Source organism: Sceloporus occidentalis, unplaced genomic scaffold, assembly GCF_023333645.1.
Source record: "Sceloporus occidentalis isolate IW3139 unplaced genomic scaffold, rSceOcc1.0.p SCAF_105, whole genome shotgun sequence".
Taxonomy (NCBI): Eukaryota; Metazoa; Chordata; class Lepidosauria; order Squamata; family Phrynosomatidae; genus Sceloporus; species Sceloporus occidentalis.
This window is the reverse complement of record NW_028317085.1, coordinates 3,018,120-3,079,067: the sequence shown is the minus strand read 5'-3', so window position 1 is coordinate 3,079,067 and position 60,948 is coordinate 3,018,120. Positions and strand designations below refer to the sequence as shown.

At 39.2% G+C, this 60,948-nt stretch overlaps 4 protein-coding genes across 4 annotated transcripts in view; 2 read left to right on the top strand and 2 right to left on the bottom strand.

Moving 5' to 3' along the window:
* The first annotated feature begins 1,314 nt into the window (after window positions 1–1,314).
* Window positions 1,315–8,704, top strand: LOC149283407 (translin-associated protein X-like). The gene is made up of 6 exons (XM_089497630.1): window positions 1,315–1,330; window positions 2,334–2,450; window positions 3,340–3,454; window positions 4,662–4,792; window positions 7,276–7,388; window positions 8,303–8,704. The coding sequence occupies exons 1-6, from the start codon at window positions 1,315–1,317 to the stop codon at window positions 8,702–8,704; spliced, it is 894 nt and encodes a 297-aa protein (XP_089353756.1).
* Window positions 8,705–12,969: 4,265 nt separating this feature from the next.
* LOC149283406 (exocyst complex component 8) lies at window positions 12,970–15,826 on the bottom strand. Its single transcript, XM_089497647.1, has 2 exons — window positions 15,372–15,826; window positions 12,970–14,575 (listed from the first exon to the last, which is right to left on the bottom strand). Exons 1-2 carry the CDS (start codon window positions 15,824–15,826, stop codon window positions 12,970–12,972), a joined length of 2,061 nt encoding a protein of 686 aa, XP_089353773.1.
* A 4,064-nt stretch (window positions 15,827–19,890) lies between these two features.
* Window positions 19,891–34,531, top strand: LOC149283405 (egl nine homolog 1-like). The gene is made up of 5 exons (XM_089497599.1): window positions 19,891–20,178; window positions 27,167–27,286; window positions 27,989–28,125; window positions 33,087–33,157; window positions 34,467–34,531. The coding sequence occupies exons 1-5, from the start codon at window positions 19,891–19,893 to the stop codon at window positions 34,529–34,531; spliced, it is 681 nt and encodes a 226-aa protein (XP_089353725.1).
* An 18,877-nt stretch (window positions 34,532–53,408) lies between these two features.
* LOC149283404 (signal-induced proliferation-associated 1-like protein 2) overlaps window positions 53,409–60,948 on the bottom strand; it is a 53,733-nt gene continuing 46,193 nt past the window's right edge. The window contains exons 18-21 of the mRNA XM_089497594.1: window positions 59,907–59,960; window positions 59,383–59,506; window positions 55,741–55,822; window positions 53,409–53,555 (exon numbers count right to left, since the gene is read on the bottom strand). Coding sequence (XP_089353720.1) covers window positions 53,409–53,555; window positions 55,741–55,822; window positions 59,383–59,506; window positions 59,907–59,960 — 407 coding nt within the window. The remainder of the gene's footprint in view (window positions 53,556–55,740; window positions 55,823–59,382; window positions 59,507–59,906; window positions 59,961–60,948) is intronic.

Sequence of the window (60,948 nt, the reverse complement as noted above, 5' to 3'; positions counted from 1 at the left end):
GTGTCTCTGTGTAGTTATGTTGGTGTGCATTTCTGGGTACGTTTGTGTGTCGTACGTTTTGGGTACATTTGTGGGCATTTTACTATGTGAACATGTGTGTGTGCTAGTAAAGATGTGCGTATGTTAGTGTGTAACCATATGTCTTTAGTATGTTAGTGTGTGGGAGGGTATTTTAGCGTGAGAACATGTCTTTGGGTATGTTGGCATGTGTGTCTGGGTATGTTAGTGAAAGTGTGTTTGGGTATGCTGGTGTGTGAACGTGTGTCCTTGGGGTATGGTAGTGTGAGTGCCTGGGTATGTTTGTGTGTGTGGTATCTTGGTATGCACTTGTTTTGCTGGCATCAAATGGCTTTGTTATGCCACTTCCCACTGTAAAGGGCATATGAACACCCCAGAAGAAGAGGGAGCACAAGCTAAAGTGACTGAAAACCGCTCTCTAGGTGAGGGGATGCTGCTTGTGCTCGTATGCGGCTGCCTTCTACGTCGCTGTTTTTACAAACACAGAGACAAAATTCAGCAGATCATGGAAGGCTATGGCCAACAAAAAGATGGCGATGATGATGAGGATAGCGATGATGATAAGTTATGCGGCCAATGTTGATATCACTATCTTTATTATGAATTCGGTCCAAAATATGGATGGGTTTCACTTCTTATTTTCTGTTGCAAGTAAATTGTTTCAAGAATTTGAAAAGTCAGTGTTTCATTATGTCAAGAAAAAAAGATGTAGCCCTATTCTTTTCTAGTTTGGAATATTTGAAGTAATGTATTTATAAATTACAGCTACTTTTAAATGTGTTCAGCCTTTTGGTCTTTAAAATGGTGAGAATTCCATCTCACTTTTTTAGGGAACAAGATTATATTGTAATATTAAATGGAACTTTACTTTAACAGACTGAGCACAGAGCAACCAAAGAGTTAATTATTCCAATACGACTACCAACAGAAAAGCAGAAAAAGAAGCACAACAGTATGTGATCTCCCGGAACTACAGTTCCCATGATCCTCCGAACGCGTCTACTTTTTAGGTGTCCTGATATAATCCTGACTCAAATGCGCAATAGTGTACTTTCATATAATACGATTTAAAAACGTATGTTTTGTACATGAGACGTGTTACGTACCATGAGATAACGCTTTATAATTGGGGCGTACGTTATTTTGAGTTCGGTACCAGGTTTGAGGTCCTTGTATAGATCGTGCTTTGCTGGCCATGGTTTGGAGAGCTCTTTCTGAGGGGCTAGCGTGTGAGTGAGTGAGTGAGTGAGAAGAGGAGGAAAGGGTATATTAATATTATTGGCTTCGAAAGCGATCATGAGCGAAAAAGAAGGTGAGAAAGGGTTAATGTACGGTTCCGTGGTGATCTGAGCGGGTCCATTTCAGAATTGGGCATATAGCTGGAGGGTAATTTAAATCTTGGCCCTTTTTACGATTACACGGCCGGCTAGTTCGCTTTTCGTGAATATTTCATGTAGCGAATTGTGAAATGAAATGCCTTTTAAATTCTATTTAAATATTCTTCGTTTATTATGCTCTGTCTCGGATTAAATGTGCTACAGCCTTCAGTATAACGTCACCATTGTGTGTATTGTTAAGACTTTTAAGCACAACGTATATCTCCAATGTAATTTATTAAGTTTTCAACACAACTGTTATTGCTGTATTCATACATTACAGCTTGAGATCATTTGATCAAAACGGTTCCGCTATGGTTTCTTTCCTTAGTGTGCTAGAGTAATTCATGTTTTGTGTAAGTGGAACAACACCTTTAATGATCTGGGGTCCGTGCCTTGGCGTTTAGTGTCAGTAACACTTTTTTAATTATTATTTTTGAATTAAGAATAACGGGCAGGCTAGATGGACCGAATGGTTCTTATTTGCCGTCAAATTATTTTTTCTATGGACGATAAAATACCGGGTAAACAGTGTGACTGGCAATGAAGATATGTTGATGGCACCTTTAGGTAGCGGCCCCCGGGCATTGGCCCAATTGCTTCCCCCGTTTCAGGAGGGCTGGAATGTTCAATTTGTTCTTGACCTCAAATAGTGGCAGATATATCTTGAAGGCACAAACCGTATTGCCATGATTGGCATCTAGTTGGCATTTTAGTGACAACACTGGGGTAGCAACGCTATGACCGGGTTGTTTCCAAGAAGGTGTCTACGTGAGAAGACTAAGGGGCATCTCACTGACTGCGCATTCTAAAGGACCAGCCAGAGCGAGATGTTATATCATTTTATTTTGTTCTGAGAGTAAAGGATACGATTATTGTTGATAATTTACCAACACTGTTTTCACCTACGTAATATACATAATGTATTTTGGTTGTTAGAAAAAGCGTCCGGTGGATTTAAAAAACGCAAACATGAAAACTTTGCCCGATCACAAAGGAAAGAGGAAAAAGGAAATTGTGTTGACTCCTCGTCACCTGTGATCCTTGCATTTAAATGTAAGTATTTTAATGTTTTGCTCTTACTGACAAACCTAATAAAAAAAAAAAAAAAAAATAAATAAAAAAAAATTGTTGCCTCAGAAATTTTTAAATAATCCAATTTCTCCTGGACTTCATTTAAAGCACACAGACTGATGATCACTTGATCACAAACTTTCAGTAAGATAAAGATAATTGCAGTAGGGAGTTTGAAATATCTGTACTTCAGGCACAAGCAACTACTTTTCTCTTCCCTGTGTGAACTGAAAAACCAAAGTCACCCATCTGATGCTAACATACACTCGCTAACACCATGATGGAAGATAAACTCACACATACACCCAACCTGCATACACTACCACTCACACTCACTTTAGCAATATTCACTTACACACACACACAAACACCATACACTTACACATACCTACATACACACAAACTCAATCACTCTTTTCCATTATCCATGCAGCTCAGACTGTCTTCACTGCAGCTTCCGCTATCCCTGCGAGCTGCTGCCGCTCTACTACCGCAGGGTCACATAACAGACTTTTTACGTGACCCCGCTTTGGGTGCCTCAGTTACCGGAACCCAGCTAAGCGTTTGCTGCTATCATAGTAACGTGGATAAACAGATTGGAAACAAGAAAGCTATTTTGCGTTTGAATGGTAAAGGGTTGGGGCCGGTACAAGCCCTTACAATATATCATTGGGTTTAAATGGTTGAAGCTTCCTGTCTTCACGAAGCAGAATGTCATGTATCATGTGCTGTGGGGGGCTATAATATTGTTTTTCGATCCCTTTGATTCTTGTTCTATCACATCTAAGGAGACCCCTGGTGGTGACAGCAATGTTTAATAATGCGTGAGGTTGATATTTGTATTTTAATATATATTGTTTTTCTCCCACAGCATTTCAACAAGAGCTTGATGCAAAGCACGATAAGTATGAACGTCTTGTAAAGCTTGGCCGAGATATAACAATTGAAAGCAAACGCACAATCTTCATTTTACATAGAGTCATAAGGTACTGGTCTTACACTTGTTTGTATATCATACCAGTCATAGTAATTGTCACATGCTTTCATGCCTCCTAAGAACAAGGAAAGCGGCCCTGGCACTAAGGAGACGTAATGACGCGTTTCTATGCCGGCGGCCACATACCACAACACCTGATTTGCCGCTGTAGCGGTGTGTATGGTACGATGTCTTGGAGCGGCCCACGGGTGTGCTAGATGGCATGCTCCGTAATTCTACGCCTCCGAAATTTCTAATTTTGCTGGACTTGTCTAAAATTCAGTTTTGCAATTATAGAGGTCAACAAAGTTCCCAAAAAAGGGATCAAATACATAAGTCCCTCATTGTGTCAAGTGTTTCCTGAATTACCCACCTCAAGCCTTTGCAGAAGGTCAAAAATGCAAAATATGTTACAAAAAGCATAGTCGGTCCATTGTTGGAGAATAGATAACCTTCACGATAACCAGGAAATCCTGGGCCTTCGTGCCCCTTTTTAATTCTTGAGGCAGGGGTATTGCAAATAGCAAACATTTCCACAGAGAGGTTTTATTACCAGCCCAGATAAGATTATACTGTGGATCACAACGTCACTGCGCAAAGCTTTAAAGCCTGATGGCATGCAGAGTCCTTTGTGGGAGAGCCAATGATGCCACTGACACATAGGGAAATGGTAAGGGGATTTAAACATGCATGGAATGGGCATATGGCTATCCTGAAGGCAAGGCCAAGGACTGATTAAGGTTTGACTCTTTAATCAGGAACAACCAAGCAGACTAGATGGGCTGTCAAATTCTATGTTTTTGTAAAAACAATATCTGTTTCTTACCATGCGGTCCTTAAATTGCTTCAATCTGATTGACGCATTGCTGTCTTTTGATTCATTAGAACAGCTCATTTATGAGGGATTGGTGCTCACGCTCTAAATTTGTGGACGACATGGTCTGCTTCCTGTAATGGAACAATGTAGATGAGGGATGGTGCCTAGTTATCCACAAGAGCTAAATACAAACCCTCGGAGCAGAACCACCCTATTGTTTCAATTGCCGACGACATATTCATCTGTCCTATGTGCCCAGCACCATATTAACTTGGCTTGATGCAGTGGGTTTATTGTAGCTTGTGGTCCCAGGCTTAATTCTGAAGGCGTTCATTATTTATAAATGTTGTTTATGAGATTTCCATTTTTTTTTTTATTTTATTTTTTTTTTATTTTACAGTGATCTCAACAAAGACGAAATACTTAATGAATCTGACACCAAGCTGGATGTTATTCGTCAAAAAATAAAGCAAGTCGCTCAGGAGTTAGTAGGAGAAGACTTGTATCAGTATCACAGAGCTTTTACACCCGGTAAGAACCAAATTGATACTTTAAATGTTCCTTTATTCACAATGATTGGCATATACTGAAATGGGTACATATGACACTACTTACAGCAAATCTCTAATGTATTCAAAAATACTCTGCTCTCATGGATATTAACCCCTTAATGACCTTTGAACCGTCAAAAAATTAAATAAGCTTAGAAAGTGATCAACGATCACTTTCTTCGCTTAAACGGCGTTGCTGTAATCCCTCTATGTCGAGGCATTCGGTAACGTTGAGATCGGCATCGGGGGCCATGTCTGGCCCCTCCCCTGGGCGTCAACATCCTTAATACATTGTATGGCGGCGGACGCCCGTTTTAAAAGCATTTAGCCTCCTAAACTTCAATGGTGTCGCTGGAATGCCTCGATCAGGAGGCATTCAGCGACACCAAACACTTACCCCCATGACGGGCTGTGACCGCTCTGGAGAGAGGTCACAGCCGCCGCTGCAAGTGAACTTCGTCATCCGCAAGATGGCGGCCGGCCTGTAAAAAAAAAAAAAATTAATAAAGATGAAAAAGTTCACTAGAAGGTCTCCAGACCCTCTAGAGAACTCTGGCTCCACTTGCAGGTTGAATACAGGTACTGCATTCAACCATGCAAGTCAATGGAGCCCAGCTTTCTAATCACAATGTGATTTGTAAAATATTCAAAAAATAAAAATTATGGGTGAAAAAATGCTAAAAAAAAAATAAAAAAAAATGTTAACATTTAAAAATAATTATGCAGTGATGTCACCAGAGGAACCATCCAGTACCAGCAAAATGTGTAAAAAAAAAAAGTTTATTATTTTGAGCAAGTGCTAAAATTTCTAAAAAAAAAAAAATAATCTCAACATAGAGTTAAAATAAAAGCACTTCAAATACCCAAGGGGTGTCTAATTTAATAAAAAATGGCTTGATGGGGTAAATTGGAGTGGCCAGGCTCAAAGATAGGGCATAGGTACAGACTGACCAAAAAAAAGCGCACTTCCCAAATGTGGGATTTTAAATCTCAAACAACCCGACAAACCCATGCATGTGGGGTATCGCTGCACTCGGGAGATGTTGCTGAAAACACATTGGGGGGTTGTTTGATTGTGACGCATACCAGGAGCTATGAATTCATTCCTGAAGTACAATTTGTGTGGAAAAAAATACAAAATTAAATTTTGGCAAAGGCAGGTGGTAGAATCTCATGCATAAAAGGGTTAAAATACCAGCATTTGAAATACTTTGTGGTGTCTAGTTTTCAAAAATATATGGTTTGATGGGGTAAATTGAAGTAGTCGGCTTCAAAGATGTTCCAAAGAGGATATAGAGGCAGAATGACCAAATGACTACCTGAATTACGCATGTCCCAAAAGTAGCCTTTTACCAGCCAAACAATCTGACAAACCTATGCATGTGGGGTATCACCATACTCAGGAGATGTTGCTGAACACATATTGGAGTGTTGTTTGACAAAGTGTGGTTGTATAATTAGTGCATGGAAAAGGGTTAAAATACCAGCATTTGAAATACCCTGAGGTGTCTATTTTTCAAAAATATATGGTTTGATGGGGATTAATTGAGTTAACCGTCTTCAAAGATGTTCCAAAGAGGAGATGGAGGCAGAATGACCAGATTTGGAAAAAAAAGGTTTGGAAATCATAAAACGCTACTTGTACTTATTGCCCAATAACTTACAAAAAAACAGCAAAGAAACATAAAAACATTGGGTATTTCTAAACTCAGGACAAGTAGTAGAATCTATTTAGCTAGTTTTTAGCTAGTTTTCAAAGAAAAGTCATAAAAGGTTTTCAAATTTTCACCATGTTTTATTATTTGTTTTATAGTAAGATAATATGATCAACACATATGGTATCTGCCCATCTTGCCCTGAAAAAAACAATATATAACATGTGTGGGTACACTAAATGGGTGAGGAGAAAATTACATCTGAACACAAGCACCGCAAAAGTGTTAAAACAGCCTCGGTCCCACAGGGTACAAAAAGAAAAAATGAGCCCGGTCCTTAAGGGGTTAAACAAATGCAAACACAACACAGGTTAATAAAAGAAAAACAATGTAGGAATAGTCATAGATCCCTCGCCATGCATTCTCCATCCGCATCAGGCGTTATGGTAGAAGACACAAAGTATTGATTAAAAGGGTGGCAATAATCGTGCCACACGTTTTCTATTTGCATAAACTTGTGTTGTGTACGCGCGTAATTGTTTGAGATCCATCAGAACAGAGTGGTTGTTTTTTTTTTGTTTGTTTTTTTTTAAGAGATCAAAGGGTTAAACGTAACGACAACTTGTCGCAGCTTTCTTTGCTCATATTTACCAAGGGTGCCAATATTAATAGAGGGCACTATGTGTGTCCCCACACATAATGTGCCCATCACTAATAACACTTGCATTTGTAGATATTCATTTTCATGGGTACTATCCATTTATGTAATAAATAATTAAAATGTAAACTTTTTGCTTCCTGTTGATAGGACTACAAGAATACGTAGAAGCGGTCACATTCCAGCATTTCATTAAAACTCGAACCCTTTTCCGTCTTGAAGACATCAATAAACAATTAATATTTGAAGAACCTATTAATGATGTTGCCACAGTAAGCACTAATGTTTGCAGTTTTGCAATTGTTTTTCTTATTTATAACTGTTTCATATTTAGTTTTGATAAAAGACATTTAAAAATGTTTTTTTTGGGGGGGGGGGGTGTATGTGTGTATAATTGTGCTTGCACATATGCAAATGCTAGTTTTCAATTGATTATATTAGCACGTTATCCCCATGGTGGTTGTGCCTTTTGATGCCCTGTACTGGATATATATACACAGTGCACAATTGTGTGCCTAAGGAAGATGACGGAAATCTGCATACATTTTATTCAACTTCCTTCCAGCAAGTTGATCTGTGCCAAGATCATTGCTGTGGATTGCTGTCTTTACCGGTTTCCAGTAATTCTAGTTACTATTTCCTTTCCTGTTTCCTCACGCATGTTGCCGTTTCTTGCTGCCTCTCCAACATGAACATCCGCCACGCAGAATATAGAGCACTATTAGCCCGCAGCAGAAAAGATGTGCACCCTTTCACATCCCGTTGTGCAGAGCACACACACATGCACACATATACATTTAATCTTTAAGATAGTAACGCTAACTTTAACCTCTTCAAGACCGGGACGTACCAGGTACGCCATTGATGATGCACGATCCAGCGTCGCAGCGTGGCTGCTACTTGCCGCTGGGTGACCCCAGCGATCTGTGGCAGCCAATCCCCCTCAGTTCCGTGCACGTGATCGCTTCTGAAGATGCGGTACCCAAAAGCCGGTCTCGGAGGGGTTAATGTTGCCCATATCATATTCTGTTCTTGTATACATTTATGTGTGGTGTTGCTATGAAAATCTAGTCCATGTCCAGGTGTATATGAAAGATGTCCGGTTTAAAACAGTTGAAATCTGGCTTTAGTATTTCAATAACCAAATGTGTGTGTTTTTGTTTTCCACCTTTTTCAGACTGTAAATAATTCACCTGATCATTCATTGGGGGATGCTACTGAAATTAAGCCAAACGTCTTGAGCCTCCAGGTGACCCCAGTCGATTATCTGCTCGGCGTAGCCGATCTCACCGGCGAATTGATGCGCTATTGCATTGGTAGCGTCGGCAACGGAGACATCGACACACCTTTTGAACTGAGTCAGTTCTTGCGAGAGATCTTCGACGGCTTTTCTTACATCGGAAACACGGGACCCTACGAAATTTCAAGAAAGCTGTACGCCTTAAAGCAGAGCCTTGGCAAAGTGGAGAATGCTTGTTACACTCTGAAAGTGAGGGGCTCCGAAATACCAAAGCACATGCTCGCAGATTTATTTTCAGCCAAAACTGACATAATTGAACACGATGAGGGCATTTCTTAAATTATATAGTTTGGCGGTGAACAAGGAGATACGATACAGATACAGTTTACTTCGAATTTTAAGCTCTTTCAGAATAGTAAGAGGGGAAATAAGTTTAACGCGCATATACTGTCGGGAATAAAAATTGTACAAAGTGTTTTGTTACAGATATTATACAGAGTTAATCCATTAAAACATTACTGTTATTTTTTTTTTCGTTTTAATGATTTATGTAAATATATCTGTTTACCGTGATTATTGGCTTGATCTTGTTTTATATTTGTAGTTGTGATGTGTATTCAAATATACAAGGTATTTGTTTTGTACAGTTTTTTTTTTTGTTTTCTTAAATCCCAGCTGAATATCCGGGACCTACTTCAGATATAACTTCAGAAACAATTTGCCCCACTTAAGCAGGACTTATTTAACAAGGTTTGCTTTTTTTATTGTCGTCCTGGATAAAAATATTTGCTAGTCTTAAAACATTTTTTTTTTTTTCCTTGTTTCTCTTGATATCCTATTACTGTCCATTAAATAATCAGTCATGTTTTTGACACAGTGTAGATACTTTAAAGTGTAAAAATGTACAAAAAAACAGACCACATAGACGACACAAGTACATTACAATTGTTGTTTTTTCTGGAGATAAACTTCTTTTCACAAAAAATGTTCTCACACATTCTATGAAATGGTCTTTTGTTGAATAAAAGTTTTATGATGATATAATTGGGGAAAAAAATGGTTTATACTAGAATGTAGCAGTACTGAGAGAATGTATACCGTATTTGCTCGATTATAAGACAAGATTTTTTTCCAGAGCAAATGCTCTGAAAAATACCCCTCGTCTTATAATCAGGGTCATCTGATTATGAGACTAAGATCCAGATCCCCCGCAGCGATTGGGGGGGCGATTGTTATGCGCCCCCCCAACTCAGAAGCACCGGTAAGTTTGGAGGAGGGAGGGGGAGTGTTAAATGGGGGGTGTAAGGCATTTCTGGAGGCAGAGTGCTCTGTGAAATGCCTTTTAACCCCTTTAATGCCACTCTGCCCCATAATATGCCTTTTAACCCCCTAAATGCCAGAGTGGCATATAGGGGTATAAGGCATTTCTGGAGGCAGTGGCACATAGGGGGTCAAAAGGCATATCATGGGGCACAGTGGCATTTAGAGGGTTAAAAGGCGTATCATGGGGCACAGTGGCATTTAGAGGGTTAAAAGGCATATCATGGGGCACAGTGGCATATATGGGGTATAAGGCATTTCTGGGGCAGAGTGGCAAGCCTGGGGGCAGATGTGCATAACTGGGGGGGCAGGTTGAAAAAAATAAAAACAAAATATTTTTCTCAATCATAGCTTTTATTAGCAAACAATTGTTCACATAGTTTACATGAATTAACATTTACTGGTGAAACTTTTTCCTATAGGGTCGTCTTATATTCAGGCTTTTTCTTTTTTCATAAGTTAATATTCAGATTTGGGGGGGGTCGTCTTATAATCGAGCAAATATGGTATATTCTATATTGAAGCAAATTTAAGTTAACTATATGATCTTTTAGCCCCCTTGCGATCAGGGCTGGATACATGTTTGCAGAGAACCTCATATTTTTAGCAGCCAGGACATTTTTTCTATTGAAATCAATGGAAACATGAAAAGTTTTCATAGCCAAAGTTACCTGGCTCCAGGGGTAGATCTATGTCCTGAGAAATATCTAATTACTGCCTCTACATTTAATGTGTGTGTGTGTGTATATATCTATATACACCACCTACAAAGCATAAGTTCAGCCCATTTTGCTTGAGAAACCAGTTAGAAGTAGAAAAAAATGAAACAGGTTGATTGAGCACTCGCTTTTCGATTTCTGTGTACAGAACTGCAGGGGACCAGTCCCCCTCATCTTTCCCTGCATTGACACTTCATTGCCATAGATAGCACCACTCAGTGTGAACCCAGCACCCAGTTGAGAACGTATGGAATTGCAGTTGTGTTCTGATGTTCAGCAATGCTGTTTGATGACAGGCTAAGCGAGCATCCTTTTATTGAAACATTATAGGGATGCACCGAAATGAAAATTCAGGACTCGCTTGGCCGAAAATGCCCATCCCCCCCCCCCAGGTTTAAAAAAAACCCCCACTTTTTAAAAGTAACACCAAAATTGGACAAAACAAAAACACATGGCAATTATATATATATATATAAGTGCTAACAGCAATCACACTCCCATGATGCTCAGGCAGCCAGTACATGCTAGAACCTGGGCATGATAGGAGTGTGATTACAGGCCTATTATTCCCCCTCCCACACTTACACACACATACACTAATTCACAAACATTCACTCATTCATATACCCTCCCCCACCCTCTTACCTGAACTGCAGATCTCTCAATCGCAGACTTCTCCAGGGGCCGATGCTTCCCTCTGTATTGCTGTGCGCGCAACTTCTCACCCCCAGGGGAAAAAGGAACGGAGAAGAGTCATGGGACGTGCATTTACGTGACTCAGCTGGGTTCCTGGTTCTCCTGGCCTGTACAACGAGACGTCACTTGCAGCGTGTGTGCGACCAACTCACGGGTAAGCAGCCCAGCCCCTGCGGATGATGATTTTCGCCTGTTTTTTAAAAAATTATTATTATTTCTGCATTTTGCCGATAATGCCCATTTCGGCCACTGAAATATCGGTGCATCCCTAAAACTTTATTTTGGCAATAGTGTGTTTATCACTGATATGGTAAAAAAAAAAAGACATTGAGGTTAAGCACAGAAAAACCTCGGCTCTTAACATGCAAACAAACAAATCAGTGAGATTTCAGCAATGTGAAAGGTAGAACATTAAAGCAATATTAATAAGATGTGTGCTTTATTGAGATTATATCAAAAGATTGGATAAATATGCCTACAGCTAATATACATACACAGTTGCAAGATCCAGGAATCCTGTTTTGAAACCAACAAATGCATTTATGTGAACATTTCTAAAGAATTTGCCACCTCAACATAATTGTGTAACAAAAAATATATACACACACAATTAGTTAATCTGCCAGTTGTAAAAATGACACTTTATTTCCAACTACTTTCATGTTAGCATTCAACCAAATCCATGTGCCGGTTCGGCCCTTCTGCTGTTGGCAGATGCACCTCCACGCCCCTTGTAACATGAGTGTTCCAGACACAGAGCAGTGACACTGTGTCATTGTTTTTAACACACACATTATATATATATCGTTAACAACAATCACTAGAAAGGTATTCTAGTTATCCATAAGTACAGGATAACAAACCAACTAATACGTTTATGTGTATACCATTATATACACACACACCATGGTTGCTGTGGGAGTTTGGGTTAAACAAAATATATACGGTGGCCCAATATAGCATATTTAATCAACATGCTGTTTTTTTCTTCCCTTCGCCATATTTTTACAAAGGCTGCCTGTATTAACAATCAACAACTTAACAATAGGGTTGAGATAACCTAAATGGGGAGAAATAAACACACAGAGACTGGGAACAGTTAAGAGGGCTGCTCACATGGTCTAACATAATATAGTTCTTATTTTAATCTGTAAACACTGGGTTATTCAGCGCAGTGAATCATAGAATGTATAATTTGTATAAAGTAATAGTTTCAATACAAGAAACTATTTTCTTCTAATAGGGGCCCGGAACATGAGTTAAACACCGGGCATAAACTGATTGTAGGGGGATCAGTACCACCCAACATCCATTTTCGCCTCGTCATTCCCAGCATTTAGTAATTTGTATGAGAGAATTAAACCTATTAACCCCTTAAGGACAATGGGCGGTCCCTAAACCCATTGAAAACAATGGATTTTGTCATTAAGGGGTTAAATGAGTCCTAGCTTGATAATGCAGCAACATTCTGAAATTCAGGATGATCAAGTATGGAGACCCACACTCTCCTGATGTTAAGTGACGTAGTTAATGACACTGCTCTGTAGGCTACCGATCGTCATGAGAGTCATTCAAGTATTTAGCCAGTGAAAGATCGATGAAAAGCTTCAAGCAAAGAGAACAGACAATAGAATTACCAAATTTTTTCCAGTAATGACAACCCTTTTTTACGAGATATCATAGCATTTGTTAAACGTACAAAAGTATACGAGTAACACATAACAGCAAAATAATCCACATGCATTTCGATGAGAGAAGCTGTTGATATAAAATTTCCTCCGTCATACAGAACTTAACCAAAGCCTATCGGCAAAATGACCACAAAGCAGGATACAAGCAAGGTTAACAATTAAAACGGTATTGTGCAAATCACACGACAGATGTTGTACTCTCTGGGTTAACTCGAACTAATCGAGATGCACTTCTCAGATCCTGCAATTGCTTGGCCGGCTTCCCGACTCCCTCTTCGAATCGTTTTTCCACAACCAGTAGGACAGTATCATACAAAAACGATGCGTTCTGTCTAATAAACGCTTTCTTTTCAGGTTCCTGCTCGCATCTCAAACTATAGTCCACATGCTGAACAGCAACAAGGATTATTTCCATCAAACTTTCAAGCAGGACCATGTGCAGCTCCGGAAAGTACAACTTCAGTGCTTCATCCAAAAAGGCCATAGTCTGTTTTGTAAAGGCCACGATGGTATAACTAAGGTTAACCCAACAGTCATCACCGGTATACTGGTCGAAACTAATCACTCCACAGCTCCTCATCTCTTCCTTCAGCTTCCCAAGAGCCTCGGGCGTCATCAGATTCATTTTCCTCCACATTTCCTCTGAGTTACGATGTTTTGTAGCCTCAATAATGATGTCTTTGCACCTCTGCAAAGCCGTTTTTATATCTTTCACCAACAAGGCATTGAGTATGAAGGTGAGGTCTAAGCCTATTTCACTCAGTTGCTTGCAATGCTCTTTCGCAACCTTCACACACTCTGCGGCAGTGGAGAGACTTTCCTTACTATCAAACACCTGCTTACTAAACGCATCCACAAACATCTTCAGAGCAGAGCGAGACCAAACGATGAATGCAGAATAGCATCCGTTGTTGCCAGCAAAATCCATCTCAAATTCCTTTGCTGTCTCTAGCAAACTGGTGAAGAATACATTGCACAGTTTGTGAATATAAAGTAAGGTTGCTCCCTCAATTCTTAGCTGGCGTATCGCAGTGTGCACGGCGGCTGCGCGGTTCTTCAAGAACAGCTCGCAAGCCTTAGTGGACTGCCCCAGGCGAATAAGTTGAGAAACTGCTCTGCGGGTTGCCTTTGGACCTCCTCTCAAAGACCTGTCTGGGGACAGTTCAAACACGAGCACATCAGTTAGCTGTCGTATCCTACCATCCACTTTAGCTTTCAAATCCTTTACAGCATGGGTCAAGGGTTTATCTTCTAAATAGCTATTTAGTTTATTGAGCAAATCAACTGCTCCCTCGAAATTCCGCTGAGCGATGCAAACATCCAAGTCTTCAGGAAGCTCCTGGATCCATTCAAGAGTCAGATCCACCAGCTCTTCATCAGAGGTCTCCTCTTCAACAAATGGGTTTGATGACACATCTGACACGACAGGCGAACGCGGAGCTTCCTCTTCTTTTTTACGCTTCTCATTTAACACTTTGTTCTTTTTGGTTTCTTCCAATACCTCCAGCCACTCTTTTTTTATCTTTGCATTCTCTGCCTGGAAAATACGACTCTCTGGGAACATGAGAATCTTGAACATATCCTTCATGGGCGGATTCTCCTTGACGTTTACTATAGCGAGGTCATCCAAGTTATGAAGCGCGTTGTACTTGTACATTCCTCTGCGGTTCGGTAAAGCTGTGGCAATGAGCAAGCAATCATTCATCAGAAAGGCATGGACTTTCTGGATGAGAACCATGTTATCCACATCAAACTCTGTCAGGTCACCGTTATACACCAAGTACCTATTAAAGAACACAAAGAAGAAGACATTTTAAATATATTCCCAAGAATACCATAGTGGATGCTGGAAATCTGCATTGATTTGGGTGAGAGACCACTCTGCTAGCATGTAATTCAATTGTTCTAGTTGGCTCCTGGATTTTGGATGGGATAATTAAGCTTAATTGTAGTTTATGCTACTCTATGGATCTACAAGGTTGTCCACAGATGTTTGTGAAACCCTTTTAGTGGACCAACACTATGGAAATGGCCATAAACTCTCAAGAGGTCCTTCACGAGATCTAAAAAGGGGGCCACAGCTCTGCTTATGCGGCTCTAAGTCTGAATATATAAAATATCGGAGACACTCTTCTCTATAACCCTATATTTTCATCATTGAAAAAATATGCAATTTAGTCTATTCCCCTACTCCTCTATCAGGTGAATAAATGCAACTAGTAACACCACTCTAGAGCAGTGGTTCTCAACCTTCCTAATGCCGGGACCCTTTAATACAGTTCCTCATGTTGTGGTGACCCCCAACCATAAAATTATGTCATTGTATATTGTGAAATGTGTGTTTTCCGCTGATCTTAGGCGACCCCTGTGAAAGGGTCGTTCGATCCCCAAAGGGGTCGCGACCCACAGGTTGAGAACCGCTGCTCTAGAGCAAGCTAAATAGTCCTCCCTGAACAACAGTTATAATAAATAAATGTTCATTTTGTAACCATGTCACACATTAATAAAGCTGCATGATTACAGAGCTCACGCCAACATTATACACACACTGACCACACACACACCTACACCTGCACCTACCTCCCGGGTGTCTCTAAGAGATTTTTGCACCCCTCCACTTTCTCCAGCAGTGTGGTCAGGTTCCTGACTTTTCCCTCATCGGCTTCCTTAGGGAAGGCGGCCTGTAGTTCCCGTGCGGCCTCGGAGCGGTCGGTCTGCAACAAGGCCTGGGTGACACTCTCCATGATGCTCTTCTGCTCGGTGAGGATGTGGCTGAGTTGGTACATCTCGCCCTCCAGGTAACTGATCTCTCTGGCGGTCTCGATGAACTGCCGATAGTTCTGGTAAACATTGCGCTTTAGGTTTTGGGCGGTCTCGTCCGCTAGGCTTTGGATCCGTTGCCGGTGCTCTTGCAGGTCTCTGTCCCCGTCTGACTGCTGGGAGAGCTGCTTCACGTACTGATCGGACTGAAAGCTGCTTGACTCTAACTTCGTTCGGAGCCGATGTACCAAGCTGCCACCCCCGATCTCTGCCATGACTACTATATCCGATAGCACCAAGAACCGGTCTAAGAAAGCAGATAACGCACGCAAGTGGGGCTGTTGTCATGCCCGCACAGCTTCCTGTCAACATGGTAGGCGGAGCTAGAATAAAGTCAAACGTCAAAGCCGCCATCTTTGTTAAGGGAAAGTTTGGTATAATTTGTTTAAGGGATAATTGATCAAATTGTTTCTTAGTGGACAAACGGAGCAAATAGACGCTTGCGTGTTTTTGTTCTATTACCAATATTCTTTATGGAGTAAAAAAAAAACCAAAAAACTATCCTTTTATACAGTACTAAATATAGTGTGACCAAATATTTCATTTATAAAGTATAAATAAAATGAATACTTCTTCAAAATGGCTTAAGCGGTTACACAAATACATATACATAGTCCACAAAACATAAAATTCTCGGTAAAGCCCTGGGCTCTATACACACACGCCAAACACTCCTAAGTGTTATTTTTTGGCCATTTGAAATGATGCACAATGGGATGCTTATAGAAAATGACATGTCCTACGAATATACTTGGGAACGCTCCAGGTTTCTTCTAGAGACTCATGATAAAGCGCCGTTTCTCCAGGTCACGAGAGCCCCACTCTGCACCTCCCCTATTTAGGACACCTAAAACATTTGGGAGATATAAAAAAAAAGCCATCTTTTCACTTAAAACCTACCCCTTTCTGTCCCAGAGGTAGTCCTAAGCAGTAGCATACAATCCATCTGGGTGACCACATTTTCTGCTTCATGTTAGGTCCACACATACCATTCGAGTTAGTTTCCACCAACTGGTATCACAGTGCATACGTTTCTTAAAACATTGCAGTTGTCATGATGTCAAGAGTGGTCATCTGTATCAGGACTGTCATGGCATATGAGTTGGCACAACCTCAGAAGCAAGAACACCTTCCATTCATTTTCAAAGGTGGACAAAATCATGTGATACCTTTTTGGCGGCCAAAAACCTGCCAGCTATATAATTGTTTCCACAGGTTTATAATTGCTTGTGGTTCTTGCAAGGTTTGTCATCTCTCCTGCTATTAATTTTAAGGGTGGGTATTAGCTCTCTTATTTTTATTACAGACCTACTTTTTCTTTCACCAGACTATGAATTAATAGAAGGACCTTCTTACTTACCTTTTATAAGACAACCGACCTAAAAAAGTGTTGTACAGACCAACATAGGCCAGGAGATCTATTTGGTGAAATGCTACTGATTGTACCCAACATAATATTTCAATGTATACCACTCAATGTTTCAAATGCCCATAGATGGAGACTTATGTTTTAGGGGGTATGTCTAAGGACAGTAGTGTACTGAGACTATGTGTCATTGTGACCTATTAACGACTGTTTTTTAAGATATTTCTAAGGAGAAAACTGTATTTTTCAGCAAAGATTCATACAAAACGGTCAGAATCAGTTCGGATTTCCAGAGCCTCTTGGTGGTTGCACAGGTCGCACACCCCAAAGGCTGGCCCTGAGTTAATGGAATATGCCCATGACTGCCATTTGTGGTCAACAGGCATGGAAACTTAACAAAAGTGTAGCAGATGCATTCTGTCAACAAAAAGACATAGGCATCTGAAGCTCACATCCGCAGTGTATGTAACGGTGACCTGTGAATGGACAATCTATGGCTGTGACATAGAATACCTGGTCTATCACACTTTTGCCGTTTAATGTTATTCTATAAACACAATGAAAAGTCATAGAAAATCATGTGCCAGAAGTTACATCCTTGGCTTTTGTGGATATGTTTGTGTTTATGTTTTAATGCTTTTCTATACCAGGTTTTTCCAAAAGTGTCAGCGATAGGAAATCGCTACGGATGAGTCTCATGATTTGTATCCGATCCTACAGAAAAGAAGGGGAATGCTGGCCCAGAGGCAGTTGTGAGACTGGTCCGAATTGTTCATGCAGGGCCTTTTTCTATTTCTACAAGTAGGGTCAGCCCAACTTAAGGGATTTCACACTGGATCGACCTGCCATGGGAGGTAGGCTTGAGTGGGGTCACGTAACACATGCAAGGAGACGTGAAGCCACACAAGTAAGCTTGGGTGTATGGTGTGTGTTAGTCTCTCTTATCTTCTTGACAGGGTAGGTAACCTGATCAGGGGTCGAAGGTGATGGCCATTGCCTGTGACGCCTGCATTGTAGCAGGAAACAAAGATTTTTCTTCAATAGATAAGCTGCCAGCATGCTGATAAATCTGTCTTTTGACCATTTTTGTTGTAGTAGCAGGCAGACACAATGTAACAGTGGTTACCGCCATTCATAAAACACCATAACCATTGTGACAAGCTATTTAATTACTCTTTTAAAGCATCAGTGTCAGCTTATTTAGAAAGCCCTTCGTATGGATATATAACACTTATATCCTAATCTCTAAACAGTAGCATTTGACAAAAACGTAATTTACTCTGCATTTTGGAGAGACAACTTGGTCCTTTTTACTTAGGAAACGTTTTAGTTATCCCATCCTGATGCATAATGAATGAACTAAGGGGTCATTTTCCACCAACTCACTATTTACCGCACACAATGTAGTTCATTGCCGCTGGCAAGTGCGGCCACCTGGACAACCTGGCCATAAATAAAATAAATGGTTTTCTTTTAATTGCGTTTCTCAGACTCCAGTTTCCCACGTAGCCTTACTGACAAATTCTGCATTTTAAATGCCCTTGTAGGTATCTTAATAGGCATTCTTCAACCTGAAAATCAACTACCTACTCCCTCGGCGGTCCCATTTTCACGCCACCGAGTAGCTATGGGAAGAATCATCAGGAGCCGGTTTGGCACGTGCGCACAGGGCTTTTGTTAGACCCCCCCCCACCCCTGTTATCGGATAAAAGTTTTATTTTCCATATTGCAAATTGTGCAAATGTTTCAGGGCAGCAGCAGGCCCTTTTTCAATGCATCTGGCCTTTGGAGTTGGAGCTAAATGGTAGATTCTGCAGAATCCCCCCAGGACCACACGAAAATGTAAAGGGAGCACTCAGCTATCATTTGCATTATTGATTGGCTTGTCCCTTGGAACCATTTATATGTGAATGGGGTAAAAGCCTAGAATCCAGCCTAGATAGCGCTGCCTACTTGGTTGTGTTGCGTAACACGGCGTGCAGCACTACATCTCCCATAAACCCCTGCCCTAGACGTGTCACATGATACTTCCCGGCCACTCAACAGGAAATGCACCCAGAAAGAGGTCAGGCCGTCACTCCCTGAGTGTGTGCATGCAGTTTGGCCTCTGACTTAGTTATTCTCCAGAACCCGTTCGCAGGTCTTGCACCCTAGTCTTTGATCCGCCCTTGATTTCATTTTGCGATGCCTAATTACAAGTGGAAATGGCCGGAGCCCATCTCCTAGCTTGGGTTGTAGGTGTGACAGCCCGAACATTACGAGTCAGATGTTATCGATAATGGGGCGTTGTGTAGGGTAGTGTCTGTGTCCGCCTGAGTTTGGCACATTGTGGGCACAAAGGACAAACTGATTTGCGTTTTTTTGCTTGTCATCTAGACGGGGTGGCATAGAGTGGTCATCATGGCCGGTGGGACTAGCGAGGGTTGTAAAGGCGGCTGTCCGTGTGACCGTGACCGGCAGTACTGCGAGTTGTGCGGGAAGATGGAGAACCTGCTGCTGTGCGGCCGCTGCCGGAGCTCCTTCTACTGCAGCAAAGAGCATCAGCGGCAGGACTGGAAGAAGCATAAACTGGTCTGCAAGGGGAGCCCGGCAACTACCCCGGGGGCAAACACCGGCACTTCCCTGCAAAAGGACCCCAAAAAGGAACCGCCGCAGCAGCCTCCTACTGCGCCCTCAGCCCCGGCACAAGATGCCCCAGACGCCGCGGAGGCTACAAGTTCGGGGGGTGGCGAGCAGAGGGAGCTGGTGGTCGGAGGGGCCACGCTGAGGGCCATCAAGGAAGAGGATTACACCCAGACCTCCGGGGAGGTAGGGGGGAGCAGCACGGCGAGGAGGAGAGAGGGAGTCGGGCGGCCGAATGGCCAGACGAAGCCGCTGCTGCAGAAGCTGGCGCAGGAGTACATCGCTCCGTGCATGAGCAAGCATGGCATCTGTGTGCTGGACGACTTCCTGGGCCAGGAGCTGGGGGAGAGAATCGTGTCCGAGGTGAAAGCCCTGCACAAGACCGGCCGCTTTACAGACGGGCAGCTCGTCAACCAGAAGAGCGACTCGACCCGCGACATCCGCGGCGATCAGATCACCTGGGTGGAGGGGAAGGAGGCCGGCTGCAGCGCGATAAGGGAGCTCATGAGCAGCATGGACGATCTCATCCGGCACTGCAATGGCAAGCTGGACAGCTTCAGGATCAACGGCAGGACGAAGGTAAGAGCGATGTATATATATAGGTGTGTGTGTATATATATATGTGTGTGTGTGTGATTATGCATGTAAAACAAGGACATATTGTAATGCTTTATGCTGGCGAATTCTATGTCTTCAGCCCATTGACAGTTTGAGGTTACCAGGTGCTCTATATGTTGACACTCCAGATGTGTTGCTTTGGCAGATGTCAAGAAGCTGTATTCCTTGAACATATGCTTGTCAATCATACATGTTACCTGAGGGACTTCTTCATCATATGTGTCCATGATGCTTTTCAAGGTCTTGTGCTATGCTTTGTGTGTACGGCTGCAGTAAAAAGACACTGGGGTTTATTCACTAAAGGGAGAGTTGTCAGAAGAATTTGCAGGAACGTTGTGTTCTTAACTATTCTACTCCTAGTTACCATGATGGCCATCGTGGACAAGCTTCTCCAGCAAGAAGGGCTTAGCTAGCCGTGCATAAGATATCATTAAATGGTTAACAAAACTTGATTTATCTATACATCACACAGTGCCAGCCATGCTCTTCCTACAAAATAAGTTCACTGTAGTTGGTCCTTTAAACACAATTCTTCTTTTAGTGAATAAGCCCCATGATACAAAGAAATGTATGGCCTCCAATATTTACTCAATGATTTTGCATGATACCTTGTGTGCGTCAGAATCGCTTCAGGAGACAGAGAGGTGTTCCAGAGGATCACAAATAGGTGAGTACTTGTGTTAAAGTGGAAGGTGAGTAAAAACTGTAACTATTTAAGATAAAGCTTTGAGTATGTATTACTTATATAAGTTTGCCACATATAGAATACAGCAGACATATCTGAAAGTCGAGCAGAGGCAGAAGAAAGCATTAAGGACTGGATATAGATGTTCATGAACCCATCATGTTTCTTGTAAAGCCAATCATGAGCTTGGTCTTCAAGTCCTATTCCCCCAGAGTGCACTGCTTTTATCCCCTACTCCTTTTCCTGCTTGTCACACTTTGGCCCTCTTCATCTCGCAATCTGTGTTTGCAAGAACTGAGCTGACAACGCTGTTGTCGTTATCCCCTTCCTTTTTACTGCCACTAGGTCTTCAACTATTTTCTCTATATTCTGTAACCCAGCCCACCATGTCTGTGTAGCTAACGTTCCTCTTTAACTAATGGACGTCAGGCTATCTTCAATGTTAGGCCGAAGGTTCATTACAGGAATGCAGTTATAAAAAGTGTATTATCAGAGTTTTCTGAAGACGCAATGGCCTGCTTGTTCTTTCTGCCTGCGTTTTTTACGGGAGGACAGGATCCATAGGTTGAACCTTGAAACCCTCCACCCTTTGTCAAACATAATGAGGTTGAAAGGTAGAGAAGGTAGCGGAAACTGGTTTGAGCCAATCGTATAAACCTTCAGCAAGACTGTAAATATTGATTTATATAGCTCCATCATATTCCACAGCACATAACAAGCAGCGTATTGCATACGTTTGCTTAACCCCTTCGTGACAAAGGCTGATTTTACTTTTTGTGCCCTTCGTGACAATGGCCGTTTTAACATTTCTGCGCTGCTCGTGTTTAGTTGTAATTTTCTTCTTTCCCGTTTACTGAACCCACACACATTAGATATTGTTTTTTTCAGGACAAGAAGGGCTTTCTTTAGATGACATTGTTTTGATTGTATCATATTATTTACTATTAAAAAAAGTATAAAATATGGTGAAAAATTTAGAAAAAAATGACTGTTTCTAACTTTTAGTTAAAAAATCTTTTACTCATCTATAAAAGGTAATCAAAAAACATGCTAAATAGATTCTACTATTTGTCCTGAGTTTAGAAATACCCAATGTTTTTGTTTTTTTGCTTTTTTCTACACATTATGGGGCAAAAAGTACAGGTAGCGTTTTGCTATTTCAAAGCCTTTTTTCCAAATCTGGTAATTCTTCCCCCCATGTGCCATTTCAGGTATCTTTGAAGCCGGCCAATGCAATTTACCCCATCAAGTCATATATTTTTGAAAACTAGACAGCCCAGGGTATTCCAAATGCTAGTATTTTAACCCTTTCCAAGCACTAATTCTACCATCAGCCTTTGTCAAACTTTATGGTAGTCATTTTTTTTGCATTTGTTTTTTCACACACATTTTACTTTAGGTATGAATAAACAAGTTCTGGTATATGTCACTATCATAAAGCACCCCAATATGTGTTTAGCAACATCTCCTGAGTACAGCGATACCTCACATGAATGATTTTGCCTGGGTGTTTGGGGGCAAAAGGTTCACATTTGGGGCATGCGCATTTTCAATGTTGAACTTTGGCATTTGGGGATCCACTGCCCATGCCCTATTTGGTACATCTTTGATCCGGGCCATTTCAGTGTGCCCAACAAAACCATATATTTTTGAAAACTAGACACCCCAGGGTATTTTAAATGCTGGTATATTAACTCTTTGCATGCACACATTTTACCACCAGCATTTTTTCAAAGTTTGCAGTAGTATTTTTGTGTGTATTTGTATTTGTATTGTATTTTTCCCACACACACCTACTTTATGTATGAATTTACAGCTCCTGGTATATGCCGCTGTCACACGACACCCCAATATGTGTTCAGCAACATCTCCTGAGTACAGTGATACCCCACATGCATGGGTTTGTCATTTTTGGGGGGAACTAAAAGGCCACATTTGGTACGTGTGCATTTTTCTAATTGGAAATTAGATGTGTGGCCATCCTTCCCCCCGTGTTATTTGGGACATTGTTGAATCCGGCCAATTCAATTTACCCCATCAAATCATACATTTTTTAAAAGTAGACACCCCATGGGCATTTAATATGCCAGTATTTTAACTCTTTCCATGCGAGAATTGTTTTAAGCTAATGTGCTAATTTTAGGACTTGCTCACAAAAATATATTTTTTAAATATATATTTTAATTTTTTTTTGCCTTTTTTAAAACTTTTTAACATTTTTTTTTCAAACTTGAAGGTTCTCCTGATAGTGACATCAGAGGGAAATTATTTTTACATTTTACTGGTTTTTTACTATTTTTTTTCTAATGATTATTAATTTTATTTTATTTTTAATTTATTTTTTTCTAATCACACTGTGATTAGAAAGCTGGGCTCCATTGACTTGCATAGTTGAATGCAGTACCTGTATTCAACCTGCAAGTGGAGCCAGAGTTCTCTAGAGGGTCAGGAGACCGTCTAGCGAACTTTTTCGTCTTTATTATTTTTTTTCCCGGGCCGCCGGCATCTTGCTGATGGCGAAGATCACCGGCAGCTGCGGCTGTGACCGCTCTCCGGAGCGGTCACAGTCCATCAAGAGGTAAGTGTTTGGTGTCGCTGGATGCCTCCTGATCGAGGCATTCCAGCGACACCATTTAAGTTTAGGAGGTGATCGTTGATCGCCTCCTAAACGCTTTTAAAACGGGCCATACGTTGTATGGCGGATGTTGACGCCCCGGGGAGGGGCCAGGCATGGCCCCTGATTCCGATCATGGCGTTGCTGAATGCCTCGAGGTCGAGGCATTACAGCAACGCCGTTTGGGTAAAAAAATCGATCACGGATCGATTTTTTTTTTTATTTTTTTTTTTTACCCGTTTTAACAAATGACGGTCCTGGCACGTCATTTGTCGTTAACGACATGTTTTTCCGTGACGTGCCCGGACCGGCAATTGTCATCAAGGGGTTAAACAAGCTTACATCATGTATCGGTTTCATCTGCAAAACGCTGAAGGGTTTGACCAGGAAAAAGACAATGGCCATGTTCGAGCGGAGTTTGTTTGAAATAAACTTCTTCCAAGTCCCTATATCTGCTATCTCGTTTCAGCAAATGTTCATCGGTGCAAAGTACCTATGATAAAGGTTGCAACTTTTCCTTTAGTTCTGTATACTGCTGGTACTTCAACAGTTGCGATGGCAAACTAAGGTTTGATAATGTGTACTTGATCACCTCCTTTAAATAGATTGATGCCTTCTAGAAGAAAAGGTGAGAAGGTGCTACGTTATGCACACTCTACATCGTTCCATGCATATGGCGCAGTGGATGCCATTTGGGGCATTCGTTTCTATGTAATTATGTTGAGTGTGACATAACTGGTGCAGTACACTGATCTCCACAAGTCCGCTAGATTGTGATGACCAAGTGTACAAGTTGAAGAGGATCATGGGTAGATGAGTACTCTCACTAATCATTAACGTAAATGATAAATGGCTTAATGCTTTTGCTAAATGCTCAAATAGTATATGTTGTTTGCCATACTTAATGCTTTCTATTTCCTCTTTAATCACGTGTGTGTATGTGAATATATCTCCTGCTTCTGGGAGTATGGATGGGTATGGGTGCGATTGGAAAGCTTTTGTTAACATTGAGCTCTAAGGGGATCAGCACATTTTTGTTATCCCATGCCCTGCAGTGGCATTCAGAGCTTAGGCAATTGTGCAGCTTTACAAATGTGTTGCCTTTTCATCCCTGTCATGTGCTTTGCACAGCATCAAAGTTGTACACGACGATGACATGTGACAGCGTTAATCTGCCACTATATAACTCAATCTGACGGTCTACAGGCTGTACCTGCCGTCCAGTATGTGTTATTGCTTCAAGTCGCCGTTTATTCAGTATGTTTCATTCACATTTACCAAAGTGAATGTATATGTGATCCATAGCTACGATTTAAGAATTCCTCATTAATGTTGGTTTTCATAACTAGAAATCTGACGTATATATGTATGTACACACACGTACACTGACACATGATTGACTTACCCAACCGACCCATGATCGCCCCTTACTGCAAAAGTAGCACTGGAAGGAATGCCTTTTATTTTAGGATGGCTTGTCCTTTAACTTTCCTGAGTTCCTTTGCTGTGTTTACCTCTGCTACTTCCAGTGACAGACTTTTCCAGGTATCTTCTACCCTTTCAGTAAAGTAGAACAAAATGTTACAGGAGTCTTGCTCTCAGCAGCATTTAATGCTTTCTTTACCAAACATGTTGTAGGCACTTGATAAGCGGGCTCAGGAAGGCTAATATATACATGGTGGCACCTATTTATGATCGCTAACATCAATCACAAAAAATGATTTCATTTTTCTAGTAGTGCAGGGAAGGCTGCAGATTGACAGCTATCTTACCATTTTTATTGCAGAAGTCTTGTGTGTGTTTAACCATACATGTGAGAGCGTTAGCGGAAAGCCTCGCATTTATACTTAAATGCACAGTGGGGAGAACCAATTGTCAGCTTGTCCGGTTGTAAGTAGACTTGGGCGCCGGCCTTCTCTTCGTGTTTGTCTTCATGGGGGGGAAAAGATCTTCGTATTCCACGAGTATTTGCCCGTTCCTGTGTTCGGTTCGGGCTAATATTCGTGTACATTCTTCGTGTTCATTTTTTTTTTCTTCATTTTTTTGTATAAGAGGTTAATACAGGGTTAACGCGCAACGGACTACACAGCAGCTTTGGCGCCAGGACTGTAAATGTCCGTACGAGCAACTCTATTGGTCGCCTGCAGGGGCCTCCTCTGTCATCAACCAAGCCTATTGGTCGCCCAATAGAGTCGCTTGCACAGCCCTTTCACTGACGGGAAATCCGTAGGTTCACCGTCAGGAGTTAATTGGTTGATGCCAGAGGAGGCCCCTGCAGGGGACCAATAGTCGTTTGCACGGCCCTTAAACCCCTGACGGCGAACCTACGGATTTCCGCTTCCGTTAACCTCTGCGATGCTGCATAGATAAGGTAGGCTAGATGGGGAAGGGACCAGGGAGATTAGTGCGTTGTGTGTCTTCGTCTACGTTTTGCCGCCACCATGTTCGTATGTTCGGTATTCGGGCTGAACAATGAAAACGCACAGGTCTAGTGGTAAGTCTGTAAAAGAAAATATTTCTGCTGCAGAAAGGTCCATAGAGCAGACAGCTTTATATGTCCGCTTGCTACTATGGTAACCTATGCAATAAAGTAAAAAATGGGGCCGTATGCTGTCAGAAAAAAATGGTGGAACCCTGCTAATGTCACAGCCTCACATCTCAATTAGTATATCATAAATCCAATAAAAAAACAATAAATATGCATTTCCTGAATAAAAAAAAAAAAAATGGACTAACGGACTTGACCCTCAAGTCAGAATAATGGTACGCAGCCCGCAAAAGCACCAAAGGTGCAAAAGGTTATGGAAATGTGTATTTTCTAACATTAATTTGGGCCAAATAAAACAAAAACTTTGAAGAGCCGTTTGAGTAACAAAGGTTATTGAGAAAAATAGCTGCTGAGGCCTAACCTTACCTTTTGCCATGAAGGAATTCATATTAAAACTTTTACTTGTTGGCTTGCACAATGGCTGTGCAACTCTTGCTAAATCCATGCTCCGTTGTCTACCTTAAGAAACGTTACGTTAATCGTTCCCAGTATGAGATTTCTGAAATAATGGACCACTATTGTTTCTAGTAAAAGTAATCTATTATTTGGTCGGGCCCTCGTGGGTAAACTTTTTTTTTTTTTTTTTTTTTTTTCTTTTTGGCTGTGATTTTCCATTTTGGTGTAACAGGATTATCATTTGCATAGATAATTACAATAAACAAGTCATCCTTTCTGCTTACTTAAATACATGGGCAAGGAGTTGGCAACCATGTATTGACCCGTGACTCTATATGCTGAAGGCAGTTCTGTTAAATAACCTTTTACCTAACTAAAATTAAGGTGTGTTTTTGGCTCTTTCATGATTTTTGAAGTTTGGAATGAGCAAGCTTTATGTAAAGCATCTAATATAAATTGTTACATACTTTTTTTTTTTTTAAGGCAGTTAACACAGATTTTGGCGCTATGTTAGAATTAGAATAGATAAAATTGAAAACTGAAACATAAGGTACCCAAAACAAACTGGGCTTTCTGTCTCTCTTTCCTACATGTTGAACAATTTAACGTAATAACATTATTTTTTGGAGCTCTCAACATAAAAATGTACACTTATTTTCTTCTCGGAGTAGTTATTCTGTTTGTAATTCTTTCATTTTGCTTCCAGGCGATGGTAGCGTGTTACCCAGGAAAAGGAACGGGATATGTGAGACATGTGGATAATCCCAATGGAGATGGAAGATGTGTCACTTGCATATACTATCTTAATAAAGACTGGGATGCGAAGGTAACACAAATATACCTTTATCCTATTTGATTTTACTGTACACCTGTGAAAAGTTGGGCTGACATTTATTTCATATTATGCACGTGTATTATAGAACTGAAAACTATAACAACGGCCTTGGTTATGATCTGATCTTTAATCAAATTGGTCTTATCGTTCCAAACGTGACTCATACTTGTGCAGTACATTTGTGTTGCTGGGAGCACAATCAATGAATAAATGTTATGAATAATAAAAATAAATAGACACAACTTTTGGATAGAAAACAAAGTGTGGTTGTTTATTTGGGATTTAACAGCAGTAGTAAATAAAATGCATTATAACATCTAGAATAAAACTTGCGTATAAACATGGCGCAGGTTCCACCTCATAAGCCAGAACCAGCCGGAGCCCATCAAGACCCTAAAAAGACAGTTCAGTGTCTCTGACAGACTATATTTTGTATTCTTCTGGTTTGTTTGAACTAGGAGACATTTTGTCCCAATTTATCACAATAAAGAATAAAAATCATAAAAAGAATAAAGCATGTTAGTGATTTGCCATTAAGTGAAGGTTTGAGCTGAGATATCGGTGTGCATAGGATACGTTTGAATAAAAATTTCTATCAAAACTGGCACCAACTTGCTTAACAATATAACGAAAGCCCAACTATATAAAGTGAATTTTGTATACTGTATTAATATGTACCATTTGACTTTGCAGGTTAATGGGGGTGTGCTTAGAATCTTTCCCGAAGGTAAAGCCCAGTTTGCGGATATTGAGCCAAAATTTGATAGACTGTTGTTTTTCTGGTCAGACCGGCGCAATCCTCATGAAGTTCAGCCAGCCTTTGCTACAAGGTAAATTGGGGAAATTATTTGGTTTGGTAATGAGAAATTAACCTTCCTGGACAAACATGAGCATATCTACTAGTTTTATTCATGTTGTTCAGTTTGATGTCCCTGACGCCCCAGCTATAGAAAAATTCATATTAAAGTACTTTACAAAACCGAAACATAACTTTCCTGACTCTGCAGCAGTTTCCCTACTCTGTAGTCTGACAGTCAGTGGCAGGAAAGCACCTCCTTTGAAATCAAAGACCCTGACCCACTGACGTCTCCTGGCCTAGAGGGGCCTGTTTAGGCGGTGGCAGTCCCACTGGTCAAGCCCCGCAATGTCCCGCTGCACTATTTGCCAGTTATAAGGGTGATCTTTGATCCCCCCCCCCCCGTCAACCTATTTACACTATGGAGGCATAACTCCATAGACATTATTAAAAGGTGCACTAGAATATGTCCTCATATCCCAGCAATACACTTCTTACAGGCACGCAAAGCTTTTTATTATACTTAGGACAAGGGCAGCCCAAAGATAAAGGCATCACTGCCCCAACCTGTAGTATTTCCCGATCCAGTGCTGTAGCTGATAGGCATGTGTTCAGCCAGATATATCTTCTGCACAGCAGAGTAGTGAGGAAAGGGGCAAATGCATATGATGACATGTGGTTTCCCCCTAGGCAGTGGCGTCTCCAGCTTTCATATTTAGGGGGGGCACATGGGGGGCCAGGGACCAAAGTAGGAGGGGCCAATTATAAAACGGTACATATACACTAATATATATATATATATATATATATATATATATATATATATATATACATATACATATACATATACATACACACGTTAGACGTGCATTTTTAACTACATAATATGCACTTATCTCTTTGAAGTAAAGACTGATTGAAATATGATTTCAAAATAACAGCTAAACTGGCAGTTATTTTTCATTCTTTTATATTAGCCCCTGCTGACAATATATAGAAATATTACACCCTGCTTCAGATATATATTAATATTAATAGCCCCTGCTGCGGATACATACTTATTATTATTATTATTATTATTATACCCTGCTGCCGATATACATAAAAATTATACCCTGCTGCCAACATATATTAATATTAGCCCCTACTGCTGATATATATTATTAGCCCCTGCTGCCGATATTAGACCCTGCTGCCAATATGTATATAAATACTAGACCCTGCTGCCAATAAATATTATTAGCCCCTGCTGCCAATATATGTTGTTAGCTCCTGCTGCTGATATATAGTAATATTAGACCCTGCTGCCGGTATATATTATTAGTCCCGGCTTCCGATATATATTAATATTAGCCCCTGCAGCCAATATATATTATTAGACCCTGCTGCCAATATATTTGCCACACTGACTGCAGATCAGGGGAAGACAGTGAGAGTCAGTGCAGACTTCGCTCCTTCTGACTGCACCATCACATTAAGAAGTCCTCTCCCCTGTAATCATCCCCAGAGTCCCTTTGTCCCCTCATTCACTAAACCATACCGCTCTTTTACTTACACCCTGTAGTTCAGGTATAGATCAAATAAACAACACATGGAAACAGTACATGCAACTGAATAAGACAAAAAAAACCTGTATTTGCAGGTATACAAAAATAAAGTATGGAAACATAGCATAGCAGATACAGATCAACAGAATTTGACACACTATTTGACAACTATAAATAATTTTTATTTTTTTTTATCACATTATTAAAATCCCAGCAATAAAAAAAGTTAAAAGGCCCAAATAAATTAAAGAGATTAGACATAATGGAATCAAACATTTGCTACTGCAAAAATTTTTAAATGAAAAAGTCCAGTTTTATTCAGCGCAACAAAACAGTGATAGCCTTATTCTTAACAATATTCTTGAAAACGAAATATTAAACTTCAACAAAACTTTTAGCCATTAATGCAACACAACCATCCTAGCACTGTCACCAAATGAACACCTCATTACAGATAACACAATGCATACAGCTGCATATAACTAAGGTGAATACCACTTGGTCTGTGAAGGCCTGTGAAACCAAAGGGGAATAGTGTCCTGTATAATGAAATCAAGAATTGAGTTTCACAAACTCTGAACCAACATCTACGTTTCCTTTTTAATAATATATCCAGATTGAAATAAGAGTAAATAACACAAAACCTTTACTTTTCCTCTCACTGATTTCTAGGACTAGAAAGTTTTGTCCTCTGAAGTGACCACAAAATCTGGATAAATAAAAATTACAAAGTTCTATTTAACCCTCTACAGCAAGTAAAGTGCCAGGAAACAGATGACCAAACACATATCAGGACAGGGTCTGCCACACTGACACCCAAACACATACACCAGGACAGGCTCTGCTGCCACATGGACCCCCACATCAGGATGGGATAACCTACTAATAGTATAAAAAACGCCTTCCACATTGCTTTGTTGTTTGTGTGTATTGACTCTTGTGTATTTGTGCCCCCCCCAGCCACCCCCCTTTGTGCATTTTTGCAATACACCCTTGTGTATTGATTTATTTGATGCCCCCAGCCAACCCCCCTCCCTTGTGTATTGATTTATTTGATGCCCCCAGCCAGCCCCCCTTCCTTGTGTATTGATGCACCAACCCCTTGTACTGGTTAATATAATGGCCCCCATACCCATGTGTATTAACCCCCCCGTTTGTGTATTGATATACGTGACATCCTTCTAACCACCCTGATGTGTAATTATGTCCCCAGCCACCATCTTTGTGTATTTAATTTTCCCAATGCAGCCCCCCCTTATTAATTTCCCTCCTTCTGTCACCTCCACTATTTATTTAAAATAAAATACTTTTTTTGCTGTCCTTCATTCTTCCACTGTTACACCGCTGCTCTTCTCCCTCGTGCTCTTCTCCCTGTCAGGCAGTGACAAGCAACTGTTCCGCAAGAGCCCGCCCCCTTCAAAGGGGCGGGACGAAGAGCCTCAGTCAGTGATCGGCATGCCGGCAATCCATTAAGTGGCCAGCGGAGGCGGCTTTACAGCTGCCTTGAAACTGTCAGCCACATCGGCTGCAATTGGAGCTTAGTGTGCCGGCACACCGGTAAATGTCCCGGTTTCCCGGCGGTGGGCCGGGTGAATGGTATAGCGTTTCAATTGGCGGGGGCACACTGGGGGGCACAGCATAACGCCACTGCCCCTAGGACACAATGTGTATAGTGAAAGTTGTGTGATTATTGGGAGTGCTGTAATCCGTGTGTCATAAATAATCCACTAACTACTGGTACTCACATAGCTGCTTTAAAATCACTTTATAGCATGCACTTTATAAATTTAATTTAGAAGCAATGAAGACCTGATTGGGAGCACTGTTATTGTTCTGCATAGATCCCTGCATTCCAGGTTTGTCAAGTAATTTGCAAGCAGAGTCCTCTTTACCTCGTGCTGGTTTGTCTCTGAGCCCTACCCCACACAGCACATAAAACACTACATTTTTGGCAATGCATAGACAAAAATTGCAGTGACCATAAATGATCAGATACTAATTATTTTAACTTATGGTGTATACTGTATCCAAAAGCTCTAGACGGATGTCTTATAAACCTGGAGAAGCCAGGAGGTGGCACTAGAGCTCTCGTTGAGCTAGCCTTTGCGGCGGTGAGTATTTAGTGATTTGGAGGTTGACAAATGCGGGAGAGCGGCTTCTATCTACCTGAATACTCCTTTATCCTCGTGTATATTCTAAGCTGTTACAGGTTGAGTCTTCGAAGAGCAGTGTTTAGTTTACCATGTGGCATATTGTGACATACATAAAATACATATTTGTTTTAATCTTAAATTATGTAGTGTTAAGATCTACTATGCTGGTTATAAGGTTCTGACATGTTTCAGTTTTCTGAAATGTCGCAACTAGGGCTGCAACTAACGATTATTTTAATCGATTAGTTGGCCGATTATTTTTTCGATTCATCGGATAAAAAAATTTAATTTATTTTTCAATTTAAAATAATGTAATAAAAAACGTACAATTTACACTTTCATCTCTTTATCACAATGGCCTCTCTCTATTCACCTTCTTATTTTACTGACATAATAATAAAAGCTACAAGAACCCAAACACAGTGTTTCTCAAACTAGGTTTTAATACAAAGTTATTAGTAAATATTAATTCATATGTTAACTATTTTTCATATTTAATAAAAACTGTTTACATTTTTTTTATTTACCAAACTGCCCCCGGTTATGCACATCTGACCCCCAGCTTGCCACTGTGCCCCCATATATGTCTTATACCTCTTATATGCCAGTGATATGCCTTATACCCCCTATATGCCCTGAAATTCATAATACCCCCCATACACCACTATAAAACTCACCCATACACCACTCTGGCTCCTCCCCCTCCCATACACCCTTCTGACTCCTCCCCCTCCCATACACCGCTCTGCCTCTCTACCCGGCTCCGTTACTGACAGGAACTTTCACTGCAGCTTCATAGAAGCCTCAGCGTAAGTGAAGGGCAGTAACGGAGGCTGTCTGTGCGATGCAGACCCCCACCGGCTGACAGAGAGGATGATCCTCTGTCAGCCGGTGGAGGTCTAAACGATGCGCACAGACAGCCTCCGTTCACTTACGCTGAGGCTTCTATGAAGTCAGTAACGGAGCCGGGTAGAGAGGCAGAGTGATGTATGGGAGGGGGAGGAGTCAGAGGGGTGTATGGGAGGGGAAGAGAGAGACCGGCCGACAGTGAGGGGAATCCAGGTCCCCTGCAGCAGGGGATCTGGATTCTAGTGTTATAATCCGATCTCTGTTAGAGGTCGGATTATAATTTTTATAATCGATAAAACTCTATTCGATTAATCGATAATGAAAATCGTTGACGGCCACATTATTATCGAATTTATCGATTAGTTGTTTCAGCCCTAGTCGCAACATAGCCATGTCATTGCCCACTATATAATTAATCAGAATTAAAACATTTTATTTTTCTTTAGGTACGCAATAACAGTGTGGTATTTTGATGCAGATGAAAGGGCAAGAGCAAAAGAAAAATACCTTACAACAGGTATGCATATTTTTGAAATGTACCATTTAGGTTCCGTTTCTTTTATAAATGTTTCATATATTTTCACATTTCCCAAAGTTTATCTTTCATATTAGCGATTAAGAGAGTAGTGTTAATGGAAATGTACACTTTTTAGAAGTAAAAATTTGAAAGCAAACTTTAAATGTCTAATTTGTTAAAAACAAAAATATAGATCCGCTTGATGCAGTTTGTTGATTAGCCATGTTCAGGAGAAGTTTTTATAAATGCTTACAATGTGTTGTAAGCCAAAGTATACACAACAGGTTACTTTCCGTAGAGCAGAGTTCAACTCGTAAACCTTGCTTTACATTATGATGGACCAACCCTTTCACATCACTTAAGTGACGGAGTTGGACCAGAATGATTACTTAATCAGTGGACTTAATACATTTCATTGATTTAACTGTGTGTTATGCAGGGTCAACCCACTCCGGCCAAACAACATATATATATCTATATCTATATATATCCTCTAGAAATTAGATAACAATTTGGTAACCTTGTTATCCTTAGGGTTTGTGGATATCAATACTAGAGCCCAAAGACATATTTGGATTATGAATATTTTAATAACAAAAAGACAAATGCTACACCGTGCCGCAATTATAAAAAAACAAAACATAGAAAAGAAAAATTTAACCGGCAAACAGTTCTTAAAATCAATGGGCTGTATTTGCAAGAAAACGCCCCTCTGACCACATGACCGATTATATGACACCTTCCCCAAGAATTGGTTCCCATCTTTGATGTGCCAATAAGTTATGGGTGATGGAAACCCCTCCACCTATGCTAGGAATGGAATTCCTATAACTCAGGATCTTTATCAGTTGGGCCATGAACCACAGGGGTCCTTTGGGAAGATGACACTTCTAGCCATAACAGATACAGAGGGCATGCACAAAGAAACTGATTTAAAGCAGATTAACTCATTGAATGCTAACACAAAGGAACTAACCACCTCTGCTGGATTACCCTTGCATGCATCCACTACATCATATGAGTTAATCATGACAAGGATAATGAGAGTTTCTGACAATTTATGACTTTACAAAAATATAAACTTTTAATTCAGGTTTTTAATTGAGGTTCACATAAAAAATTTTGAAAATGTAAGATGCTAATTTGCAAATGCCTGTTTTAATAGCACATATTACTTGTTACCATATACCCTATATAACAATGACTGATGCAAAATTCCCATTTTTAATGCATTCATTACCAAGTTTCCCATCACTATTTGTTTGACAGTAGTCTAAGTTTTTCACTAATGCTACCTATTTCTTTGTAGGTGAAAAGGGGGTGAGGGTTGATCTCAACAAACCTCGTGACTCCATTACTAAAGAAGCCATCTGAGGACTTGCCATGCGCAGAATATTATACATCAGCACCTATGGTGGCTGGATTTCCTCTAATTTGTAACTTGGTTGAAGTGCCACAGATCATCAAATGAATTGACCTTTGGGAAACCAGGAAAATGAAATTTGTAAAGAACTACTTGCTTATGTAATTTTACATTGAAATACAAAACGCTGACATAACAGAGCAGGTTTTATTCTCTGCTCATACAAACAAACTGCAAAGAACTAATGCATTGCTGTCTATTTTTTATGTTTTGCTGCTTAATTTGTCATCCTCCAACTGTCCTTTCTATAGAAACCATAATAAATTATGGATATTTTTAAAGCGCAGTTTGTCATTGAATGCATTTTTTTGGGATAAAGTAATGCTAAAACATGCATGAATGACTTTACTTGTGTTATACACAAGGGTATCTTGGTGTATATAAAAGTGTGGTCAGCATTCCTAAAGTTTTACAGACTGCGCCAAATGTTCTGTACTATATATGTATATCTTTTCTGATGCCTTAACATTAAGCTCAGCTCTTGGATTTTAATGTTATAATAATGAATAACTATAGCTATATGCAGAAAATACATCAAAATGCCAAACACTACTATAAAAATAAAATCGATATTGTCAATTGATGGGAGGCAAGTGCTCCGATGCCAAATGAATTGGAGTACTTTCTGTTCATGCACACAAAAAAAGGGGGAAGGGTGAATGCATACATGGGGGATTCTGCAGTAACCCCACATGCATTTTCAAGGGGAGCACCAATTTAAAAGGACTTTTCAGCTATCACATGCATTCAGGATCAGGATTTTTGTAACCATGTTTGCGCTAAAGGAGAAGAGCGGTTTGTCTGTTTGCTATGTCTTTAATCAACTGTGATTGTCCATTACTTCATTTAGTGCACCCCCACAAATGATTTAGGTAGCTGCCCTGATTCTGGAAATGCATCATACACCTGTTTTCATTTATTTTGGCAGTTAAAGGGTTAACCCTTTCATGAAATTGACGAGCCTGTCACGTCATGTGTTTTCAACGGGTGTAGAATGTGATCGCTTTCCTCTTCCAAACTATGTTGCTGTAACGCCTCGATGTTGAGGCATTGAGCAACATCGAAATATGCAGCAGGGGCCCCGTCTCCTCTCTCTACGAAGCATCAAAGTGAGAAATATAAAATTTGGCACCAGCCGCATGTTGAACAGAAGTTGGCTTAAATGATGTTCCTGGCATTCAGGGACACCAAAAACCTAAACCCAGTGTCTAGTTTTCAAAAATGTATGATTTGATGGGGTAAATCAAATTGCCAGGTTCAAAACTGTTTCAAATAGGACATGACCAGATGTTAAAATTCCCCCCAAAAGGCACACCTCCCAAATGTGGTCTTTCAGCTGCCTAACAACCCAGCAAACCTATGCATGTGTGGCATCACTGTACTCATGCTGAGGTGTTTGGCTGTGGCATATACCAAGGGCTGCAAGTTCATACCTACTGTTAATTGCAATCTGCGTAAAAAAATAATATATATATATATATATATATATATACTACCACAAATTTTCACAAGGCTGGTTGTAAAATTAGTGCTTGTAGAGGTTAACAGCATTTGAAATAACTTTGGGTGTCAAGTTTTCAAAAATGCAAGTGTTGATGGGCTAAACTGAATTGGCTGGTTTCTCAAATAGGACATGGGGGCAGAATTTTCAACATGTCAAAATTCCAAGTTGTAAAATTGATTTGTGAATGCCCAAATGTGGCCTATTACCCCCAAAAACCCGACTTGTGCATGGGTGGTATTACTTTACTAAGGAGATGTTGCTTGATACGTAGTGTGGTGGTGTTTGGCAGCGACATTTATCAGGAGCTAACAAATCCTGCCTAAAGTAGAATGTGTGTGGGACAAAACACATCATCGCAAATGTGGCCTTTTACCGTCTCCCCAAACAACCTAAGAAACCCATGCATGGGTGGCATCACTGTATTCGGATGTTGCCAAACATATATTGGTGTGTTGCTTGACAAAAACTTATATCAAGAGCTGTAGATTCATACCTGCATTAAAATGTGTGGTAAAATTATTGTAGTAGAATTAGTGCATAGAAAGAGTTAAAATAATACACCCTAGGGTGTCTAGTTTTCAAGTATATATTGTTTGAAGCGTGTAAATTTAACTGACCGGCTTCAATGAGGGCAGTATAGTAATATGCTACTTACACTTTTTGCCCTATAACTTGCAAATACCGTATTTGCTCGATTATAAGACGACCCCCCAAATCTGAATATTAATTCTGGAAAAAAAGCCTGAACATAAGACGACCCTATAGGAAAAAAGTTTTACCAGTACATGTTAATTCATCTAAACGATTTTTTTTTAATAAAAGCTATGATTGAGAAAAATATTTTGGTTTTATTTCCTTCTATTTTCCAACCTCCCCCCCAGTTATGCACATCTGCCCCAGAAATGCCTTATACCCCTATATGCCACTGGCATTTAGAGGGTTAAAAGGCATATTATGGGGAACAGTGGCATATAGGGAGGTTTAAGGCATTCAGGAGGCAGAGTGGCGTATAGAGGGTTAAAAAGGCATTTCTGGAGGCAGAGGGGCATTAAGGGGGTTAAAAAAGGCACTTCACAGAGCACTTTGCCTCCAAAAATGCCTTATGCCCCCCATTTAAGACCCCCCCCAAACTTACCGGTGCTTCTGACTTCCCTGTCATGTAACCGGGGCAGCGTGTAGATCCCACGCACTTACGCTGCAGCCGGAAGGAGGCGTGGCTAGCAGCGGGGGTTGTCTGCGTCCATCGCGCAGACCTTCCCCGACTGGCAGAGATCAGAGTTCCCCAGCACTCTGACAGCCGGGGAAGGTCTGCGCGATGGACGCAGACAACCCCCGCTGCTAGCCACACCTCCTTTCGGCTGCAGCGGACGTTGTCTACGCGAATCGCGTAGACATCTACACGCTGCCCCAGCTACACACCGGGGACTCAGAAGTACTGGTAAGTGGGGCGGGGGGGTTGGGGAGACAGGAGGATCCAGGTCCCCTGCAGCTGCGGGGGATCTGGATCTTAGTCGTCTCATAGTCAGACCTAATTGAGGTCTGATTATAAGACGATTTGCTCTGAAAAAAACCTTGTCTTATAATCGAGCAAATACAGTAAAAAAAAAAACAAACATTGGATTTTTCTAAACTCAGAACAAATATTAGAATCTATTTAGCAGGTTTTCTCATTAGCTTTTGTAGATGAGTAAAATATTTTTCAAATAAAAGTAAAAAAAAGTGTTTCTCAATTTGTTTCTATATTTTATATATATTTTTATAGTAAATTATACGATCAAACTAATTGTATCTGTCCAAAGCCATGTCCTGAGAAATTAAAAAAGATATAACTAGCAGCTAAACATGAGCACCGCAGAAATGTTAAGAGCCATCTTAGCAAAGAGTACAAAAAATTAAAAACAGCTTTGTCCTTAAGGGGTTAATTATGAATTATGTGCATCGCTGTTTCTAACCAAGATTTTGGAAAAATTTGACGTGCTAGGAGTTGTGCTCTAATAGCAACCAGAAAAAGAAAAACTGCTAAACAAAGTTGACGCCCCAAAGTAGTTTAATAGGGGCATTTTAACACTTTTTAACTATTTAAACATTTTAGCACCAATCTGTCCTGAACATTGCAGCAAAACTTCGATTTTTCATTTTTAACAAACAGTATTTCAGTAAAAAATTTTTCCTTGATATGAGAAATAACTGAAACAACTTGTGCTTTTTGTAGGGTCCCATTAGTGGATAGTAATAGGTACGGTTAGATGTTAAGTTACAGTACTGTATAGTTAGTGACAGGGATGATGATCAGATTAGGTCGCTGGCAATTGATCGTAAGATCGTTCAATGATTAGTGACCAAAAAGGTTGTCAATCGGTGGTCACATAGCATTTTATTAGGTAAAATATAAATACATATTGATGTCTATGTATTTAAAATGCATTGTCATAAATGTTGGATAACAGAATAACAGGTCAGCTCAATTTAATTGCATCCCTGCCAATATGGCTCATCCTAACACACAAAGGGGTAATACGCTAGTTCTAGTCTAGACAGTTTGTGTGCAACTTTGATGCACATATTCTTCAAGCCGTTAAGCACGCTAAAACACTGCATCCAGACTTCTTGAGACCTTGGACATTTTTGTTTACTTAAAACATTTTTTTCATTGCATAAGGAAAACATTTCTTTACGTAAACAGTCATTTTTGTAATGCGTATGTTAACATTTCCCTCTGTATTCTTTAAGGTGCACTAATATTCCCATGAATATAATAATATATTAGTTGAAAACTTGGTTTTGCTCCATGTGACATGGAAACAGTGGAACTGTTTATCAGATGTATGCCTGCTTTTTGTTTTTATGCATGGCCGCGGGTGCAGCAATCTCCATTATAGATGTGCTTAGCTTTCACATTCCAAACTGCTTACATCTTCCCCCCTTTCCAGACATTGGTCAGTTAATCAGCAATGCCATTCAGTTCCTTGTACAAAACAGATATTTCATGTATCTTTCAGAAATAATTGTACAGATTTACTACTTATTGCAAATCTGTATTTATTGGTAAAGTACAGAGAAAACCAGTAATTGTATAACATACAATTCTGTCCAAACCTTGAAAGCAGTGGTATATTCATGGGGATCTCAGTTTTAGACCCGACTCATAGCAGCACCCCCCGGACACTGAGAGACGATGCCATATCATTGCACTTCTCATTAGTTCAAATTGAGAAGATGCTACACAGGTCTACAAAAGCCTCACCGGTAAAAATGGAGACCTTGCCCGCTGTGGCACAATAGAGAGGCCAATTGCCCAATAGTCAAACATATCTCCCATACGGTAAATAGCTAGGGGCTAACAAGTTGTGTCTGTCCTTTGCTTCTCTCCGATCTAGCGATGCTGCAGAAGTTGTTCCTGAATCTGTGTGTCCACTAGCCCTTTTCATCTTAACGGAACAAAGCTGAATCAGTTTGCAAAAAATAAACTGCGATGCTTTGTTCAGTCTAAATAGAAATAGATGGACCGCATTTCATTATCTACACAAAATGTTCTGACAATCTGTCTCCTGGAAAAAAAACTGTCCTATGTAGGCTACCTTATATAAATTCTACGTACATCCACTTTTTCTCTGCTTTCAGAACCACCTGTTTCATTTACTTTTTTTGGTTAGCATCTGTGATGCTAATCAGCTTCTTCTCCTTCTGTAGGTACACAAGGGAAAATGTCCAAGGATGCCTCAAAGTATTTTGTGTAAAGCATGTAACTAGTATTATAAAGAACCAGTCACAGGCAAAATGGAATGCCAGACAGAAAGCATCCTGGGACACTTGGTATCTGGTATGGTTGTTTGCTTCGAAATGATATCACACTATGGGAAGTGGCCACTTGCCATGATGGTATTCCAAAATAATTTTTAGTAGGAAAAAAAAACACTCTATAGCCAGTCACTCCACCAACAGCCTATCTGCTGTAAGGTAGCATCTCATCTAAATCGAACGGTTAAAAGAGAGATCAGTGATCACCCCCAATCAATGATCACTGAGCAGACACAGCCTCCACAGAATGCATTAAAGGCGCTGCCTGCCTTTAAGATACAGAGGGTTCTGATATGATATGGAGGAGGAGGAGGAGATGGAATGGAGAGCGTTCTGTTTTAGACATAGGGCAGTGCTGAAGATAAATATGCCACTGATATCAGTCAAAAAGCTTCTTATATTACATCTCAGCCCCTGACCCTCTAGTTTTAGACGATGGTCTCTTGTTACAATGTTATTTTACATTTACTTATCACCAACATTGAGGGTTTTTTTTTAAGATTTTCACAGTAACCTCCTTCAATCATCTTTCCTCCATACTATACATTAGTTTCTTGTATTTTTTATTCTAAAAAAATACATGATTTAGGCTGCCCTATTGTGCATTACAGTAACAGAGCTACAAAGGAATGGGCAAACAAATATCTTTGTATTGTAGAGACATTTTCACAGTTGCGATGGACACTATCATTTTTGAATTTAAAACAATACTAAACAGTCCCACCAGGTTAAACATGTGTTAACCAGATATACCCACTACATTTACAAAATGCCTACCCTTGCAGCACACACTTATTTGCCCACTTAGACACATCTGCCCTAATCTACAAACACTTGCAAAACACAGACATACACTCTCCCCTTTCTTATAATTTCTCCCCTTTTTCATTATCCTTAAACCTCTCACTCTTCTTTCTCATAATCTCTCCCCTTTCTCGTTTAGCTCTTCCCTTTCACTGCTCATCTACCTCTCCTATCTCTCCCCTTTCTCTATCTCATTTACCCTGTTTCAACACCTTTCATACACACTGATTGTTATATCTTTAAGTTTATAAGTTCTAGCTGTTTATCATTTAAATTAATTTATAACATACACCACCGTTGAAAAGTTTGGGGTCACTTAGCCGTTGTCATGGAAAACAAGGAAATTTCTAGCTGTACTAATATAATTGCAAAAAAAGGTTTTCTAGTGAACAATTAGCATTTTAAACTTAAACTTGGATTAACAAAATGTGCAAATAAAACACAGGAGTGATGGTTGCTGATAAAGGGCCTCCAGCTACATTAGTCATCTACAGCATTAACAATATCTACACTGTATTTCTGATCCATTTGATGTTATTTTAATGGGCAAAGAAATGTATTTTCTTTCAAAATTCAGCGACTCCAACAGTATTGTCTATTATATACACATATAAATACATACACAAAAATACTCACTATATGGTATATGTGGCAGTGAATTGGATAGCACACTTTGTATATTCACATGCTCACAGTTTATAGAATGCACCCTATGTGAAATTTATATATATATATATATATATATATATATATATATATATATATAGTCTAATATCTCTATGTAACAATCAACTTAAATTAGATTACGTTTGATGTAATTACACACTGACAGCTATGACAGCTGCCGGTATATTTTATGTCAATGACATGCTGGTGTTTATTTAATGCCTGTAATGTTAAAAACTAACCAGTAGATGGCCCCCTAACCACACTGGCCTTATAGAGAAGCAGGTGTAGCAAACTCTAAATGAGATGACTGTAATAACATTTTGCCTTACATAGCAAATTGAAGAAATTGGCCTGTTCTCCAAGGATCACTTGGAGTGTTGTCATGCCTCATTTATTCATGATGGAACCTGACAACTCCAAGGTTAAACATATTTCTGAATACAAAAAGACCTAGAATTTTTTATAAATAGTTTTTTTAGACTTAGAAATAATTTTATATACTAATTCAAATGTAACTGATTACAAATGACCTTCAGTTACCCTTATTTCAACCGTATTCTTATTTTTTTTTTTACTGAAAATAATTGTTGAAAGGGAAGTTTAAAATACACTATACTTAAGTCAGTTAAGCCAAATACCGGTACTTAAGTCTCTTTGTGAGTATACATATACTATATGTAGATAAGCACACATCTGCTCAGCAGATGGAATTAAGATAAGAAGCAAAGATACATTAATGCAAAAGACCTTAAATTGTTTTGTCATAATAAAATCTGCACCACATTTCCACATGAATCTGTTCCAATGTGATTTTTTAATATTCTGTAAAACACACGCATCTTCTTATAGAGAAACGTTATATATCGGTTTTGTTATGCATTTTATTACTAGTAGTAATATAAAATAAAATAAAAACTTTGTTCCTATTTCTCATTCATTAACTCTGCTTTGATTTTGAATGCATTGCAAGAATTTGAAGGGTAAAATGCCATCCTGTTTCAAAGTCTTGGAATGGAAGGTCATTCCCATGTGATGGAGCCAGATGGCAGACTTATTTGCTATGCATATCCTCAGCATGACACATTAAAATACAATTCTAACAAATCCCTTTTTTCAGCATTTTAAATATCATAAATTGTCATTTCAACTATTAGCTAAAAGCATTATTTCAGTCTCAAACTTTTAACCAGAACTCATACTGAATTAATTTTAGATGGTGCAAAACAATATTTTTTACATTATTCACCTACGTGGGGAGTTTGCAAAAAAGTTGCTGTTCCAACCAACTTCATAATGCATTTTACAGGGCCAAGTTTCTCCAGAAAGGAGGCCTGATATGACCCTGTATAATGCATAGCTATTGATTTCAATTATTGTTGTTGTTTTCTATAGCGCCATGATATTCTGCATCACTGTACTTTACATGTGAATAAACCAGTCAGAAACTAACACATAATGACCACCTTAAATCAAATAAGGGAGAATATTGCATATATATACTGTATGTATATATTTTTCAGTTTACACACTTTTGTAACCTTTGTAAATATACTACAAGCAGAGGAAATGCTTGAATATTGTATTCCTGCCATTGAAATGAATCCTACCTCAACAAAGTTCTTCAAAGTACTACTAAAAACTTCAATCACTTTAATTATAATGACCAGTAATATTTGCCTGGGTAATTCTACATTGAATATGTAGGTCATTTAAATATTGGGCAGGATCACAAATTTGTTGGAGGCCATAGAAAATGATTACCTTGGGTGACCACAAGACTTAATATAACATTCTTTCATGCTCCACTGTCATAAACACATAAATACAAAATGTCACACAGCTAACACAGAAAAAAATATATCTCTGCCAAATATTTATGTCCAGATTCGTAAAAATGGTTCATGTTATTTTCTGCCCAGAGGCTTAGAAACTGCAAGATGCTGCCATCCTTGGTCATAGTGACATCTAGTACAGATGACACCACCAGCTCCTGATTCTTCAGTATCAACATGCTATCATCCAATAACTGTCTTGTAGCTGGGTGGAAGAACGTTAATCTTTCATGAAAACCAGGTACATGATGTCTTACTTCAGTTGTTTCAAAACAAGACTAATCTGTATAGAGAATTCCGTATAGAAATAAACCTGCAGAATCTGTTTAGCCAACTACAGGGTTTTTTGTGTTTTAAAGCTAAGAGAACAGAGGATGAAACTGGTCAGTATTGCAGACGACAAATTGGAAATATTAATTAAAATAAGGCAAATGGGCCAAATGGTTCTTATCTTGCCATACATTATATGTTTCTATGTAATGCCACCACATACACTAATACCACACACTCTAACACCATACCATAATACATACACACATGATAATAGTATATATTCAAATACGCCAACACTGTATACACTTACACACACACACACACCTGGTAAACAATGACTCCTAACACCATATGCTTATCTATATGCACATATACACACTCTCTCCCGCTCCCATTATCCATGCATCTCACACACTTCTTCCTCCCTGTCTCCCTCACCTCACATGGAGCCCTCTCTTCACTGCAGCTCGCTGCTATCTCCTTGCTCTTGTGTTATGTAACACGTTACACAACCATGATGGATGCCTTGGTTGTTGGGTGCTGTGCACCTTTGCTTAGCGCACCCCTGGCTTAAGGACACCAATGCAGCACCCTAAATGTGCATAGAAACAGGGCCTTAATGATTACCTCAGATGCCTTTGAAATAAGGATAAGGATGGCAGATAAATGGCCAACACCTCTTGCTATTACAAAATATCAACTGAATTTAAATCTATAGAGGATTAACTAGATAATAGTAGGTAACACAGGAAATAGAACAAGGTGGCCATAGAAAAGAAGTGACTGCATTTTGCAGCCTTATACCCCATACAACCTGGAAATTACCAAAATTTTAAATACATCTTTAAATAATTGCTAGAACATGCCGTAAAAAGGGAATTTTGCAGTGCTCCTACATTATTTTAAAAGCATGATTACATTTTTTGGTTAAAGAAAGTATGGCACATTGGGAATGAGCTTTCCACAGAAGAACTGGAGCATAGCACAAATTTAGTTTTCTTTATAGACAGATGCATCAAAAATTTCAGATGTAACCTAACGTACTTTTGTCAGTCAAGGCATGGACTCCACCACTAGACCTCTGAAGGTGTGCTGTGGTATCTGGCACCAAGACGTAGTAGCAGATCCTTTAAGACATTTAAGTTGGGAGGTGGAGCCTTCATGGATGCATCCTGGTGCCATGTGATCTCACATGTAAGCGACGCACAAGCACCCGGCCCTCAGACCTTCTTCCATTGCTCCGTGGTCCAGTTGTACAATGGTGCCCATTGTTGGCACTTTCAGCAGTGGGCAGGGGTTTGCATGGCACCCTGTCTGGTCTGCAGCCCCATACACAATAAATTGCAATGCGCTGTGTGTTCTCATACTTTTCTATCAGAACCAGTGTTAACCTTTTCAGCGATTTGAGCTACAGTAGCCTTTGCCCGCATGTGCATCAATGAGCTTTTCTTTCCTTACACCACTTTTGATAGGTACTCACCATTGCAGACCGGGAAAACCCCACAAGAGCTGCAGTTTTGGAGATACTCTGACCCAGTTGTCAAGCCATCTCATTTTGGCCCTTGTCAAAGCCGCTCAGACCCTTACCCATTTTTCCTGCTTCTAACACATCAACTTTGAGGACGAAATGTCCACTTGCTGCCTAATATATCCCACCCACTGACAGGTGCCACGATAACAAGATTATCAGTGTTATTCACTTCACCTGTCAGTGGTCATAATGTTATGGCTGATCAGTATTTATACATACATGCACACTAGTTTATTTCAATTTGAAATATTTTATGTTTAAATGTATTATATATTATTTAGATTTCTCAATAAAAGTACACATATTAATACTAAAATAAATTACAAGCTTCACAGTATATTTTAATCATTAGGTCTAAAATGAGTGTTATAACTACTTAATACCCCTCCTCTAAAACAATTATTAAAAGCTATGGGTCTTTGAAAACCTGTTACACAATGCTCCAAAATCTGTTCTGTGGCACGAAAAGTGGGCAGTATGATGTTACCAAAACTTTCTTTGGTTTAAACTCTTCTTTTGATCAGCTAGGAACCAGAAAAACATTTATGCTATAGACAATGTAAGATGGTCTTATCCAAGGTTGACTAGTGAGCCCTGATAATGCATGGACCAAGAATGTTGATGACAAAGCACCCCTGGATTATAAATCCTAGGAGGAATTCTAAGTGCCCTTCAGGACTTGTGCATTCATGTGAGCTCATACATAGTGACTTATTGCTTGTAACTACTCAGGTTCATCCACAGAAGAACCCACATCAGGAAGCTTCAGAGAGCCAAGTGACTGAGCAGCGTTCCTCATATGTCTATGAGACAAGCATAGTAATAGCCCCTTTAAAATACTATCCCATACTATCTTCTGAATAAAACAACATTACAGTGAAATGTAACACCGTAGAGATGTACATAGAGCCCAAACCATGATCAGAAATTCACTCATACTTTCTCTGGCAGCTCCACTGCTCTCAGACAAAACATCACATCAAAACACAAAAACCTTTTACATTTTCATTTTAAATGGCAACAACCTCTCAGTATCTGATTTTGATGCTAAAAACTAATAATTCAAGACACATACATATTATACAAGACTTTCTTTGCTGGATGTTTACTTTCCTGCATTCTAAAGCCTTATATCAACTGCCATCAATATCTTCAGGGTATGAGTGATTTTTTTTTTTGGTTAGTACTCAGAATATGGGTTATATAACTGCTCTTTCTGCCAATCCCAATATTCATAGAAATAAAAGCAGAGAGCTTTCATTGGACAGCCAAACATGAGAAATGGCTGTTTCAATCAAAGCAAAAAATGCCAGAAGCATCAAAAGCACTAACATTTCTAATATAAGTTTTTAATGCAATTTTTGAGTATGCACGTTCATTTTAATATACTTTGTATTTCTTCCACAGACTTAATTGAGTTACAGGGCCACAATGTTTAATAACTGCTTCACATTGTACTGCTGTATGTTAAAGATGTTATATTTTTGCTTTATGTCTGAAAATACATGTTGGTATACTGAATTGAAGAAGAAGAAGAAAAAAACACCGGTTAGACGAGTAGATCATTTACATTTCCAACATAAATGTAGGTCATACACAAGTAGATCACTCTGCAGCTGGCAGACAAGATTATGATGAGATTCTGCAGAGAATGTAAAAGAATTGAACGGGGAATTCAAAGACAGTACAAAAAAGCAAGATACCCCAGCTTTTAAACTCAATGTTAGTAAATTCCAGCATTACAGTTGAGTTCATTATATTTAATAAAATTCACTGACAATTCAAAAGGGAAGCCAAACATACTCTATGGGTAAGACCACGTTTCATACAAGACAGGATAGGCACATGCCTATTGCACCACTTTATCTTGGTCATGGTACAGATCAAGGTTTCAGGGCATAATAACTACCCCTACACACTGTTCATTTTAACTATTCCATATATTTTTTTTACTCCACTTCACCTACAATCAAATAATAATATATTTTTTTTTTAAATCATCTTTTAGGTATGTCTGTGTTTCTTAGGGATAACTTGGATTGAAATCTGCCCCTGATGCTGACATCATAACGCCATAGGGACACATACTCATTTTAAAAGTTGCCATTTGCAGAAGAGACCTCTGAGTTCCCGAAAGGTCTACAATAAAAATAAAACTTATGTCAGATAACAGTTGCAGCACTGCAGCTGCCCTGCTCTTCTGCGGTCCGACAAGACTTGCCACTGATTGGTTGCTTAAACTATGTACTTCTCCATACGAGCTTCTGACCTTATTCTGATATCCTAAAGTGATTGCTTACGTTTTTTTTATGAACCAGCATCTGTTTAATTATAATTGATATCAAGGATATGAAAACTCTTTGTTATGCCTGTTTTATTAACAACTTACCAGATAAAAATGAAGAAAGTAAGGGCATTATAATTTTACTCTGGATTGCTTTTGGAATCTAGTGAGAAGGCATACATCCCTTAAAGCATGCATAAATACATTTAAAAATTGGCTTTTCCTAGTTTTCCAGATTGGTCAGACAAAGTAATATTGTATAATAATAACACCACCTACTACTGGTGTGCTTTCAGGATCATATAAGATCAAGGCTTTACAGTACACAGTGTTCCACATTCACCTGTACTGGTACTAACAACCTTGACCCTTTACTGCTTTTAGGTAACAATGGTGGTTTACAATAGATTTTTTTCTGTTTTTTATTTAGTTTAACCATTGGGGTAGGGTATGAGTAGGATATGGATTATTGGCAGATGTACCATTTGATGTAAGTGCCCGTAGCCTCCTAATGCCTCTAATGCGTGTGCACATGAACAGTAGACTGGTATGGACTTCTAGCAGGTGGGCAGCAGCCTCCATTATATTGAACAGGTTGCATTTTGTGGGGAACGCTGCTGAAGGATATGAATCGGTGAAGCATACACTATTACACTAGCTGCGCTAAAGTTAACAAACGACCCACGGAAAAAAATATCCTTGAGCATGAGATACTGTGCTGTGTATTGAAAAATAATTTGCTTCAAATTACTTTCTTTATCTACAGACCTGGAGGCTACCATTGTTGTCAGTTGTGATATTTTGGATGACTTTCGCTGCTGAAACAGTAATGAGCTAATGACAATGCTAATAAAGTCTATTCCTCCATAGACTATAATTAGCCAGAGTGTCCAGTTGGATTATTAATGTGTATCTCTGTGTATTACTGTGCATCTCTAGTAGATTGGACAAAAATAACAGAACAAATACAAATGACTAATATGTAGCTACCAGAAAACATTGTATGATGCCAAACCTAGAAGTTTTTAATCTGATACTAGTCCTTTAAGGATGGGTAACATTGTGGTGGTGGTGATGTGGGGAGAAAACTTCATACGCTCATGGGTACAGATATGAAAACATGCATCATTTCTAAGAGAAAGGGCATTTATCTCATGTTTCTGACAAGAAAGGAGAGAGCCTTTGATTAGAGGGAGGAGGGAGAATCACAAGGGAGTGAGGAAAGGGATTTGGTGGTTTGGAGAAATGATGGAAGAGTTTCAAGGTGAATAGTGTCAATATGATGGGACAGAGTCATGGGATCTGAATTCTGCCTACATAAACAGAAGTTGCCGCCTAGCAAAATGAAAGGGAGGGAGTCACACCGCAGATAGAAGATGTAATTAGCATCGTGACCTAGACACAAAGATTCAGCACATGTTAAATTAAGTTTTAAACCTCCCTCTGCATTTCTCAGCAATTGGTTATTCATCTGATCCACAGCAGGATCAAATGAAGGAGATGCTTAATTGAAATAGGAATGTTGACAGGAGACCAGTGCTATTTTTACCTCTTTCACACTCCCACTTCTCCTGGCTTCTGTGACTATAACACATCACATGGAACGCAGACGCATGTCCCCAGTGTTAATGCTGCAGCTACTTCTCAGGCTAACTCTTCATTACTGCTCCACGATCAAATAGCGTCATCCTACTAAAGAACACTCAAGGCTTAATGACGTATTTGAAATGCTATATTAATAGCTGTCCATGTAATACTAATACTAGCAACCTAATGCCATATAGACACCTGAAATATCATATTTTGCTTTGATGGCATTTTTAATAATAGACAAAGACTAACAAAATTCTGTCAGTGTTACATTTGGAGCAGTCACTATAGAATATATAAACCTCCTGACTGAAATATTTAGCAATAAAGCAGGCTTTTCAAAGATAACATTTTTAATGCATTTCAGCAGAGGTAGAGCCACATTATAAGTAGATTTAGCAGCTGCTTTGAGCCCCCTCAGTTTATGGGGTGTTTTTATTCTTTGTTATCGTAGGTTAGTGTGTGTGTCAGCATGTTTAAGCATATGGCGTTAGAATGTGTGTGCCTGTTACTATATGGTGCTAGGATGAGTGTGTGTGCGTACAAGGTGTTGAATTGTGTGCCCCTCACAGTCATTATATTACAAAAATTGTCAATTTAACGATATCTGTTGATGTAACAAACTCCTGATGTAGGATTCGTTTTTGCCCTAAACTTGGGTAAGAGATAATACATGGGTAGTAATGTCCATTTTGTTCTTCTCAGGGACCAGTTAAGGAAATAGTGCTTGCATCCAGGGCCGGCCCTACAATGGAGCCGACTGGGGCAATTGCCCCAGGCGGCACTTCAGAAGGGGCGGCACTTTGCCGCCCCAAGCAGTTTTTTTTTTGAAGCGGAGGAGAGAGAGAGGGGCACCGAGTGGTTTTCGCTTACCCGCTCGGCACCCCTCTCTCTCTCCTCTGCGGCGAGTTTCCCTGTTCGGTCTCTGTGCCGGCTTGTAATGCAGAGCGCCGGAAGTGACGTGAATTTCCGTCGCTCAGCATTACAAGCCGGCACCGTGGCAGCACAGGGAGACTCGCCGCAGGACTGTTTAAGGGTAAGTACCGGTGGGGGGGTAGATAATGCCGCCCCCCCCGGCGTCGGCAGGGGGCGGCATTTTAAACTTCGCCCCAGGCGGCGTTAAGTCTTCGGCCGGCCCTGCTTGCATCAATAATACCCTCTTTTATTATCCCTTAGCTGCAAGGCGAAGGATTCAACAATAGCAATATCTACCCATACAGAACAATACAGAGTTGAAAGTACCAAAGCATCTCTACAGAGGAGAAATATAGTGAAAATTGACTCTGACACTTTAACTTACATATGTTTGGCCGCATGCTACGCTCTTTTACTTTTGAATCAAGAAGCCACATGCCAAAGCATTGGATTGGCTACGAAGGTAGCTAAAAATAAAAGTAGGAGGTACATTTTGGAGACATTAGCCCAGTGTGTCCGGTGGCCAGTATGGGGTACTTTACACTGAGCATAGGGAAGCAGGGGTCCTATCGATTAAACATTAACAGCCCTAGTGACTTCTCTCATTATTTAAAAAATGTAAATAGTGGGTAACTGACAAGTAGAATTTACAAAGAAAATGTATTCAATATTCATTTAAAAAAATAGCTAGTTGAAACAGCTATGGGACCAATCTATATAGATAAATTTTGCCAAATAAATATCGGAGTTTACATATCTTTTTCCACACAATAGGTTTTTGTCAGGTTAGGATTTCATCAGACCTGTCAATTCTTATTTATTGAGCGCTCTGACAACTTTAAATTGTATAAAGGTCAAGGGAAAAAATGTCCCTTCCGCTACATCACCTTCAAATATTGTTAAAGGTCACTTCAACCTTCCATGTTGCTCTTATGAAGAGTATGTTTTCTAATAAACTTAAAATTGCTTCAAGGTACCCTTTTTCATGTGTAGAAATAGATCATCAGACATGCTACTCTTTGAACAAGGTTTAATTAAAATAATTAAAGTTCACTATATGTATGCAGTGAGCAATAGTGTTCAGAAAATGTAATGAAAAATACATTTAAGCATTGTCATCTTGCATTGACTAATACAAATTAACAATAACAGAAATAATTCTTTTTTTTTTTTTTTTTCGATAATGAAACAAAACCCTGTCTCATCTCTAATAACCAATATGTTTGGTCATGACAACTCTTACAAAAATAAAGCGAACTATAAAATAGTCTCATATGTTGTATATCTGAAGAAATAATGAAATATCTCAGCGAGATGGATCCCCAACATAGAAATATTTAGTCACTATATAATTACCAATCATAATATATGTGGATGGTGTGTACATGACCCAAGCAATCAAATCAATCTACCAGTGTATTAGAAGATCCTTTGTAATGGTATAGACCCACCATTTACCGGAAATCACCTTGGCACAAGGTATTGGAGTGACACTCATTTGCCATTTTCATTCTGCACATCTGTTTTTCACAAGAAGTGGGTACACACAAATATATTTTTGGTGCATATTGTCAAAGTCCTCACGTCCATTGTCCAATTTTTAAATACCCCATTATTTTTTTAAAAACTCCTCATTATAATCTGCAATATAACCATTTTTAATCAATTCTAATCTATCACAATTCTTAGCTCTCTGATAAAATCTCACCAGAGACTTATAAGGATAAACCCTCATTTAAAACTCTTAAGTTATATATCATTATCTTGTTTCTCAAAAGCATCCTGATTGATTAGTTCTTGCAAATATACATTTACTGCCCCCATTGGAATACCCTCGATTATTGATCATCAACTGTTGGTCTTTCTACAACACATTTTGGTGTATATACATGCATGCCATGATTTGTCATGGAGCCTTCACTGCTTCAGTCACCTGTCTTTGTAGCATTTCCTCCTGTGATACGAAAACCCTCTGATGGATCAACCTGCACAACATGAGGAAGCAGTGCTACATTCTCCACACCTACCAATAAGAAGCACCTGCTCTTGCAGGTCTGAGAGCATAAATGGATTGGGGATTAAAAACATCCCTGGCAATTTGAGTCCAGTGGCCGATAAATGATGGGGATACAGCCATGAGCATAAAAATGTGCCATTGCGTGGATCCAGTAGATGGCTGCAAACAAAACCACTGGATTGCGAGCTCAAAAGGAAATAAAGGTACCTGGGATTCTTGGGCAGTCTGTGCGTGTGAGAGAGTCAGAGACAAAACTAAGGAGTTCCCAGGTATGTCCATATTTCTACCCCATCCCCCCATCCTAACACCTGCTGATTCTATGCTCAAGTGTATTTGTCTCTCTTTCTACCCCTCTTACCCACAGCATTCCATCTCCCACTGCCACTGAATGTTCCCCTTCTCTCTCCACACATGGTTACCTTGTTAACATTAAAGCAGACTAAATGTAATTATAACATGTTAATTTATGGTTTTTTTGTATAGTATACTTTAAAACTGACTTTAACAAGGGTTAAGGTGGAAAGTACAATTTCTTTGCAATAATTAAGAATTTTCCTTCAAATAGCAATCAAAATTTAAAAACGCATACAAATTATTGATATACAAGCAGCATTCAAATATCCCAGTTCCCCTAAATGAATCCAGCAAAGCAGAAATACAATGTCTCACTGCCATTTGTTACCGTTTATTGCTAACAAAACACAATCTTTATAAAATTAAATATTAGGGTTAAATAATTTAAAATGAACGTGACATACAATCAAATCTTTGTTAACAGAAAAAATACCAATATACAAAGAATTAGCTTTCAAACATCAAACACCATAATAAAGTTAAACACTTTACTAGCGTTTTTTTATTTTTTATTGCACATCTACTATGCAGTGCTATCAACTGTGGAGCCAGCCTGCCGCCAAACCATTAGATTACATGTACTGAACATCTTAAAAAATTAAAAACACTATTTATATCCTCAGGCACCGTTTCTTCCTGGAAATAAATAACCTTTTAATACTATTGCAACAAACTGGTGTTGACTACATTATTCGCTAATGCCACAAAACAAGTCTGTGTCTAAGAATAATATATAATAATTCTTATTGCTATAACAATGAAAATTAACTACTGTACATACAAAAAAATAGAGCACCATTTAATGTGATTGGATAAGTGTACATATCTTTTCTTACACTGTACTTACATCATATGTTCATTTACCATCTTCACAGGGGAAACCATTAACTCAAGTATACCCTTTAAACAAGAGACGTAAGCAAAAAAAGCCGTACGTCTGAAGCTGCTGGAGACAGCATGTTCTACATTCAAATTGTAAGCTGACTAGTATCCACTGCTCTATGAAAACCGAGGGAATATTCACCAAAAGTTATAGGAAAAACATTGTTATTATTATTATTATTAGTGAATACTGACACAATGAAAACTGGCTCAGAAACAAATATTTTTTTTTTATATATGTCATTAAGTTAAAATATTGCACTTTACCCTATGAGTGGCAAAGTGGTAATACAGTTTCATGCATTGGTCCCCTCTGCAATCAACCCAGGGGTTAAAACTTTCCTACTTTCAAGAGAATTTGTTACCAAAAATGTATTAAGCTTTCTTGTCCACTGAATTGAAAAACCACTCTGTGAATTTCTGCAGTTGTGCCGAAGCCGTTTGCGATTCTTCTTGAAGCCTTATATTATGCTGACGTAAGTGATGGACCTCAGCCTGGAGCATGGCCTTATCTTCTTTTTCCTTAAGGGGGCAGGAAAAAGATTAAATTATTACATTAGGAGGCATGAGAAAATGTATTTAAACTGGTGTGGCCTGAAAACTGAAAATTATATCACCTGGTAAAGGAAATATTGCAACCATTTGAATCAAAGTCCAGAAATTCTAATACTATTCTTTGGACCTTCGAAAAGCAATATATTGGATATTTTCAAATTACAAAAAAATAACTGGCCGCTATTCTCTACACTTAAAAACAGTTCTCTAACTTATCTTTAAATTATTTAATAAAGTAACATAGGATGTTAAAAACGGCAGAATAAATTTTTTTTCTTGTTTTTATTTCCCCAACCTGCCCCCCCAGTTATGCATATTTGAGCTCAGGCTTGCCACACTGCCCTCCCCAACATGCCACACTGCCCTCCACATATGCCTTATACCCCCAGATATGTCACTCCGTCCTCCTCAGGTATGCCGTATACCCCCTGATAACCCATAGTGCCCTCATAGGATTTGCAGACTCATTCACAGACACAATACTTTTATAAATAAATACACAGTTAATCTTCACTGCCCCCAGGATTTAGATTCCCCTCAGTTTGCCCCCCTTTACCTCTAACTGCACCTTAAGTTAACCTTATTAAATTAATTAAAGTAACCCTCAGTCCTCAGCATTAAATTAATCCTGAAGAGAAGATCCCATTAACCACAACTGCCCCTAAATTAACCCTGAAGACCCCATCAACCACAACTGCCCCTAAATTAACCCTAAACACCCCATCAACCACAACTGCCCCTAAATTAACCCTAAACACCCCATCAATCACCACTGCCCCTAAATTAACCCTAAACACCCCATTAACTATAACTGCCCCTAAATTAACCCTAAACACCCCATTAACTATAACTGCCCCTAAATTAACCCTAAACACCCCATTAACTAACTGCCCCTAAGTTAACCCTAAACACCCCATTAACTATAACTGCCCCTAAATTAACCCTAAACACCCCATTAACTAACTGCCCCTAAGTTAACCCTAAACACCCCATTAACTATAACTGCCCCTAAGTTAACCCTAAACACCCCATTAACAATAACTGCCCCTAAGTTAACCCTAAACACCCCATTAACTATAACTGCCCCTAAGTTAACCCTAAACACCCCATTAACTATAACTGCCCCTAAATTAACCCCCACCTCCCCTAACTTTCAGCAGCCCAAATATAAATTTTATACTCACAGTTAGATGAGTGTCACAGCCATGGCGATACTAAGGAAATGGGTGGAGCCAATTGGCCGTTTGGCTCCACCCCTTTCTTTCTCCAGCAGCGATTGCAGGGAGGGACTGGAAAAAGGAAGTGGGCGGGCCAATCGGCAGTGACTGCAGGGAGGAACTGTAAGTAGCAACTGCTGCTGTGACTCCTGTGAGTCACACTAAGCGGATTATAACACGAGGGGTATTTTTCATAGCATTTGCTCTGAAAAAACCCTCATTTTATAATCGATAAAAATTGATTCAACTAAACGATAATGAAATTCGTTGCCAACGAATTTCATTATCGATTATCATCGATTTTATCGATTAGTTGTTGCAGCCCTAATTTGTATTGAGGGAACATGTTGGTACTATTGACCTAAGTTATATCTGGTAACATTATATGTAATAGCATAAAACTTGCCATATGTTCAATGTAATAATTGGCATGTACCGAGTCACAAAATCAGTGCATATCGCCTCTAGTAAAGGTAATTAACACATAAAAACAACATCTCCATATTTTGTATATAAAAAAAATTATCTGTTTTTGTTTTTCTGGTTTTGTTCAATCCTTAATTACACACCGCCCAACATTTCAAGGGGCTCAAAATGGGAAACATTCATGGGGGGGGGCATGATTATGTGCAGAATCATGTATTTACCTTATTCCCTCGCAATGCATTGAATCAGTATCTCCATAATCACCATAGCAAAAGCGGAACAGCTCGGCAGGACATTGCTCAGGAATTGGCATGTAATGTTTACCATGTTTGCCAATGAAATATATTTTAAGTCTATAATGATGTTTGTATATTTCTATTCAGAATAGGGATACAATTAGTAAAGAAATAACAATTGTATATGTTGGTAAACGATGAAAATCATTTGCACTTTTTTTTTTTTAACCTAGCCTAGACCACATGAAAATAAAGAACAATTCCGATTCTTACTTTAAGCAGGTCTGTTTGTAGCTGTCTGAGAATCACTTCCAGTTGGTTTACTTTCCCAGTCAGCGTTGAAGGGGGGTTCTCTCTGTACGGAATTACATTTAAAAAAAATTATTTAACATAATTAAAAATCATGAGAAAGCAAAAAGAAACATATTTGTTTGTCCATTATGATGTTCTTCTTAATGATGACAAATTAGTTGCCTTTGCCATGCATGGAACCCTGTATACGTGAGATTGCATGTCAATATTATACCGTGGCAGTGAACATTGTGATTCTGAGATCAACCACTCCAAACATTAGAAGAAAACAATGTGCAGATGACCAGTCTATAACAGCACCAGCACAGCAACTATAACCAAACTATTATCACTAATTTTTTGGTCCTATTCCCCGTTGGTCTAGCGTTAATAAACACGGACAACTGTATAAAAATATGCATCCGTCCAAGCTATGGGCAAAACCTACTGGGATATGCAGTGGTACCTTATACTAATGGAGATGAATAAAGATGTTGCTAAATACAGTTTTTCACAGAACAGTTGCTAAAGCCCCAGGGTGTTTTTTTTTTTGCATGTATTCACAACACAAATTTATTTTTCTGCTAGAAATGTGATGACTCGTTAACAACCTGGATATGGCACGGCAACGAAATAAGCTTTGCAGGCATTCATTCCAAAACACAAAAGGTTTAGCACAGCTCAGAGCTTGTGTCACTAATGAGATATTAACCTGCAAGACCCGTCAAGACGGACAAAAGTTAATAGGTTATCCGCCACGCAAAAAGCAATAATTAAACTGTGACTTTACTTCTGTTACGCAACCCCCCAGAATCAGGAGAGTAACAGTTTTCAGATTCTATAAGGATTGTCGGCCGTGTATCTTTTGCAAAATATTTGTGAAGCCAGTGAAACAAAGTACAAGTCATGTTATAAGTGAAATAATAATCTTTTGGATTCAAAACACAGGTGATTCCAGTTAAACTAATAATGGATCCTATCCTGAGGTATTGGCGACTTGTTGGAACTGAAAAGATAAAGTGATCTTCTAAAAAAGAGTATAATTCAATTGTTTGAACATCTTGTGAAAGCATTTCCTAAACAAATTTCTTTACAGAGGAAATCCCCAGGTCACTGTGTCTATGAAAGAGAGCCAAAGGTCTCCACAAATAATGACCAAGGCGTATGATTTATTAAACATTAACGTAAATGACAGAGAAGACGGGACTTTGGTTAAATGGGCTAGGCTATTGGATATTGAAAAATTCAATGAAACAATACAGCGCTATAATCCACTGTGTAAACATCATAGAGAACCAGTAATAAATTGCTAATTTAGGGTACTTGGAACCAGCCAGACTTGCAAAATGCTCCCCTAAATATATGAACATGTGCTGGAAATGTAATAAACAGATAGGGCAGTATGTGCATATCTGGTGGGAATGCAAGGACATTAAGGTGTTTTGGAACATGGTGTCTGACATGCTACAAGCACTGGGTGGATTACATTTGGAGCAGCGACCGGAGATTGCCCTGCTTCATCTGAAGTGGCCTAGGCTGCCTAGAAGTATAGCTTTACATTGTTGCAGCTAAATTGCTGACAGCAAAGAATTGGAAAAACATGGGACCTATTAAATGGAGTCATTAGAAGAATCAAATTGTGTTCCAGTGCAAAATGAAATCAGGTCTAGGCTGGTTGAATTCTAGAGCCTGGGGTAACTCGCAAATGATAAATGAATGGATAGATTGGTTAGAATAAGCCAACAGGTTTCTAGTATATAACAGCAGGGTTTAAATCTACACAGACTGGGGCTCCTCTAGGCATTGGCTCTACCTCCCGATACACGGCAACATATATGTAATTTGTTCATGTTTTTTGTATTCAGTATTTGTTCCTAATTAATTAATACGGATGACTTTATATGATATGCTATTGGATAACGGAAAATAAATTGAATAAAGAAGAAAAAGTTAAACTAATAACTGATCCACTTGCCATTATCCTCTGCTAAAATGCTTAATCACCAATCCATGAGTCTTCTTGTAAAATAGAGTTTACATGTAGACTTTACATTGTGCTACAAGAACAGCTGATTAAACTGGTCATAAAAGTTGAAGAGATATTAGCTATACATTATGCAGGGGGCATTATGGCACACCTTCCATTAACGATTGACCATGGTTGGTCTTTCTTGCATAGTTAAGTTGGTGGAACAAAATAACATGGCATAGGGATTTGAGTTCCAAATATGACTGTCCCTCCAAAAGAGTTCAAAAGGATTGACGTCTGATTTTCAGTAATAGAAGCTTAGTGTAAATGCCATTTTTCATGTTACCAAAAGTAAGCATCTTTGCTTGCTGGTAGGTTATCTTATTTTAGATCACCTTGTCAGCATGCATGGATAATTTTCTGATCCTTCCTTACGTGTATACATTACAGGTCTGAGACGCCATAATGCACCATCCCTGTTCAGTCCAATAAATAAAAATACTAGCGTACATTTATATAAACAAACATTCCAGACATAAACCAGATCAGCTGCTCAGGACTACAACTGACACGACCTTCATTCTGAAAGCCGATGAAAATGGAGTACACCATAAGTGAATACATTTTGGCATAAATAAAAATATATATTATATTTTGTACATCCTTTGTGTCTACCTTACAATATCGTGTATGCGGTCACCTACACATAATGTAGATATTTTAATCTGTCCCCATTACAACTGATCACAGTTGCTGCAGGCTTTTGTCCCGCATTGAAGCCGGCCGTTTTATTTAGATTTAGGGCCCCCCCGGCCCAGCCCGCCCCTGTAACTGTCTATGCAGATGGCTATATTGAATATTGTCCGTTTTATTTATATTGCATGGTGATTTAAGTGTTTCATGAACATTCATATGTTTTTGTCTAATGATTTGATTTATAAAAATGTGATTATTTTAAAAGAACCTGCATAGCCTCTTAGATTCTAAAAAGTATTATTGTCATTTATTTAGAAGATTTTGATTTTTAGAATGTTTTTCATTTTGCTCATTCAATTTTATGTTGATGTACTGTCGCTATTTATCTAAAAGTGAAATGTTATTAATGTGCAAGGCTATACTTTTAAATCGATACATGGAAAAGACTTTGGTTCATAATACACATATCATATAACCCTTGACAAATTACATCTCTCTCTTTAGCCATGAGTACTGAAAAGGTTTGAAAGCCCGGTTAGGCGACTACAATTTGTGACAGAACCTAAGGTAAAATAAAGGAAAAGCATACTGTGTATGTAGTAATTAAGCCTTATATGCATATCATACAGAAAAAAAATAATGGCTAAAACATAATGGAGCTGAAAAGGCTTAGGGCAATGTTTCAATAGAAAGAAAAAGTTATTTCACGTGCTAAACTTTTAACAATCTTCACACTTGAGTGCGTTCTCTGAATTACCCTTAGAATCGAGATTATTTTATCTGTTATACCAGGAGGCATGAGTTAAATTTTAACTACCAGGTATATCGAGAAACAGATCCGTTATGGAGGTTTCTTGGCTATATTAAAATGAATGCTAATTTAGTTAAAGCGTAAGGGAATTATTAATGCTAGTTTCTGTCTACATTTTTGAATATGAAAGTCATTGAATGTTACATACCCTACAGGATCACTAAAATCTTTTCCACCGAGAGACTCTGAGCACAGAGGTAGTTCCTGGGACTCTTTAAATTCCTGCTCACGTTGCATGTCATTCAAAGTGCAAAATGACCCCACTCTCTGATCTGGAACACGAAAAGTCACAATTAGAACAGCCATAACTGGTCCTGAAACTTCATACAAGTAGAGAAAAAACCAAACGAGCTGTTACATATTTTGATCCATTGCTGCAAAAAAGCAAGGCGATACAATTGTAAGTGCCCTCAAATTACAATATACCACAATCACAAGGACAACATACTGATAATAAACAGCAAGTCTTCACAATCCCCTGCATTCTGAGGCCTAAATGCAAGCCAAACACGTTTGCCAACATATTGCCATAACAGAGCATTCCAATTTTCAATGGAACATCCCAGAACATAACTAACCAAAGTTTTCATATTCATGCAAAACATGCAGTCAATGCATATTAAGTATTAAAAAAAGAATGGAACGGTCAACAAGTGAACCCAGGACCATCACCTAGAAAGCACGTGTGATGACAGACAGGCTCAATCTCCTCCTCTGAGTCAAAACCTGGAATTACATTTAGAGGTTTCCCATGAACGGCAAGAAATATCTCATCTACGCCAGTTTGGAGATTGTCATTTTTTCTGTTAAGCTAAAATATTGAAGCACTTTGAAATCCATCCTAGCAATTACTTTAAGAAGCCTTTAAGCCTCCTTAAATCTACTGGCATAAATTATTACATACAATAGCATTCAGCTCTGCTAGATTTCACAAATCATTATCAGCTGCTTCCCTTAGAAATCCAGGTGCTAAAAACCCCTTCTTAAACAAACGCATGCTTTTTTAGATACTTTTGTGTTACCGACGCTTTGAAATTTCAGGGTAATACAAAACTCACCATTTTTTTTGCTGTAAAATTGATATGTTAAATCTAAATTGTTAGAGAATATAATGGTATCGTATATAGGTATATATATATAATTAGAAAGCATGTATATAAAGTATGTATGCTTATTTAGAACTTAAAATCAAAACCTGCAAAACTGACACATTCTACAGTACATGCAGATTTAATTAAGCAAATACAAAGCAACAAATATCAATTTTGGTTTATACACAAGTACTTATTAGTGAAATAATATCCATGTGCATGTTAGTATTGTAAGCAAAATATTATTGCATTATACATACATTTTTGCATTTCTCCAATCCGTATTTTATAATAGAAGTAAAACAAAACCAAAGACAACATTTCTGATGTCATAAAACGCTAAGTGAAGGGAGGACTTGAAGGGAAAGATATGCGAGAAATCATTGGTAGGGATACATGGGAGGATAGGGAGTTTATAAGGGGGAGGGAGAGTGAAAATAGAGGGAAAAGGGGTTAGGCAACATGGAGGGGAAAACAAGTTTAAGGAGTAAAAAAAGAAATGGAAGAGAATAGGAGAAATGGATAAAGGCTAGATAAATGAAAAGTTACAGGGTAGAAATGGAAGGAAAAGGGCATACAGAATTTAAAAGGAAAGAAGACGTTAAGGAGAAAAGCTAGAAATG

Excerpts from the sequence above, each read along its gene's own strand:
- LOC149283407 (XM_089497630.1), top strand. Across the intron at positions 2,451-3,339 it reads TGTGATCCTTGCATTTAAAT|CATTTCAACAAGAGCTTGAT; the intron begins GTAAGTATTTTA and ends TTTCTCCCACAG. Across the intron at positions 4,793-7,275 it reads TCACAGAGCTTTTACACCCG|GACTACAAGAATACGTAGAA; the intron begins GTAAGAACCAAA and ends TCCTGTTGATAG.
- LOC149283406 (XM_089497647.1), bottom strand. The coding sequence starts at position 15,826 with ATGGCAGAGATCGGGGGTGGCAGCTTGGTACATCGGCTCCGAACGAAG. Across the intron at positions 14,576-15,371 it reads CTCTTAGAGACACCCGGGAG|GTACTTGGTGTATAACGGTG; the intron begins GTAGGTGCAGGT and ends GTTCTTTAATAG.
- LOC149283405 (XM_089497599.1), top strand. The coding sequence starts at position 19,891 with ATGAGCAAGCATGGCATCTGTGTGCTGGACGACTTCCTGGGCCAGGAG. Across the intron at positions 20,179-27,166 it reads GGATCAACGGCAGGACGAAG|GCGATGGTAGCGTGTTACCC; the intron begins GTAAGAGCGATG and ends TTTTGCTTCCAG. Across the intron at positions 33,158-34,466 it reads AGAAAAATACCTTACAACAG|GTGAAAAGGGGGTGAGGGTT; the intron begins GTATGCATATTT and ends ATTTCTTTGTAG.